The 61285-nt window shown below is 48.1% G+C and overlaps 1 protein-coding gene and 1 pseudogene across 1 annotated transcript; one reads left to right on the top strand and one right to left on the bottom strand.

Annotated features, from left to right (window-relative positions):
- The first annotated feature begins 2392 nt into the window (after window positions 1–2392).
- Window positions 2393–56636, top strand: ITGB3 (integrin subunit beta 3). The gene is made up of 15 exons (XM_042965410.1): window positions 2393–2504; window positions 20031–20116; window positions 27625–27820; window positions 28947–29199; window positions 30767–30929; window positions 31558–31719; window positions 34293–34388; window positions 34814–34903; window positions 35597–35731; window positions 37185–37614; window positions 43516–43738; window positions 44911–45011; window positions 47168–47287; window positions 52948–53114; window positions 54447–56636. Exons 1-15 carry the CDS (start codon window positions 2438–2440, stop codon window positions 54510–54512), a joined length of 2355 nt encoding a protein of 784 aa, XP_042821344.1. The 5' UTR covers window positions 2393–2437; the 3' UTR covers window positions 54513–56636.
- On the bottom strand, window positions 46219–46373 carry LOC122233904 (annotated as a pseudogene).
- Window positions 56637–61285: the final 4649 nt, after the last annotated feature.

Genomic DNA, 61285 nt, shown 5'->3' on the forward strand with positions numbered 1-61285 from the left:
ACAAAAAGGAAAGCAGTAACTTTATGGTGAAGAAGTCTGGCACACACCACCTGAACCATGTGACCGAGGTTAACATTGTGGTTAACATTGACCGAGGTTAACCAATGACCGAGGTTAACATTGTAAGTAACAAGACATACTGTCATCAGGTACCACCTGATATGACGTGTCCACGAGTACATCATTACTGTGGTATTCTGTCTAGAATCCCTCAATACAATCATGAGAAAACATCAGACCAACCCAAACCGGGAAACATACTGTAAAATAACTGGCCTAACAATTGACACAAAAGTGTCAAGGTGAGGAAAGAAATAGGCTGAGAAGATGTCATGTTGGATCCTGGACTGGAAAAAGGACCTTAGTGGGAAGATTGGCAAAATCCAAATACTGTATCTCGATTCGTTAATACTATTGTGTCTATGTTAATTTCCTGCGTCTGATAATTAGGACTTGGTAATAAGATGTGGACATTAGAGGAAACCGGGTGAAGGATTGGAGAGAAGTCTTTAGTATTTTGTAATTTTTCTGTAAATGATTTCAAAACAAATAAACAAAAACCAAAACCAGAGGGAAAAGACAGGGGAACCACAATGTTAGGGGTGGCTGACTGCTCATAAGAAACAGTGGAGGCCAGAAAACAGTGGAACGACATCTTTAAAGTACAAGAAAACCACCTCCCCTACCGCTGTCAACATAGAAATGTAGATCTAAGAAATATTGCAAACGAGCAGGAAACGAATGAATATTGAGCATATTTGTTGCCAGGAGACCTTCACTGCAAGGTTTGTTAAAGGAAGTTTTTCAGGCTGAAGGGGCTGGGGAGTGGGACAGCAGGTTTGTTGAACCTCTGGTGCCAACAGAGCTAGGCTGAGGAGACACCTGGGTGATTGGGAGATTGGTTATAATTGTGGGAATTGAGCAAATAAGTAAATACGTGGGCAGACATGTGACCAGGCAGTGCGATCTGGATTTTGTGCCAGGGCAAGGACAGCACTGTGAACATGGTTTAGAGACTCTTCCCCAGCTGAGAGAGGCATGTGCAGCTGGTGTCTCAAACCCCGGGTCAGGAAGCCCAGCTACCCTTTGTGGGCTGGCTCCTCCTCTGTCCCCTTCAACTTGCTAGTGACATTTCTGCTGATGGGTGCTGCTCTTTTGCTGTATCCTAATGTTTAGGAGGTCTGAGGAGGAAGTGCCCACCTCTGCAGAGGGTGGGGCTGGAGGAACGGGCCCAGACAAGCCTACCTGGAAGAGATTACATCGGGGATATTTTGAAAGAGAAGTGTAATTTTCCAGGTGGAAGATTTAGGAAGGTCAGTCAGATGGAAAGCCATGGAGTGTCTGAGAATGCCAAGTTAATTTCCTGGGCTTAGGGTGGGAGATGAGGCTGGAAAGCTGAGTCAGGGCCAGGTTTCAGGTATCTTGCGTGTCTCGAGAGGGCTTAGGGAAGCCCAGGGGCAGGTTGAAAGCCCTTAGGGGAGCCCAGGAGCTGGAGAGACTTCCATATCCTCTTTGATGCATCAGGTTTGGTTTTTGTCATTAGAGCTACCCATTGCGTCAGGAGCACCAGCCCCAGCCCCTGGCGGTCTGCTGCTCACATCCGCGGCGTTTTGCCCCTCTGAGCCGGCTGATTTCTGGTCTTGGGAAAGACCCAGAGACCCAGGGGAGGGATTGGCGAGGGGGGGGGGGGCAGGCAGAGAGTGGGAAGGAAACCTTGGAGGAAAATACGATAAAGCTGCAAAGCCTGTGAGTTTGCGTTTGCAGGAAGTGTATTGGCCCTACGTTGTTGATCACTTTCCATACGCAAGCCAAGTATTTGTAGAGAGAGGCCCTTTATGGACATCATTGCTTACACAAGCTTGAGATGCGGTCTTGTCAAGAGGCTTTCTGGAAAACCAAAGTAACCCAAAGGGGGAAAAACAGTGAATAACGAAGGACTAGACCGGTGCTTGGCATAGAGTAAACATTCAAAAGGTTGTCAAATAAACAAATTAAAGTGTGCATGAATGAAACTCAAGGTACAGAGGGAAAGTGCCCGGGAGTTCAGGTGAAAGAGAAAGCCCTCAGGAGGTGAGACTGGGTCAGGAGACGGGCCACAGGCTCCTGGCTTTTCTAAGCATACCCGGGATCCGGACGCGGACCCCGGGACCAGGATGTCTGCGGAGAACGTGCCCACGACCCCGCTCCGGTCCCAGCCTCGCCTCTCGAGGCGGGTCCCGGCCAGGCAGGGGGAGAGGAGCCGAGGTTTCCCACCACCCCCTTGCCGGCGCAGGGTCCAGAAAAGAGCGGGAGGGGAGGAAGCGCGAGTCGGCGGCCCGCCCCGTTTGTCCCACCCACCGCGTCCGCTCCCCTCCCCTCCCCTCCCGCTGCGGGAAAAGTGGCCGCGGGCGCCGCTACTCGCTGTGGGGCGGGCGCGGCGGCGGCGGCGGCGGACGAGATGCGAGCGCGGCCGCTCTGGGCCGCCGTGCTGGTGCTGGGGGCGCTGGCGGGCGTCGGTGTCGGAGGTGGGTGAGGCTCCCGCGCTGCGGGGACGCGGCTCCCCGGAGATCCGCGCTGCGCATCCTGCCGCCGCGGTGTCTGCGGACTCGGAGCCGGGAAACCCGCGGGCCGCCCTCACGCGTCTGCGCTCCGAGTGCGCGGGGCCAGGCTGGGCCGCCGGAGCCCGCAGCCGGGGAGCTTCCCGACCCCGCGGTAGCAGGGCTCAGAGGCCACCTAGGGGCGGGTCCTCCAGGACGCCGGAGCCCTTAGGGGAGTCGGGCGCCTGCCCCCGGCAGCCTCGGCGCGCGCGCGCGCGGGGGGTGGCGGGCGCACCTTCGGGGCGGCGCGCATCGCAGGTGGTCTGGGGCGTGCGGAGGCCGGCTGGCTCGGGTGGGCGCGGTGAGCTGCGGCTTCCCGGGGCTGTTCCCGCGCGCTGTCGAGGGATGTGGTTGTAGCTGCTCGGGATGAGAGTGTGTGCGCGCGCGGGTGTGCCCGCTCCTGCACATTCCTCTCTCTCCTTGGGTTACACTTTCTCCCAAGTTTTCTTTTCTTCTTTTTCCTTGGTGGCTCCCGGCAGGAGCGGTTCGGAGGAGGGTGAGGGCTCTGGCTCCCACCCTCCTCCTGGGTCCTGGGTTACAGCAGTGCCTCCGCTTCCGGGATCGCCCTCCAGTATATGCGAGGAACCACACCACGGGTCCCTGTTACTGGCTTCGATCCCTGGCTTTGTCTCTCCTGCTGTTGCACACACCATTCCAAGGCGGTTAGCATTCGATTCGGCCTCATTGGACCTGGGGAGCGGGTGGAGGGGCAGAGATTACAGTCTAGGGATGCTGCCCGTGGTCCTTCCGGAGCCCTAGTGACCTTGCCAGGGAGAACTCTGGCTCCTGGTCCGCTAGGGCGTTCCTCTGCAGAGGACACCCATGTGTACATATATGTACTCTTAATGAAACCAGTAGTACTCCTTGTAAGACCATTTAAATCCTGCAGGAGGTATTTAAAAGAGATAAGTCCATATCAAAGATAGCTCTTCAGAAATACTTTGATGACTGCCTTCAAGATCTTGTGTGTGTGTGTGTGTGTGTGTGTGTGTGTGTATAAAAGATTATACAGGACAAGGCAACAATATAAAAAAAACACTTTAGTGTATGGTTGACATACAAAAAGCTGTATATATTTAATGTATATGACTTGATGAGTTTGTAGATAAATGTACACCCAGGAAACCATCCCCACAATCTGTATGAATGATGTGATGGGGGAGTTACAGATCATTTATAGGGGACTAAGCTGTTTTTGCCGAAGCTTCCCATGCGATAGATGCTCAAACATGTCAACCGATGTCTTCAGCCTACAGTGAGCAGCCTGGTGACCATAGGACAGAAATACGCATCTCCAGCCTTGTGTCCTGGGAGGTGTTAGAGCCGCGGTTCAGATGCTGCCTGGTGTCGACGAGGGCAGTGGGGCTGCCTGCTTCCGTGAACTTAAAACATTTTCTTTTTATGTCTACAGCTTTCTGAATTTCTGAATGATTTCTGAGTCTAATCATTATATTCTTATAGTCTTAGAAGGAAATAAAGTAACCTAAGGTAGAGCCTAGCATCGTGCAGGTGCCAGTATTAGTGAAGATGAGGAGTGTACCTGTCATTTTGGTGTCTCTTCCTCCACCCCTCCCTCCTGGTCTTTTTTGTAGATCTGGTTTACAGAGTTGTAATGATCCATATAGGATACCACCACATTGACATACTTAAGTTTGCATTAAATATCCTTTGGGAGATCTGTTCACAGATTCGTCGTTGATTGGGATCATTCCAGCTGTTGTGATGGGTTGTGCTGAGCCAGACCCAGACTCCTTCTGAGAGCCAGGGTGGAGAAGTATTTAAGAGCTTGCTCTCTAGAGTCAGACCTCCAAAATAATAGACTCCTGGTAAAAGCAATTTCAATTACGTTTAAATCCCCTACTCCAGGGTTGAATCCCCCGCTGCTGGGTTGCAGGTGTTGTCAGATTCCTGGGGAAGCAGGAGGTTAGGATGAGAGCAGAAGAGGGTTGTTGGTCCACACAGTGTTGAAGGGACACACAGAAAGAGCTGGGTGGTGGCACAGAGAGGCTGTCCCAGAATAGGAGAGTCTGGTATGGGGAGAAGCGAGGTCGTTTGAGGGTAGAATTGAAATTTGGAATTTACATGCAAAGATGATCTTTCTGGCTTCACCCAAGAGCTATTGGGTTTTGTGGCTTCCCGAGTTTAAGTCTTTATTCTGACCTGAGACCTGAGGGATAACTAGTTTTGTTTGCTGTCACCATCTAAGTTGATTAGTTCTGAGCTGAAGTGCTAATTTCTTCTTCTGAGTTTATATCCTGGAAACTCTCCAGATGAAGCTTCTGCAGGAACCTTCAGGGCCTGGAGAGACATGGCAGGAAGGCTTGTTGGCTGGGGAAAGGGACAGCTATGGTTTAAAACCAGCCAGATGCGTGTTTAATTCTTGATTTTGCCTCTTATTGGCTGTGTGACCTTGGGCAAGTTACTTCATCTCTTGGGAATCTCAGTTTCCTCATCTGTAAAGTGGAGAAAACAGTACTTCGATGAGTATGCCAATTAAATGAGATAAAGGCACAAAATAAGCATTCAACAAATGGCATTTACTATTTTATTATTATTATCAGTTATTATTTTAGAGAGAGAGAAAGTGAGTAGGGGATCGGGCAGAGGGAGAGAGAGAATCAGCACAGAGCCCTACACGGGTCTGGATGTGGGGCTCGATCCCATGACCCTGGGATTATGACCTGAGCCGAATCAAGGGTCAAACGTGCAACCGACTGAGCCACTCAGGCACCCCAAATGGTGTTTACTATTGCCATTATTCCTATCCATGGTACCTACCATGTGTTGGAGACAAGAACTATTACTGCTTCATGCAGGCATGCAACCCAGGCTCCCAGAGTGAGACCAATGGAGTCCCTTATTCCATACCCTTGTGACATTCCGCCATTGGTGGTGTGGCATATCTCAGCCACTCTCACCCAGCAAGAAGCCACAGAAGAGACCAAGGAGGAAAGAGGCCCATCATTTGCTTTATATACTAGAAAACCTTAAGTTCTGTCTCTGGGAAAAGAGGAAAGTGAAAGACATTCACAAGATTTCAGGTGCTGTGAGGAGAAGGACATGTCTGTTTTGTTCAGTGCTGTAGGCCCAGTGACTGGCACCCTGGCAGCCAAAATAAATACCCAGGGAAGGCTAGCAAAAGGCATCTGGAGGTGATGTGCCTCATTGCAAGAAACCCAGTATTTGAATATCTGCACTGATTCACAGAGGAGCCTCCAGTGTTCCATCTGGGCATTCTGGAGATTTTTGGAATACAGCTGAGACCATGAATTCTTTGGGCATTTGGATCTCTGCACTATGGTGCCTTAGACCTCTGTTCTCAGGGGACCCTCTGTGGATTGTCTGCTTTTTTCCCCTCTCTCCTGGGAGGAGACACTCAGGAGGGAAGCTTTCTCCTTTACCTCCCTCAAAACCGTGTGAGTGGTAGAGATCTCCTGGGGACAGCATAAGATGGGGTAAGGAGGCGACAGTGAGGAGGGGGAAAATGGATATGACTCTGGAATTTCCTAATAGAAATTCTTCCTCTGTAACTCCCCACCACACTCAGGATCTCTGGTTATCATCCCCTCCCAGCCCTGCGAATCCTTCTGCCTCTGTTGGCAGAAATAGCCAAGAAGCATGCCCACAAGAACCACAACTCATGAATCAGCAGACAGATAATTAACTGGGGGAGTGACTGAGCAGCTTCAGGGATAAACCACTTGGCCTGAGCCAGCCCCCTCTGCTGCCCACAGAGCTGGCCTGCTACTTCACCCCATCGCCTCGCCTCCTTGCCCCTGAGCTCTGCCCGTTCCTAGATGGGAAGATCATTGTGTTTGAAGGAACTCGGTTCCTGAGTGCCAATGCAGGTGGGAGTGGGAGAATGATACTGTCTATTCCTGTGTAAGCTGCTGCTGTTTATTGCAACGTGAAACTATCCAGCAAAAGAAATGTGTAAAATCTGCCTTTTTCCCCCATGTACATAGTGTCTCCGGGAACACTCTTTTTATTATTTATTTATTTTTTAGAGAGAGAGTGTGCACATACAAGCAGGAGGGGGGGCAGGAGGTAGGGAAGGGGCAGAGAGAGAGAGAGAGAGAGAAAGTCTTAAGCAAGCTCCACGCTCAGTATAGAGCCCAATGTGGGGCTTGGCTGGGGGCTCCATCCCATAACCTTGGGATGGTAACCTGAGCCAATATTAAGAGTCAGACACTTAACTGACTGAGCCACCCAGATGCCCCTCCAGGAACACTCTTTTTAAAGTGAGGTTTACTGAAGGGTAATTTACATGCAATAAAATCCATCCTTTTTAGGTATATGGTTTTTTGAATTGTGACACACGTTTAACCAAGTATCCATCACCATGATCAAGATACAGAATATTTCCATCATCCCAAAAGTTTCCCTTGAACTCCTTTGTCATCAGTACCCTATCCCCACCTTTAGTTCCTGGCAACCTCTGATCTGTTTCCCGTCCTTACAGTCCTACCTTTAATGGAACGTCATATAAATGAAGTCATAGCCCATTAAGTCTGGCTTCTTTCACATAGCGTGACACATCTGAGATTCATCCATGTTGTGGAGAACCCCAGAAAGCCCAGGGGTTATCTAGGTCTACTTCATCTTCCTCAGGTGCTGAGGCGGTTACCCTGATGGGGCTCCTGGGTGGCTCAGTCTGTTAAGCGTCCGACTTCAGCTCAGGTCATGATCTCACAGTCCATGAGTTCGAGCCCTGCATCAGGCTCTGTGCTGACAGCTCAGAGCCTGGAGACTGCGTCGGACTCCGTCTCTGTCTCAAAAATAAATAAAAACATTAAAAAAATTAAAAAAGAAAAGAAAGCAGGGGACCATGTGAATGAAACCCAGATGCAACTTTCCATTTCTAAATTTTCTAACGGGATCAATGCCTTTGAGCCATGTATAACCCATTTGATTTCCCCAGTGCTAAGTAGTGATCTCTTCAGGATATTGGAGAGGACTTTGCAGCAACTAGCACTTTTATTATTAGTCTGGAAAGGAATGCGTATTTTGTGGCCAAATATGGTACATCACAATCCTTGTTAAGTAAACCTGGAGCTATTCTACCTTTTAAAATTTTTTTGCGGGGGTGGGGGGAACCTGAGTGGCTCAATTGGTTAAGCGTTGGTCTTCACCTCAGGTCATGATCTTGTGGTTCGTGGGTTGGAGCCCTGCGTTGGGCTCTGTGCTGGCAGCTCACAGCCTGGAGCCTGCTTCGGATTCTGTGTCTCCCTCTCTCTCTCTCTGCCCCTCCCCCATTCACACTTTGTCTTTCTTTCTTAAAAATAAATTTAAAAAAACATTAAAAAAATTTTTAAAAATGTTTAATTAAAATTTTTGATAGCATATCTGAAAATAATAAGTCTTCCTTCTGGTTTTTAGTCATATTCCCACAAAAAGACTAGTCTCCTTCCCCGCCCCGCCCCCCACCCAGCATTTCTTAGCTCAATTGGTGAAGACATTCAGACATTCAAGGAGAGAATGAGGTGATATGTGCTCATTTTAAGAAAGTCAAACATTGGAGAGTAAAATGGCTAGTTTCCCTTTAATTCTGTTCTCCCATAACGTTCAATATTAAATAGATGGTGTGTTCTATTTTTTTTAATGTTTATTTATTTTGAGATAGAGCACGCGTGCTCGATCACAACTGGGGGAAGGGACAGAGAGAGGGCGAGAGAGAGAGAGAGGGAGAGAGAGAATCTCAGGCAGGCTCTGCAGGGTCAGCACACAGCCCCAATGCAGGGCTCGGATTCATGAACTGTGTGAGATCATGACCTGAGCAGAAATCAAGAGTCAGACGCTTAACCGACTGATCCGCCCCAGTGCCCCCAGGTGGTGTGCTCGATTCAGATTTTCCTCCATGTATATATAATAATTCTCATGTGTGTTCCTATACCTCTACCTAAACTTGTGCTATTTCTTTTTTTAAGCTTACAAAAAACACCTCCTTTCATGCAGAAAAAAAAAAAAAAAAGTCAGTGTGAAAAGATCTGCGGGTCGGAAACTGAGAAACCTATATTCGATTCCCAGCTGTGCAAGCTTTTTCATCCGTTTGCTGGGTGACTTTGCACAAGCCATCTTCCCCCTGAGTCTGGTCGGGCTCTTGGTGTCTCAGGGGCTGCAAAATGGAAGGAGATGGGAGGGAGAGACTTTGGTTCACACCTGCCCCTCCTCACCTTCAACTGGAGAAGCTTTTCCTTTAACTAATTCATATCATGGAACTCCATGTAAAGATTTCTTTGTGGGGGGCGGGGGGCAGGGAAGAGGGAGATCTACAGTTAAAAACAGGCTTGAAAAATTTCGCACCAGAAGAGAGCTCCAGAGGTTTGGCAAAAGGCACATTCAGTAGCCACTTTAAAAAGTCCCCGTAGTTATGGGGCGCCTGGGTGGCGCAGTCGGTTAAGCGTCCGACTTCAGCCAGGTCACGATCTCGCGGTCTGTGAGTTCGAGCCCCGCGTCAGGCTCTGGGCTGATGGCTCGGAGCCTGGAGCCTGTTTCCGATTCTGTGTCTCCCTCTCTCTCTGCCCCTCCCCCGTTCATGCTCTGTCTCTCTCTGTCCCAAAAATAAATAAAAAACGTTGAAAAAAAAAATTAAAAAAAAGAAAAAAAAAAGAAGTCCCCGTAGTTAACCTAAATCTCTGTGCTAAATGGGATTCCTGGGTCGAGAAACCCCGGGCCTGTGAGATCCACCCGTGGTTTCAAACCCTTGCTTTAGCCACTACACGAGGTAAGCTCCTCCAGGTTAAACCTTTGCTGGAGCTGCGGGAGGGCGGGTGTGACCACCTCTCTGAGATGAGGGGAACGTGGCTACATATTGAGACTGATGAGCGATCTGGGACTGCTACATATTGAGAACAGACCATACCCTGCTCTCTCCCGGGCGGTTCCTGAAGGGAGTGGGCCAAAGTCTATTCCTGAGTTCCCGCTGGATTTCAGATTCAAAGAGGCTAACGGGTGCTGATGCTGCAGATGTCCCGGCTTGTAGGAAGCCTGGCATGCTCTGGGGAGCCTACATGTAGGTGAATGCCAGTGTACAAAATGAGACAGGACTGAGGACATTCAGAATTAGCTCTAATTTTTTTTTTTTAGCTTATAAAAGTAATTCCGCTTGTAAAAAAAAAAAAAGTTGAAGCAGTGCAGAAGTAGGATAATGCAAAGTACCAAGTCCTTTGTAGTCTTGTCCTTAAAGATACCCGCTGTTAATAGTTACTCCAGTTTTTTTCCCCCATGTGTGTCACCATATGCAGTTATTTATTCTTATTGTTACTTCTTTTAAAAAAATTTTAAAACCTGTTTTGAGAGAGAGACAGTACAAGCTGTGCAGGGGCAGAGAGAGAGGGAGGCGTAGAATCCGAAGCAGGCTCCAGGCTCTGAGCTGTCGGCACAGAGACCGACCTGGCGCTCGAACTCGTGAACTGTGAGATCGTGACATGAGCCGAAGTCAAGACGCTTAACCGACTGAGCCACCCAGGCGCCCCTCGAAGCATGTTTTATGTCAGTTTATATCTTTCCATTATTTATCCTAAGAGATATAATTCTTGCCAGAAGGCCTACTGTTATATGGATGTAGCAGAATTTACTTAATGGATTGCCTGCTGGTGGACTTTGGGATCATTCCCATGTATTTGCTACTACAAATAAAGCGGCAGGGAGTCTCCTTGTTCATTGTCTGCACCTTTGTTCAAGTGTTTCTGCAGGTTCAATTTCTTGAACCGAAGCTGCTGGGTCAAAGGACATGAATGTTTTACATCTAAATTGTAATAGGTTTTGCTGAGTTGTTTTCCAAAACGGTGGGAGTAATTTGCCTTCCTACCAAGACAGGGTGGGGAGGGGAGGGGGTGGGGACCGTGAGGACCATTGCCTGCTATCCGTACCCACCAGACGTGAGCTGGAGGAGGAGGAGGAGTAGCAGAACTGGACAGCTGCATGCCAAGGAGGTCACCAACAGGGCACCGCTGGGCTGGGCCTCAAACAGAGCTTGGTACCAGCTCGCTTCTTCTCTGTGCTGAGTGTGTCACTTGGGAGGTGGGGCCTGTGCTGATAACATTTTCCAGAGCTTGAGATGCAGCATTTGAATCAAATGTCTGTCAAGCTGTTAAGAAGAAATGGGCGTTTGTGCATTGTGTGAGTGGTCTTGGGCCCAGGGATGCTAGGCCTCCTAGACTGGGAGTCACTCGTGATGCTTTCTGGCTGGAATATAGACGTCCAGGACTGGCGGAACCTTGAAGATCTTCTAACCCAACACTGTTTGCTTTACAGAGAAGGAGAAAGGGAGACCCTGAGCGTTGAAGGGACCCTCCCAAGGTCATACAGCTCATTTAGTGGCATTGGTAGGCTCTAGCCCTGGGGGCTCTTGTCTCCAGGCCAGCGATTTCTTCAGCATATCCTTTTAGAGGCAGAGGGTCCTGTGAGTCTGACCCTGGGGCAGGGCTGGGGCAGCGGTGGGGATGGCATTCCTAACGCAGGAAGCAGTTAGAGGGAAGGTGAGGAGGAAGGAAGCCAACATTTACTGAGCATCCACCACAGGTGGTTCTTCCACATAAATTATCTCATTTAATCCTAACAACGCCTGAGATAAGTACTATGTCCATATTTGGGAGCATGGGGAAAGGAAGCAGCCATTTGGGGTCTCCCGTGTTTGGCCGATGTGGCTGCATCAGGCCCTTTAAATACCAACGAGCAATTACGAGTCCTTGAGTAGAGACTACAAGAGTCACTGTTGTCGGAGCCCCAGGGAGACGAATGGGCCTGCTGGAGGCTACCTAGCCAGCGGAATGGCAAAGGAGTGGCTTTGGACCTGAGATCCCCTGCCTACAGTTCTGCTTGTTTTCCCCACCACGTTCACTGTTACGCAATAATAATGATCATTGATTTTACCACGGCTGCCCTATGGTGTTGCTCAGGGTCTGGGTGTTAATGTTATATGACAACCATACAGAAGGTAGGACTCGGTCCGAGGAGGGGCCTTCTGCAGTGTTCTGCACACGGCTACCTCATTAACCCAGTTGGAGATGCAAACCAGGCATGATCTGGCTTTACTTACGAGGGCAGGGCCTACTGGCTGAAGAGTCAGTGAAAGGGTATGGCCGGTGGTGAGAACATTCGAACTTTGTCCAAGCGGGTCCACTTGCTAGGGAGCAAACCTGTCTTTCTACCGTGCCCCACATGTCATCCGGCAGTAAGTCCTTGGAACATGTCTAGGGTCTGACCACACTGTTAACACCATTACTATCCCAATCCAAATCCCTGCCGTCTGTTGCCTGAATTATTGTAATAGCTTCCTAACTGGTTTCTTTTCATCTTGTTCCCCTTAGGTCTGCCTTCCTTTCAGTGGCCAGGAGGACCTTTTCTCTACTCACGTTTGCTCAAATTCCTCTCGTGGCTTTCCATCATATGGAGAATGAAAGCCATACTCCTTACCATGGTTGTAGCTTTCTAGCGTTTTGGTCCCTGACTGCTCCTCCAGCCACTTCTCTGCCTCTTTCCTCCTCCCTCTCTCTTCCTGCTACTTCTTTAACAGGCTGAAGTCCATCTCGCACTTGTGGATTCTTTCTGGAATGCTTGTCCCCTAGATCTTCTCATGACCCACTTGTATCATTTTGAAATGTCAACTCAGAGAGGCCTTTCTTTTTCTCTTTTTCCCCCTTTTCTTAATTGTTTTTTTTATTTGAGTACACTTGACATACATGTTGCATTAGTTTCAGGTGTGCAACGTAGTGATTCAACATCTCTATACATTATGCTACATTCCCGAGTGTAGCCGCCCATTGTCCCCATGCGACGCCATTGTAATACCATCGACTGTATTCCCTATTCCCATGACTTACTCATCCCAGTGCTGGAAGCCTCTATCTCCCAGTCCCCTTCACCCATTTTGCCCATCCACTTATCCCCTTTTCCCTCTGGCAAACATTGTTTGTTCTCTGTATTTATAGGTCTGATTCTGCTTTTTGTTCGTTCGTTAATTTGTTTTCAAGATTCCACATATAAGTGAATCATATAGTATTTGTCTTTCTCAGTCCGACTTATTTCACTTAGCATAATACCCTCTGGGTCCATCCATGTTATCACCAATGGCAAGATCTCATCCTTTTTTATGGCTGTGCAATATTCTAGTGTGTGTGTGTGCGTGTGTGTGTGTGTGTGTGTGTGTATTACATCTTCTTTATCCACTTATCTATTGATGGACACTTAAGTTGCTTCCAAAGTTGGGTATTGTAGATAATGCTTCAGTAAACATAGGGGTGCATGTATCTTTTTGAATTAGTGTTTTTGTTTTCTTTGGGTAAATACCCAGTAGTGGAATTATTGGATCATATGATGTTTCTGTTCTTAATTTTTGAGGAACCTCCCTACTGTTTTCCATAGTGGCTGCACCAACTTACATTCCTACCAACAGTGAATGAGGGTTCCTTTTTCTCCACATCCTCATCAACACGTGTTATTTCTTGTCTTTTTGATTTTAGCCATTCTGACAGGTGTGAGGTGATATCTTATTGTAGTTTTGATTTGCATTTCCTTGATAATGAGTGATGTTGAGCACCTTTTCATGTGTCTGTTGGCCATCTGTAGGTCTCTGGAAAAATGCCTATTCAGGTCCAGAGAAGCCTTTCTTGACCATGTTCTCTAGAAGAGACTTCTTCCCCTCATTGATGTTATTCTTTTATTCTCCTTTTGTTTTTTTTAAAAGCATTTGCCACTGGTTGAAATTGTCCATTTTTGTTGTAAGTTTTTGTTTTTGTTTTTGCACTAAAATTTGAGCTCCACAAGACTAGGGGGCTTGTTTCGTTCCACAATATGTCTCCAGTGCCTAGGAGAGCGCCAGGCATAGGTAGGTGCTTCATGAATAGTTGTTGAGTAAATGAATGAATGAACACCAACACCACTGATGTATATTAGTATAAAAGTATAAAGCTGGAGTGGCCATGTTCCTATTATCTATAGATGGATTAACCATAGCAAAATTTTCATTCCAGAATGGCTTTTTTTTTTCTCAATCACATAAAGTATTTAAGGGCAGTGTTTCTCGAAATCGTGTCATATATGCTATAGAAATGCAAAACCTTTTTGTATTATCTTCTTAGGGGTGCTACAACTGTGGGGCTTAACGCAATGAACTTTATTCTAGTCTCCCTGGAGGCTAGAAAACTGGAGGCAAGGTATCAGCAGGGCCCTGCTTTCTCAGAGACTCTGGATAGAATCCTTCCCTGCTGCTTCCTGTCTCCTGGTGGTTGCTGGTACTCTGGCATTCCTTCCCTTCCAGTTGGATCACTCCGATCTCTGCCTCTGTCATCACATGGCATTTTCTCTGTATGTTTGTCTTCACATGGTGTTTTCCCCCTGCAAGGACATCAGTCAGGCTGGGTTAGGCCTCCCCTAAGGACCTTATCTTGATTATATCTGCAAAGATCTTGTTTCCAAATAAGGTCACAGTGGTAGGCACTGGGGGTTAGGACATCAGCATATTTTTCTGGGGGCACAGAATTCAACCCATAACACATTTTAATATTGGTAGAGGCAAATTATACACAAATGCCTTCTGATGTCACATGCCATATTTAACGAACTGTGATGCACTTTTTTAAATCTCTGAAATTATGGTACATCCTACATCCATAGTCTTAGATATGGTGAAACGTGGAAATTTGGATTTCCTGCCATTTTGGGTGATGCTTCCTGGAGCTTTATGCTCAGAGGTGCGTGTTACCTTGAACTTCACTTTTCCCTTCCCCTTCCCCTTCCTTAGATTACTGAGCTGCTGCTACATGTAATGAAGGAACAAAAATAAAATAAACTTTCTTAGCAGATTGCTCTAAGAAAGCTCTAGAGAAACTTGTGGATCCATATGGCAGTTAGCATGAGATGTTTTGTTCTTGGATGACTCACTCAGCCAGGTGACTGCAATGGAAGATCAGGCCCCGCCAAGTCAGCCGGTGTCCCCGTGGACCTAACTGGGAAGTGACTAGTCAAAGGTCAGTGGCAGGGCTGGAGAGCCAGGCCAGACCTCCTTTCTGGCAGATAGCAAGACAGTCCGTGGTGTATGCAGTGTGGATCACCCTCCCTTCCCACTAAACACCTCTCCTTTTGACTTAGCCCTTTCCTGAAGCACCCTGGCTTCACTAGGGTGGCCCATTCCTGCATTCTGGCATCCTGGCTCATTGGACAGTGTGTCCTCAAAATAGCTCTCATTGACGCATTATGACTTCCACTTGTTCCAACTCCCTTCCTAGTTCCTCTTTTTTCCCCCATTTTCCCCATCCTTTGTCTCTCTTCTGGTTTTGTGAATTGGGCTGACGTGCCAAACCACAGCCTTTCCTTCCACTGCTTTTCAGGCAAACTTCTTGGCGGTCTTGTCTATATTTTCTTTTCTTTCTTTTTTAATGTTTATTTACTTTGAGAGAGAGAGAGAGAGAGAGAGAGAGAGAGAGAGAGAGATTGAATCCCAAGCAGGCTCCAAGCCACCAGCACAGAGCATGACGTGGGGCTCGATCTCACGAACGGTGAGATCATGACCTGAGCTGAAATCAAGAGTTGGACGCTTCACCGGCTGAGCCACCCAGGCGCCCCTCTCTCTGTTTTCTACTTGGCCTTCTCCTCTTGGCCATCCCTCCTGGACTGGATTTTCGAACACTAATATTCCTGACCCCATTTAGAAGTTAGATCTGACAACTGATTGTTTTACTGTAGTCTGATGCTTTCTGGCTCTGTGCTCCCACCACCCCCCTGTTCAGGGCATGCTCAGCAGTGTGTCTAGTGTCGTGTAGAAGAGTGGCTTCAGGGAAAAAGTAAGAAGAAAGTAAAACATTCACCTGCCTCAAACAGCTTGGGACTCAGGATGAAAACAGCAAGGACAAAAACGACAGCCACTGTAGCAGCAGCAGCAGCCTTTAGGGAGTGCTTCCTGTGTGCCAGCCCTTTGTGCTCAGAGTTTGACAGGGACTTGTTTCATTTAATCCTTACAGCCACCCTGTGAGGACCAGGGCCCTGTTTGCTTGCTCTGGCTAAACCATCAGAGGAAATGGGTGGTGGGGTTGCTGATTGTTTTCAGCGACAAAGTTCTGATGAAGATTGCCACTTCTCTGGCAGGGCTGAGTCTGGGCCCTTGAGGCTGAGCAAGAACACAGGCCTTATGAATGGCTGGAAACAGAGGCCCAAACTCCTTCCACATGTTCAGGAGGGAGGGGTGGTCTCAGAGCTGAAGCTCATTGAATCAGCGTGGCCCAGGCGCAGAAACTTCTGATGAGTCAGTCACTTTTAGCCACGGCGATCCGGGGAACCTGCCTTTGGTGGTAGGTCTTGGTGGGGGGTATTGTGGGGGGAATCACTGGTTCTCATGAAATCAACCTATGATTCACTAAGAGAGGAAAGGGGAACGGGCTCTCATGACTCCCCGGGCATGACTTCCTAAAGAACAGATCCCAGCGGCTTGTCTCATCCTCTGGGGTCATGGGCTGCCCATTCACCGGGAGGGGGCCTGCTGTTATTTATTTCCCATCTGGCAAGGCTTTCTATTGTGGCTACGAGAGTCAAGGGCTCCTAGGCAAATACATGCTAATTTGAGAGTGAATGGGTGGAAAAATGGATAGCCTGGGGAGAGTTTTCAAAAATAATTGGAGGTGCCCACACCTCCCATGGTCCTCTTCTCTAGTCTCACTCTTCCCGAGGTCTCCCCCTGCCTCTTCCCCCCAACCCCAGTGAAAACCGATGGCATTTATGTCTGGAATTACCCCCCTCGATGCTGATTCCCATGGAAACTTTGAGGAGGGAGACAGAGACCTAAAACATTTTGAGCTATGCTTCCAGTAAGGCAGTAAAGGTGGGGGGAGGGGGGGGGCGGGCGGGGGGTGTGTGCTCACATCTGGCCAGGGAAAGAGCCACCACGAGCTGAGACATGGCCAGGCAGTCCTCGCAAGGGGAGGCCTCCTGGTTGCCTCGTGGATTCTGAACTGTGAGGTCCTCTGAGGCCAGCAGCTCCTGGCTACCTTCCTTCCATTATAGACAATGCGTGGCTGAGGGCTGCCCCAACTCAGAGGTGGCCTTGGTAGCTCAGGGCCAGGCCGGGAGCCACTGCTATGATTCCCATGACACGGTCCTCCCGCTCGCTCAGTGAGAGTGTCAGTCAAGTCAGAGCCTGGGGCCCAGAGGTTCCTCATGGGCTGGTAGCGGCACCCCACTTGGGGAACTGTGGATTTGGGAAAAGCCTTTGAAAGTTAGACTCGAGCTCTGAGGAAGTCTGGGGCTTCCGGGATTCCACATGTGATGCTGGTGTTTTTAGGAGAACAGTGGAAGTTTAAATTGTCACAGGCACTGTTTCAATGCATTTGCATGTTTTATAATGGAACTCAATGCATAATTTGGAGACGTGAGCTCGGTTGCTTAAAAACACAAAATATAACTGATCCAGGCCAGTGCCTTTCAGTTTGCTCCACTGTATATCTATGGAGCATCTCCTGTGAGCAAGGATTGGGGCTGGACGGGGCTGGTTGGGGCTGGACGGGGCTGGTTGGGGCTGGACGGGGCTGGACGGGGCTGGACGGGACTGGATGGGGCTGGACGGGGCAAGCCTCAAGAGGCTTATTAAAATCTATCGGGTGGCAGTGTTGTTAAGATAGATAGATGAACAATTGTAACGTTAGGAGTTACGAGTGAAGAAACAGGCTAAGAGGAGATGCATACTCTCCCAAGGCCACGTTAGCAGTGGTGACTCAACGAGGACCGCAGTCCACTGATTGCACGCTTCCCTCTTCTGTTAGCTCCCTCCGCCCCCTGGTGAGGCCCTGAGATGGATATCGGTAAAACGTAATTTTTTAAAGAGGTAAAAGTACGTTACCATACAAGTGTAACACGCACATGTGCCAAAGATTTTATTCAGCTTAATTAATGAGGGAGTCAGGTTAATTCAAAAGAAAATTCAGGGAAGGGAGGGGCGCCTGGCTGGCTCAGGGCATAGGACATGCGACTCTTGATCTCAGGGTTGTAAGTTCAAACCCCATGTTGGGTGGAGAGATTAATTAAAAATAGTTTAAAACAATCTTTAGAAAATTCAGGGAAGGGAGATTTATAGTTGGTAGTTGAAAGGAACGCTGAAATCAATTACCTAATATTTTCGAAATTGGTTAAAGGCAATAAAACCAGACAGAAATCATTTGCATCGCTGTTGGATAAGAACCATATACACTGTTATTATCAAGAATCATTTCTTTTTGTTTATTTTTATTTATTTTGGGAAAGATACAGAGAGCAAGCAGGGGAGGGGCAGAAAGAGAAGGAGACAGAATCCCAAGCAGGCTCCATGCTGTCAGCGCAGTGCCCCGTGCGGGGCTTGAACTCACAAACCATGAGATCGTGACCTGAGCTGAAATCAAGAGTCAGACGCTTAACCGACTGAGCTACCCGGACACCCCAAGAATCATTTCTATTGTTACTGGTTTTCTACAAGTTAACCTCTACTTTTATAGAGTTCTAAAATGTCCTAATCAATAGAAGTCAAACAAAGGTATGCACTCCTAGAAAATCAGATAATCCCTAAGTATGGTGGGTCTACTTGTCAACACTGGATACAACAGATAACAATGGATAATTTTTCTTGACAATATTCTGTGTGTGTGTGTGTGTGTGTGTGTGTGTGTATGTGTGTGTATACACACATTTTCTGGGTATGTTTTGTCTAGGTGTTGGAAGGGAGTTCACACACGTTATAATAAAATAGACTTGAGACATTCAGCTTGATAGGAAGTTTTGGGGGCACTGGGAAAAAAAAACAATCTTTTTTCGATCAGGCTGATTTCCCTAAAAATAGATTTGCTGGTCTTACCAGCTGGGAGCAAAGGGACTACTTTAGGAACTTGGATGAAGGACCTGGGTCATGGAGAGGAATGTATCTTCCTCAGTATGTTCCTTACATTGGAAAAAGCCTTCCTGGGGACCACTGAGGAAGGGAGGAGGTTTACCTGGCTGAGCCCAGAAAGGCTGAACTAGGGGAAGCAGGGAGGATGAGAGCTTCCGCCCAAGCCAATGCCTGCGGTTTGCTTCCTGGCTAGGCTTCTCTGGGTTATTTCGGTCTCTGTGGTGGCCTCTGCTCTTCCCCCTCCCTCCCCACACCCCAGGCTTTTCTCTGTCCCATGACAATGTGAAAACTGTTCACATTCGAATGGCCTTTTGTCATGTGCTGAGTGCTTCTCCTTCACCTCCCTGAATTCTTTGCACAAATCCTGTGAGGTGGGTGTTACCATTTCATAAAGGTTAACTGAGCAGCTCAGTTAGTCCTGGTACAGCTAGTAAAAGGAGCATTCAGAATTCAAATACAGGGGTGCCTGGGTTGCTCAGTTGGTTAAGTGTCCGACTCTTGATTTCGGCTCAGGTCATGATCTCGTGGTTCATGGGTTCAAGCCCCACATCGGGCTCTGCTCTGACAGCTCTGACATCGGGCTCTCCCTGCTTGGGATTCTCTCTCTCCCTTTCTCTTTGCCCCTCCCCTGCTGTCTGTCTCTCTCTCTCTTTCAAGATAAATACATAAAAACTTTTTTTATATGTTTGTTTGTTTATTTATTTATTTATTTATTTATTTATTTATTTTGAAGGAGAGTGAGAGAGACAGAGCACAAGCGCGGGAGGGGTGGAGAGAGAGGGAGACACAGAATCCAAAGCAGGCTCCAGGCTCTGAGCTGTCAGCACAGAGCCTGATGCAGGGCTCGAACCCACGGAGTGGGAGATCACGACCTGAGCTGAAGTCAGATGCTCAGCCGACTGAGCCACCCAGGTGCCCCTGAATATGAAAACTTAAAAATTAAAAAATAATTCAAATACAGGCCTTCCAACTCCAATTCCTGCTCTTCCAGCTTATCTCACTCAGCCTTTTCTGACATTTCTGGCATTCTCCCTGGACCATTCTACACCCTGACACCTTGATATATGTATTGGGAGTCTTGAGAGGGCTTCAGAAGATTTGCTTTGTCCTGGAAGGCCAGTGGAACACTGCCTGGCAGTGACCCCCACCACTGCCCCCCACCATATTTAGGCTGTGTGTTAATGTTAGTACATCAGGGCCTGGGATCCCCACGTAGTGGCTGTGAATCCGTCGCACGAATAATTGGAGAGAGGGCACACTGCATTGCTCTGGGCCTCAGATTTTCCTGTGCACAATGTGGGTGTCAAACCAGTTGTTAATGAAAGCCTTTCCATCTGTTATGATCTGACACTGTGGGTCCATCTTGCTCCAAAGCTTGTCATCACTGGGGCCTCATCAGTGAGGGTGGCGAGGAGTTTCTCCTGACCTTTCTCGTTCTCTTTCCTCCTTACGAAACAGCCTGTGTTTGGTGAAGGTCTATGGTATGGTCAGACCTGCTGTGTGCATCTGAGAGCTATACATCTGAGCATTTGGGGAAGTTGGGAAGGATGGGGCAGGCCAGTTACCCTGTCAGGCCAAGTCGGTTGCTAACGCCTTTGTCTCCTTTGCAGTGTCCAACATCTGTACCACACGAGGCATCCACTCCTGCCAGGAGTGTCTGGCTGTGAGTCCTGCGTGTGCCTGGTGCTCAGATGAGGTAAGGAGAGGACATCTGACCTTCCTTCTTAACCCAGGCTTCGCTGCTTTTGTGCAGGAATGGACCCATAGGGTTATCTCCTCCCTGCTAAATACACAAGCCCCGTGTCCCTTCTGAGCAGAACTAGAAGGAAGCCTTCAAGTTGGTAGATGTCAACGTGAGCTGTCATGGGGTTGTTGCCGGGAACGCTGTCCAGACTCTGCGGTGTGACCCCCAGCACGAGCCAATGTGGTTAGGCTCCTGGCGTCACTGTAGCCATTGTCTCCCTTTGCCACACTTTGATTGCTTTTTTGTTGGGGTGGAGCACCCCGGGAAAGCAGGGTATCAAAAAGAGAGGCAGCAGAGGGTTATTGGCATAGAGGGGATGCTGGCATACAAACATCCTAGAGTTTTTAAAAGACCGGTAAAAGAAGAATCTTACACTTAACATGGCAGGGGTGGGGGACGTTCAGTCAGAAGATCTTTTCTCTTCCCTTTTCCTCTGTGATGTCTGGACCCCCGCAGCTTTACCTGCTCCTCTCTCTCTTATTTTCCTCCTTCCTTCCCTCGCTTAGGTGTCAATGAGGGAAGGCGCTGGGCCCATTTGGTGAGGATACGAGGGTGACAGGAAAGGGTTAGCTGTGTCTAGGCAGAGGGTTTGTTGTGTCTGGGGCCCTAGGGAATGAGTGTGTCTGAGGGAATGGCTATGTTTGTGGCTGGGACGGGAATTTGGAGCTGGTGAGAGCTGGGGGGTGAGTGTGGCTGGAGGGAGTCCAGTGATTACAGACCGAGACTGAGTCATTGGCCTGGCCCCCGGCAGGTGTTTACCTGAACTCCTGGCCTGGCTGCTTCCCCACTACCTGAGGCGCCCTCTCTGTCACCACAGCACCTCTCTGCCCTCTGCAGTTTTCTGACTGCTCTAACCCAGCCTCCTCGTCCCTTTGCTTCTCTTCCTGATCTGCTGAGTTTCCTAAAAAGGCAACCTCCCTGGCAGGCTGGTGGGGGTGTGGGGAGAGAGAGTGGGAGCTGGGAGGCTGTGTTTATCCTTAGACAGGAGGACTGCCAGAGCTGCGGGGGCCAGCCCAACACACTACTTTGCCTCTGTACAGTTCAGCACAGGAACTGCTTCCAGAGGCAGCTGCCCAACATCTGGGCCACATTGACTTCATTTAGCAAACGAAACATTCCCTGGGGCTGGGAGGGAGAGGTGGGGAGGGGGCGGGTGAATCCACCCTCCCTCCCCCCACCCCCATAGGTTCTCCACCCCTCTGGGCTGAGCTGGCTGCTCCAGTGTGATGGGGCCTCCTCCCTTGTCCTTTGCCATGTCCTCCTTCCCTTGGTTGCCATCATAATATCACTCAGCCGCTCTTGTAAGGAAGTTGGAATTCTGCAACAGAAGAAGGGAGAGCTGGATGGGGCGGATGCCTCCTTCTTGGATTGGATGGCCTGAAGCTGGCTGGAGCAGATGGGTAGCCAGGGGAGAAGCCCTAGTGTCACTCAAAGGATGCTCCCATCCCCTTTCCCTCCTTTTCAACCCAAAGTGAGAGAAAATGCAGGCAACTGTGGCCAAGAGGCATCTGGGGAAAAAGAAAACATATTCTTGGAGTGTCCGTCACCCCTTTTGCTCTGCATAAGGACGTGCCCTGTAGCTGAGGTATGTTGAGGCCGAACCAGACAAAGCCCGTAGGTCATGTGACCAGATTTTGGAAATGCAAGTGCAGAATATTTATGGATGACCGTGGTGAATTTTGTCTCCTGGGGCAGACCGGGGGAGGATGGGGGGAGCGGGAAGGTGAGGGTAGGATCAAAGCGTAAGGTAGGACCTGCCTAGGAATGGTGGTGGTGGTGGTGGGGGATGGGGTGAGTCAGAGAGGAAATGAGTGTATCAAGGACCAAAGAAAACTAATGAGTAGAAGTAGAAGGTCCAATAAGATATTCTCTGGGAGAATGGAATATAAACAGGAAAGTGGGGGAGGCCAAGGAGTTAGAGAATGACTACAACTATCTCTGAGAAAGGGGGAGGAGGGGAGGAGAGATAGCGGAGGAGCCCAGTATGAGGCAAAGTGTGTCAGCCAGGGAGGAGTGGGGGGGTGGGAATCCCAGCCTGTAACCTGAACATGACTGCTGGTGGTGGTTGTTTTGTTTTTTTTTTTTTTTTTTTTTTGCCCGAGGGCTTCCCCTACACAGGCCAAGTTTAACTGCTGAAAGTGTCTTGGCTGTCGGCTTAAAAACCCAGAAGTGAACCATCTGGGCCATTTTGTATGGGACTTGTTGAATAATTGACCCTAGAGGGCCCTCTGCCTCTGCCTCCCTTACCTTAGCCATTGCAGGAAGGGTTGGCAGTGCCTGGAAAAACAACTGGTTGGGCTCAGCTTTCCCTTGGTCCTAGAGGACAGCAGCTCTGGGTGTGTATCACAAGTGTTTGGCCGGGTAATAGGAAAACATAGCCAAAGTGGATGAGTGCAGTTTTGGGTCCATCTGCACAGGGTGTGTTCCTGGAGGATTGGATACTGATACGGGTGGGGGCGGTGTACTGTCTCTGGGATGTGAATGTAACAAAGAGGCCAAGCTCCCCCAGAGATTCAACTCATGGTCTCGGCCTCCGTGGCGCCATGTTGGAATCTAGAACCTTCCAAACTTGCCTCGTTGTAAGAACCACCTGGGGTGCTTTTTAAATATCAAGGTTCCCCGGATGGATCCTGGACCTTTTGCACCAGCATGGGTTCTTATAGTAGCAAGTTTGGCAAATACTCCTGATCAAAGGGGCTGATCACTGGGGTCATGGTCGGTGGAGGTGGAGTTAAGGCAGCCAGCTAAAATTCAAGACACCCAGTAAAATTAGAATTAAATAACAAATAATTTTTAATGTAAGTATGTCCCAGATATTTGCTACATTTGGCAACTCTAAGTAGAGGGGAGGTACTAGAAATTCTTCTGTAGTCCTGAGTTTGCATCAGAAGGTGGACCAGCTGACACTCAGCCTGACAACCGAGGATGAAAGAAGAGGAGTGGGTTTGGGTCTAGCTAAGTAGAAGACTCCAGTAGAGGTGACTTGTTTTCTTCTCTGCATCTATCGGGGAAAGGTTTGAGGCTACTATTGAATTCTTTTTCAGTCGCATTATAATTTTGTTCTCACTTCTCTGCTGCTTTTTCTTTCTAGTTTTCTTTTAATCTGGAGGGTAAATGTTCATCTTGAGAGTTTTGCTAAATGTGTTATTGTAAAAATAAAGGTATAATATTGAAAGTGTTCCCCTTCCCATAAACAATGGGGTATGGATACCAATAACCATAAACTAAAGTGCTTTTCTTTTCCTCTCCTTCTTTCTGTCCCTTCCACACTTTTGTCGCTGTATGGTCAAGCGATTTCTTGTCCTCACTGGATGTCAATCAAGAAAACAATGTTAATTTATTTGGGTTGGAGGCATTTGGTAGAAAAGAGTCACCCTCTTTTTTTTTTTTAACTTTATTTGAGAGAGAGAAAGAGAGCGAGAGAGACATTGTGCGTAGGGGAGGGGTAGGGAGCGAGAAAATCCCAAGCAAGCTCTGCTCTGCCAACGCAGAGCCTGACGTGGGGCTTGAACTCGTGAAACTATGAGATCATGATCTGAGCCAGAGCCAAGAGTTGGATGCTTAACCAACTGAGCCGCCCAGGTGCCCCCCAAACAGTCACCTTCTATTTGCATTTATTGGTTTATATCATATCAAAAGAATTTGAGTATATTTGACTTCTGTTGAGATTTTTCATATTTTGAAAGCATTTCGTGCTCACAGTCTTATTTTATCCCCTGACCAAGCCTGTGAGAGAGGTAGGATAATGAGAGTTATTCATGCTGTACTTTTGCAGTTTCCAAATCAGGATGAATGGAGAATAGGACTAATAGCATGCATCAGTCTCCCAGGAGAGGGAGGGGATTCAGCTCACACAGCATGTGGGCTGGAACCTCCCACCCCTGTGCTCAGGATCTTCCCCTGGGTCTTGGTTATTCTGTCCTTTTTGTGTCACATCCGATTTCACCAGGAACTGGAACTTTAACCTTCGTCCTCCCTCCTTTCAGTTTTTTTCTCTGAGTAACCTAGAGACGTTCCTTCTACCTTCCTAATCTGGGTTATTAAGAAAGGGAATGTTGCCCAAGTGTGTTGAGGTCACCACCTTGGTATCCTCCTGGGACAGGAGGCTCTCTGGGAGAGCGTGGCTGAAGGGCCTGCCTGTTATGTTCCTGACCTCTGATGTCAGTGACCGCAGAAGGAGGGAGGGAGACAGTTTTTGTTTGTCAGTGTTTCTATTTCTAAGGAAATTCATAACAAACCATAAGGACTATCAGCAGGGCTTAGTACTTCAAACCTTCTCGTAATAAGCACTGTCATATTGGGAAATGGGCACTCAAGAAACCCCGCCTTCAAGGGTGTAGCTTAAAGACCCACGAAGGCCTTGCTGCTCTCCTTCAGTTCCCTGGTCTCCCCTTTGCTCTCTCCTTTGGCAAATGTCTTAGTACTGGAAAGGGTCAGCTCCTCCGTGCATCTTGGTCTCTCCAGTCATTGCCTTTTTTGGAAGGTTTTCTCCCTGGGGCTTTGTGGGTAGCTGGGCTCAGAGATAAGGTAGGGAGCACTGTGAGCAGGAGGATGTTTCCTGGGGGAGAGGGGTTGGGAGAGATGTGCAGGGGCAGCCAGAGAAGATTGGGCACAAAAACTCCAAGTGCCCCTAAGTTCACTCCGCCATCTGTCCTTGGCCAGGGCTGGGAGCGGAGAGGACATTTTCATCTATCCCAGAGATTTGGAGGATCTGTGATGTCCCCGTTGGAATCTTTTGGGCCAAGAAGGTTAAGTCCTTTGCACTGTTTCCCACTGCTGATGTCATTTAATCACCTCATACTCATGAAGCTGAGAGGGAAAGAAGGAAGCTGCCAACTTCCAGAAGCTTTTTCCACTTTTTGCCTGGGCCAGGATGGTCCTCATTCCGTTTCTCTTAGTCTATTCAGGCAGCTATAACAAAAATACCATAGGGGGCCTGGGTGGCTCAGTCAGTTAAGCGTCCCTTGGTTTTGGCTCAGGTCATGATCTCACGGTTTGTGAGATCGAGCCCTGCATCAGGGCTCTCTCTCTCTTTCTCTGCTCCTCTGCCCCCTCCCCCCCCCCATGCTAACTCTTTCTTTCTCTCTTGAAATAAATAAATAAACTTAAAATACCACAGGCTGGATGGCTTGAGAACAAACATTTATTTCCCATAATTCTGGAGGCTGAGAAGTCCAAGATCAAGGTACCAGCAAATTTTGTGTCATAGTGGCTCTCTTTTTGCTATGACATGGCAGAAGGGGCCAGGGAACTCTCTGGGACCTTTTTTCTTAAAAAAATTTTTTTTTAAATGTTTTATTTATTTTTGAGAGAGAGAGAGAGTGTGTGTGGGGCACAGAGAGAGGGAGACACAGAATCCGAAGCAGGCTCTAGGCTCTGAGCTGTCAGCACAGAGCCTGACATGGGGCTCGAACTCATGAACCGTGAGACCATGACCTGAGCCGAAGTCAGATGCTTAACTGACAGAGCCACCCAGGTGCCCCATGGGGTCTTTTTTCTAAGGGTACTACTCCCATCATGAGGGCTCCACCTCAAGACCTAATCACCTCTCAAGGCCCAACCTCCTAATACCTTGGGGGTTAGGGTTTAACATGTGAGTTCTGGGGGGGGGGGTACAGGCATTCAGTCTATAGCATTATTGGTTTCATGTTTCCCTCCACATGGGGAAGACTTTCAGTCTATCAGGCAAGGGCTGGGCATGAGAGGGAGAGAGATTTCAAGCATCAGGAGGAGTTTTAGGCTACAGAGTCCTGATTTTTTGAGTATGGATGGTTCCTTGTGGCCACATCCCTCCCTTGGCAATATGGCTACTAGTCACCTGCAGGGGCTAAGGAGGCAGAACATTATCTATCCTTCCCACACCAGCCACATCCCCATCCTGCATTCTGTTCCCTACCTGGGCCTTCTCATGTGTGACTCTTCCCAGGACCGTCGCTTCCACACTCCTGTTTCTCTGCCTTGTTCCTCACTCTATACAGAATTTAATACAAACTATCACTTTAAGAGGATAATTACAGTCAGATAATCTAGTTAGACCTCTCTTCTGCCATTCTTAGCTCTGTAACTTTGGGCAAGTTACTTAACTTCTCCAAGCCTTAGATGTCTTTCCTGCAAGATCGGGTTCCTCATTTGTGAAGCCTCCAGGCCTCAGGTTTTTCACTTAGAAAATAACAACAGTTCCAGCATGAGGGAACTGTAACCAGAGCTGTGTCCACATAAAGTGCGTGTCGCTGTGCGGGATATGCGGTGAGTTCTCAGTAAATGTTAACACCAGTTTTTCTGGGATATTGGTGCGGGCTGTTCAGCTGATTTCTGGAAATGGTTGTGAGAGGGAGTGGGTAGGGATGGGGGTGAGGATTGAGGGCCTGAAGGCCTAAATATTGTGAAATAGGTCCAGGGAAGGGCTTTCTGGCTTTCCGGCCAGTTCTCCCAACCTGGCAAGGAGCCCTCCTGGATCTGTGCCCACACAGTGCTGGCTAAATGTGCTGGACGTCAGGGCAGGAAGGAACTGAAAACACTATGTCACCTGACCCCCTCGTCCCACAGGTGAGGAAACTGAGGCTCAAAGGCGTGAAATGACTTATCTGGGGTCACGTGCTCATTAGTGGTAGACCTAGGATTGAGCCTGTTTCCTGATTTCTTTCCAGTGCAGCATGCCCCCCACTCAGTACTCCAGTGTAGACACACACAGAGCTTCCGAGGGCCGTGGGATATACACCAGGGTTTTTGGAAGGGCGCTCAATGCCCTGTGTCCAGGGTAAGGGAGGAAGCTTAAAGTGATAGGGGAGGCTCTGGTCAGTGCCTGGCATCATGGGATTTGCCCCAGCTTGTGGAGTTTATTTATAACCGACTTATCCAGGAACTATTTATAGAGCATCTCGTAACAATAGCTACCTTTTATTGAGCACTTATCCTCAGGCAGGCACTATACTCTGTGTTTCATGTGCATTGTCTTATTTAGTCCTGCATAACATCCCTGTGTGGGGGGCTATTATTATCTTCACATGACAGCTGAGGAATCGAGGCATGGAGAGCTTCCGTGACTCGCCCTCGGAGCCAGCTAGTAAGAGGCAGTGCTGAAGAGTCTCTGCCAGTCTACTCCTGTGCTCTGTACTTTATTTAATACATTGATGGTTGAGATCCTCTACATTGATTTCTGGGACTCACGTGCGGGTTGCATTTCTGTTTGAAAACTGCTGGTCTAGCAGGCATCCTACTCTACTGGCCCTCTTCCTAGCTATCAATCCACCAACAGGCGCTCACCCAGCATTTCCGGTACCTCAATTTCCCCCTTCTGTACAATGGGCTCTCTTAGGAGGGACCACCCGAGTTCATTTATGCTGGTTTAGCTCCGGAGTGCTGGGTAAACTCTAGGCTGTTGGGAGTTGGCAAAGCCTGGAGGACGCAGAGAGCCACATGGCTCTGACCACAGGGCCTCACCTTGGGCTCTTGTCTTACAGGCCCTCCCTCTGGGCTCGCCCCGCTGTAACCTGAAAGAGAATCTGCTGAAGGATAACTGTGCGTTGGAGTCCATCGAGTTCCCCGTCAGTGAGGCCCGCATCTTAGAGGCCAGGCCCCTCAGCGACAAGGGCTCTGGAGACAGCTCCCAGATTACTCAAGTCAGCCCCCAGAGGATTGCGCTCCGGCTCCGGCCAGGTAGGGATGGGGCTCTTTCTGGGGAGAGATCCCGGACAGATGGGCACAGGGTACAAGGTGGAGGCCTGAACCTTGGGGATGTAGCTCACAATGGAAATGGGGTGGGAAGAGAAGGATGTTGGGGGTGGTATGGGCAGGAGAACAGAAGAAAATGAAAGGTATTGGGACTTCAAATCAGAAAGATCTGAGTTTGAATCTTGACTGCCCCATATATTAGCTATCTGACCTTGCGCAAGTTACTTAACTCTTCTAAGATAGTAGGAACTGGAAAAAATGTTTATTTCTTCTTTTCCCAATGCTTGTTTTACCTAACTTATAGCTTTGTGTTGAGGCTCCGATGAGATACAAAATGAGAAAGTAATCTGTAATTGTAAGCCCCCTTTCCAGGTAAGATTAGGGCAAAGGCATGGCAGCAGATAAAATAGGGGCAGGAGACTTTCGGGGGACAAGGATTAGGCTGAGACAGGCTTTTTGAAGCATTGATTTAGACTCTCCAATTACATCAAGAAGAATTTTACCAAGTACCCTCTTCATGCAAGGCATGTGTTAGGTGCTAGGGGGTTCAGAGGAGGGTGGGACATAGTTCGTGCCTTTTACAGAGTTGAAAGTGTTGTGACTGCCAAAACCTCTGTGACCCTTGGGACCTAGAGGGTTAGACAGATGGGCATTTAGAAAGGGTGGAGAATTTTAGGTGGAAAAAAAAAAAGAGGTTAAAATAAGAGGATTGGGGTGCCTGGGTGGCTCAGTTGGTTAAGGATCCCACTCTTGATTTTGGCACAGCTCGCGATCTCACGGTTGTGGGATCAAGCCCCGTGTTTGGCTCAGCGTGAAACATGGAGCCTGCTTGGGTCTCTCTCTCTCTCGCTCACTCTCTCTCTCTTTCTCTCTCCCTCTGCCCCTCCCCTGCTCATTCTCTAAATAAATAAATAAATAAATAAATAAATAAATAAATAAAATAAGAGGATCAAGAATTGTAAGAGGAATAGAATTAGGGGGAGAAGAGAAAGGACCAGGGCTTTCCAGTCTGGTTTGATCAAGAAGTTACTCAATCCCAACTGTGTCCAAATCCACTTATTAAGTCTTAGAGCGGGAAAAGGAGAAAAACAAACATCCTCTTGCCTTCCAGATGATTCGAAGATTTTCTCCGTCCAAGTCCGGCAGGTGGAGGATTACCCTGTGGACATCTACTACTTGATGGACCTGTCTTACTCCATGAAGGATGATCTGTGGAGCATCCAGAACCTGGGCACCAAGCTGGCCTCCCAGATGCGCAAGCTCACCAGTAACTTGCGGATTGGCTTTGGGGCTTTTGTGGACAAGCCTGTGTCACCATACATGTATATCTCCCCACCAGAGGCCCTCAAAAACCCCTGCTATGAGTAAGTCCCTCTCCGAGAAGCCAGGGCAGCATCACTTGCCTTTGTCTCAGGCAGGTGCAAGTCCTGTTGCCTGTTTCTAGCTCTGGGGTAGATTCGTTGGCTGCCGTCTGGCCAAATCCTGTCTGTTTTCTACCTTGGTCTTCCTGTCTGGCAAGTGAGCTGGCCTGTTGATCCGGAGCATTGTGGCAGTAGAATCCAAGGCTGTTTGGAGTGTAGTAACTGCCAAAATCTTTGTGACTCTTGGGAAGAGGATTAGACAGATGGGCATTTAGAAAGGGTGGAGAATTGGGGCGCCTGGGTGGCTCAGTCGGTTGAGTGTCCAACTTTGGCTCAGGTCATGATCTCACAGTTTGTGGGTCTGAGTCCTGTGTCGGGCTCTGTGCTGATAGCTCAGGGCCTGGAGCCTGCTACGGATTCTGTGTCTCCCTCTCTCTCTGCCCCTCCCCGGCTCGCACTCTGTCTCTCTCTCTCTCTCAAAAATAAAACATTAAAAAAAATTCAAAAAAAAAAAAAAAAAAAAAAAAAAAAAGAAAGGGTGGAGAATTTCCAGAAAGAAAACTCATCAGCTTCTTGGTCTTGTTACAAAGAAGTAGGAGACAAGAGAAAACGAGAGGGAAAGGAGATAAAAAAGTAGAGAGACATTTATGGATGAATAAATAGAGGAATTATAATTTCGGAAGGATTGATTCCATTGTCTCCTCATCATCAAGGTTATGAGTACTACAGAGTTAATATGCAAGGGGGATTAAGTCCTGGAGGAATATAAAAAGAGTGGAAATGATATTTACTGACCTCTCTAATAGTCTGAAAATTGATATGTGTGTTTCTGTTGACACTTTGGCTTATAACTGAATGGCTTATTTAATTGGTAAAGACTCTGAACATCCATGGAGTGTAATCATTTCAAAGGATGGTTACTGAGCCAGACAATGGATGAATTTACCTTTTCGTTTTCAGAGTTATACGAGGTACCCTTTTGACTTTCTGTCTGGGTTGTTAAGTTCCCCAGTAAAGATGTCAGCCATCAGTTAAACTGTTGGTTGGTTTAGTCTGCTGCAGATCTATCAATTTGTTGGTGGTTCACGGATATGAAGTTGTTGATGAGCTTTTGCTTTATTGTTGTGTCAGTGTTACCTTGGAGAGGTGTTAAGTCCAACGTGATGGTAACAACTGGAGCCTCACTCTGATATAAGCGCTTTCCATGAGTCAACTCATGGAAGCCTCACAATAACTCTTAGGAGATATGACCTATCATTTTGACCCTCTCATTTTGACCTATCATATGACAGTCTCATGGCTAGTAAGTGGAGGAGCTGGGACTTGAACCCAGGCAGACTGGTTCCATAGCTCACTATCTTATCTTGGAGGCCAGCTGGAGGCAAAGCCACCATGATGACTTGGGTCATTAGAGGGGTTTGGAGTCTGAACAGTCTGGGTAGTGGCGGTTGTATGGAATCGGCCTGGGCCTTGTGCTACCCATGCTTGTCTCCCCCTTTCTCCCTCTTACTCCTCATGCAGCCTTTTCCAGTTAGGGTTTCTGCTTCAATTATCTCCCTCCCTCCACCAGTATGAAGAACACCTGCTTGCCTATGTTTGGCTACAAACATGTGCTGACACTAACTGACCAGGTGACCCGCTTCAATGAGGAAGTGAAGAAGCAGAGTGTGTCGCGGAACCGAGATGCCCCAGAGGGTGGCTTTGATGCCATCATGCAGGCTACAGTCTGTGATGTGAGTTTGGACGGCAGGGAGTGGCGGGTGTGGTTGGCGTAGATTAAAATGGGGAAGAAGGTGGTCCAACTGTGGGGGTTTCTGTGCGAAATAAGAGAGAGGAACAAAGAGTTTTGTATAGTATGAGCAGCACATTTCTCCTGTTATGCAGCCTTTGTTTGTATCGTTCCCTGGCCAGAGCAGACGTTTTTCTGAACCTCAGTGATCCCAGATGTTTTCTGGGAAGAGCATCTTCCCACCTTTTCTAGAAGGGTGTCAGAGTCAAGGCTGGATGAACCTTAGCAAAGCGGGCAGGTGTTCAGTTGGGATTTCTCTAGCCCAGCCCGGGCTCGTACTTGCCGGTGGCTTTCTAGATGGGCCATGTGATTATCACTGGAAAAGTTATATTTGGAGTTGAAGTAGGTGTCTTTCAGCTGCCTGAACTAATCAGCTGAGACTCTTTTCCTAAGAGACAGAAACCTTCAACTTGGAAAAGCTCTGGCTTGTGTTCTGAGGACTGGGACTGAGGCCCCTCTTCGAGACGACTTGTTCAGCCCTTCACGCGTGGAAGTCCTTGGATCTTTGTTTTCTACCAATGATGTGGCTTAAGTTGTTTTCTCTCTTTTGCTTTTTTTTTTTTTTTTAACAGGAGAAGATTGGCTGGAGGAATGATGCCTCCCACTTGCTGGTGTTTACCACTGATGCCAAGACCCATATTGCGCTGGATGGAAGGCTGGCAGGCATTGTCCAGCCCAATGATGGGCAGTGCCACGTTGGCAGTGACAACCATTACTCTGCCTCCACTACCATGGTGAGATTCTTGGTACCACCTATGGTCCCAATTCACTCTGGCCAAGGCTGCCCTAACCCAGGCAGAGTCTTTGTGTGAATGTGGAAATGGCGGCACTTCCCCTGGGCAGGGTGCAAGGCTTGTTTCAGCCTGTCCTCCCGCTGCCCCCCATACCAACTGGACACCCTCACCCCCGGTACGGCCTGCACAGCCATTATAAGTGGTCCTGGCTGTGGCATTGTTGCCACCACCTCCCCTGCCTCCAGCAGCAGAAGCAACAGCAGCGGCAGCAGCATGGCATCCAGAATGGACCCAAAGGACTTTTGCAGGTCCAGCTGGGAAGCGGGCCTTCCTGTCTACTGTGCACAGATTAGCCTCTTCTTGGAATACCACGCTCACTTGTGATTATTGGAAGAAGACAGAGGAAAAAGAGACAAAGATCATCTGAAGAATGGCGATCTGTTCCTGTGAGGAAAGGTTAAAGGGACAAAAAGGAAGAAGGTGAAAGGATGATGTAGCTGATACAGAAGACGACTTCTTCTAAGTTGTTTTCTATGGCCTTAGTAGGTCAAGTAACAGGAGAGGAGTTAAGTGGCTGTAAGCCAGGAAGAAATGTAAGACCCTCAGAATACTGATACCTGGGCATCTGGGGGGAGGTGTGAACTCTACGTCTCTTAAAGACAGTATAGCCCCTCCTTGTCTAGGTGGCTTAACGGTACACCTGTGTAAAGGTGGGAGTTCCCCGCCCCCGCCCCCCACCCCCCCCGCCCCCGCCCCCAAGCTGGATGATCTCATGAGTTCTCTGCAAAGGTCTAGGATCCCAGGGACATGTTCGCAGTTCATCAGCATCCCCATTGTGGCTTGGGTTCTTTGGTGTCAGCCATGTCCAAGTGGGCAGGACCGGGCACTGGGTGAGTCAGTAATCATTGACACCTAATGTATGCAAGGCACCTTACCAGGGGCTGAGGGGGATAAAGGGACTACGTAAGGTCCTACCCTTTTTGGTTTAGTTGAGGAGACGTGCTACCAAGAATACAAGATGCATGATTGATTAGTGTGCAGTGGGGTAGCACGCTCAATAAGGGCTTTAGGTATTCAAAGGGGGAAAGCTCATCATGAACTGGGATAGTCAAGGAAGGACTCCCAGAGAAGGTGGGACCTGAGCTGGGTCCTAAGGAAGGAGGAGAGTTACCAGAAAGAAGGCCAGCCCATGGCGGGGAGGGGGGGGGGCAGCCAGCTCAGTGGTCAGCAGAAGAGGGAGAGAGGTGTATGCCGTGTGGACCAGAAGGCTGAGACCACGTTGGGGAGGATTACGCACGCCAGGCTGAGGCGTTTGTCAGTAGTTGCAAAACAAGAAGAAGCTTCAAAATGGGGCTTGACACATGCTGGATGGAGAGCAGTGGGTAGGGAGACTCGGAGTTCTGCCTTGCAGCTCCCTCCTTCCTTCCCGCTCGTCACCCGCCCCTCTCTCCTCGGAGCCCCAACATTCCCTTGCGATGCCCCTCTCTGCACTTCGCTTTGTGTCGTATGTACCTGGCTTCGGCACTAGACTCTGAGCTCCTTGGCAGCAGAGACTGTAATATGTGTATCATTCAATAAATGTTTGTTAAGCGAATTAGTGGGGGGAAAAAACGAGGCCTGACAACTAACTGGTGTGAATGCATCAAAGTCCAGTAGGAAGAAAGATGCTTGGTTTCCTTTCTTCCTTTCTTTCTTTCTATGCTTATTTATTTTATTTAAAAAAATTTTTTTTAATGTTTATTTATTTTTGAAGGAGAGAGAGACAGTGTGAGCGGGGGAGGAGCAGAGAGAGAGAGAGACAGAATCGGAAGCAGGCTCCAGGCTCTGAGCTGTCAGCACAGAGCCCGATGCGGGGCTCGAACTCACGGACCGTGAGATCATGACCTGAGCCGAAGTCGGACGCTCAACCGACTGAGCCACCCAAGCACCCCTATGCTTATTTATTTTAAATGTTTTATTTATTTTTGAGAGAGAGAGGGAGAGAGAGCGCGCACGTGCTCATGCATGGGTGGGGTAGGGGCAGAAAGACGGAGACAGAGGATCAGAAGTGGGCTCTGTGCAGACAGCAGCAAGCCTGATGAGGGCCTTGAACTCACAAACCGTGAGATCATGACCCCGTCAACCAACTGAGCCACCTGGGTTCTCTTTAATGTTTATTTATTTATTTTGAGAGAAAGAGAGAGCACACGCAGTGTGCAGGGAGGGGCAGAGAGGGAGGGAGGGAGTGAGAATCCCAAGTAGGCTCCATGCTGTCAGTGCAGAGCCTGATGCGGGGATCAGTCTCATGAACTGTGAGATCATGACCTAAGCCAAAATCAAGAGTCAGACACTCAACCAACTGAGCCAGCCAGGTGCCCTGAGATGCTTGGCTTTGACCAGCCTTTGCCTCTTCATCTGTCCCTGGAGTTCACAACTGGGTTTGTGTTGCCACTTAGTCCATTGCCTCACACTGATCACGGCGTGAAAAGGTTTCAGCACCACCACCGTCTGGGCCACAGCCCAAATCAGCCAAGTTCTAAGGTGTAGAATTCAGGTGAATTCTTAACTGACTTCCACATCCTCCCATTTTACAGGATTATCCCTCTCTGGGGCTGATGACCGAGAAGCTATCCCAGAAAAACATCAATTTGATCTTTGCTGTAACGGAAAATGTAGTCAGTCTCTACCAGGTGACTGTGCCTTCAGGGATTTCGGGAGTGGGGTCTGTATTGGGTGGAGCCGTCTCTGGGAACCCAGGCACACTAGCACGGGCCATGCTTCCCAACCAGGAAAGCCCCTCCTCCAGCCTATTCCCAGGGGCAAATGGTTCCTTTTTATGGTCTCTCTCCTCCAACCTTGAACCTCACGGGATGGGTGTGTTGGTGTTTGTGGTGCTGGAGGGGAGTAATTTATTGGGGGAGAGGGGTGTGAGAAGTTCTTTATAATTTTTCTCAGGGCTGCAAAACTGCTAGGTTTGTTCCTGGAAGTGACAAGTAAAATATCCCATCCTTCCCTCAATCTTCGTTTCAAGACCCTCATTCTGATTTGGGGAGGGCTTTTGAGATCACCCTCTTCATTTAGTCAGCCTTGCACATCTCTCTGTCTTACCTTCTAGAACTATAGCGAGCTCATCCCAGGGACGACAGTGGGGGTTCTGTCTGCCAATTCCAGCAACGTCCTTCAGCTCATTGTTGATGCTTATGGGGTAAGTGTCTCGCACTGGGGTTGGGTCTGCTGAGAATCCACCTCACTCGGCATTCCCCAGGAGGGAACGCAGATTTTGGAGTCCTGGATGTGAGTCCACGATGCAGCCTTCACTGCCTTCCTCTTATTCTTCTAGAGGCTGGCTGATGGCCAGCACTGGGAGGAATGCAGCCTTCTGAGAGGGAAATGGCTCAGAAAGAAATGCCAGGGAGTGTCAGGAGCAGTGGGTGGAAGAGCTTAGAGAAGGTGGAAAGGAAAGAGAGGTTGGGGATGGTGATGAGGAAGGACAGGGTGAGGGACAGGGCTCCAACAATAGAAGAGGGAGCTGAGCCAAGGGGAAGATGAGGTCGGTTAAAAATTAGGTAAAAAAAGCTACTATCCAAGGTGACCAGTGCTAGCCCTCCCTTTTTGCATGTCTCTGAGGCTTGCAGGAGGGTGTGGCTGGTTTAGATTTTACCCAGATTCAACTAGACACCAGGGGGGACAGAGAGAGAGAGGAGCAGGCCTTGGGCAGGAAATATTATAATAGGCTCCTAAGGATGCTCTCCTCTGGCAGCTTCTAAGCAAACCCCAGCACCCAGCACTGCCGCGGTGAGTCCGTGGCCACCCGATATTTTACTTGGGGTGGAATTGGTTCCTATCTACTTCCTCTCAGCTCATCTCCTTAACCTTCTTTTGCCCCCTTTCTGCTCAGAAAATCCGCTCTAAAGTAGAGCTGGAAGTGCGGGACCTCCCCGAGGAGCTGTCTCTATCCTTCAACGCCACCTGTCTCAACAACGAGGTCATCCCTGGCCTCAAGTCTTGTGTCGGACTCAAGATTGGAGACACGGTGAGGTGGGCTGGGCTGGGCAGGGGCTGAAGCTTCAGCTCTGACCCTGGCCTTTGCCCCTGAGCGTCTGTGGGCACCCTTCCATTCCTCCCCTGCACCTTCTTCCCGAAGGTCATTACAAGTTGGATATAATGGAGCTGCCAACCTTTTCCTCTGAGACTCCTGTTGTCTAAACTTCTCCACTATGCGGAGATTTTTAAAAAACTTGCGTTTAGCTTACCTCTGTTTGTTTACGCACAGCTGATTGCAAATGAAAATATTTCTTACCTTTGGCCCAGTCTCCAGCCTCCCCTACGGTAATACCTGTCTTTCCTCTACAATGTGAAATGGCAGTCACATCTACCGATAGTTGCTGAGCGCCAACTTTGTGCCAGGCATCATTCGCTGCTGGAGATTCAACAGCAAATGGAACAGGCAAAAATACCAAATACCCACTGTCATAGACTTCCAGAACGCAAATGTTCATTTTGCCCCTCAGGTCCCTCTGTGGCCTCTATGGCTTTCTTTCCTTACTGGTTCTCTTCTGCTTCTGCCGATGGGGGGAGGGGTTGGTGAAGAGGGAGGGAAGCAGAAAGGGGGATAGCTATATCTCTATCACCGGTATCATCTGTATCTCTATCATTTCTGTATCTAGGTCCATCCATCTGTCCGTACACCTATCTATATTCTAGAACATGTGCACATATCCTGTCTAAGAAATATTGGCCGGAAAGGTGTTTGACTGCACAAGTGATGATGTACTATATGGAAATTAAACAGTAGATCCTGAGCCTTTGGTCACTGTGTGGCATCGTGTGGTGCCATATAGTGCTTTGTGTGTCTGGCTGACTGACCTTGTGTATAATCAGTCCAGCTGGCTTCGTTGGCCGGAGAAGAATTTTTATAAGATCACAGGTTCTGTTCTGCTTGAGCTGGCTTATTTCACAGGTGGAATTAAAACACACACACACACACACACACACACACACACACACACACACACACATCCAGGGGCACCTGGGTGGCTCAGTTGGTTGAGCATCCAACTTCAGCTCAGATCATAATCTTGTAGTTCGTGAGTTCGAGCCCCACCTCAGGCTCACTGCTGTCAGTCTGTCAGCGCAGAGCCTGCTTCAGATCCTCTGTCCTTCTCTCTGCCCTTCCCCCACTTGCAGTCTCCCCAAAAATAAATATATATTAAAAAAAAAACAAAACCAACCTCTCTCCTGACTGTAAATTATGTCTGTGCACCCAACCAGATATAACTGGACAACTGTCCCCAGGCTTTTCTTTTTGCTTTGCAGACCTTGGTCATTTGGAGGCTGAGGAACTCCAGGTTGCTGGGGGATGAGACACCCAGTTTGGATATTCCCCGGGCAGGGCAGGGCGGGGCAGGGCGGGGCTTCTTTCCCTCCAGGGCTGGAGTGATAACAGGGTGCGCCTGTGTTTGAATGCGGTCTTCCTTTCCACCCAGGTGAGCTTCAGCATTGAGGCCAAGGTGCGAGGCTGCCCGCAGGAGAGGGAGAAGTCCTTCACCATCAAGCCTGTAGGCTTCAAAGACAGCCTCACCGTTCAGGTCACCTTCGACTGTGACTGTGCGTGCCAGGCCCATGCTGAGCCTTACAGCCGCCGCTGCAACAATGGCAACGGGACCTTTGAGTGTGGGGTGTGCCGCTGCGGGCCCGGGTGGCTGGGGTCCCAGTGCGAGTGCTCCGAAGAGGACTACCGCCCCTCGCAGCAGGAAGAGTGCAGCCCCCGGGAGGGCCAGCCCGCCTGCAGCCAGCGGGGCGAGTGCCTGTGTGGCCAGTGCGTCTGCCACAGCAGTGACTTTGGCAAGATCACGGGCAAGTACTGCGAGTGTGATGACTTCTCCTGCGTCCGCTATAAGGGGGAGATGTGCTCAGGTGAGTGAAACTGCACACCCTCCCGCCCCTGTACCCGTGCACGCTCGCTCGCACATCCACAGCCTCTGGAAACTTAGGCCGGGGCTTAGGTGGGCACAGGAAGGCCCAGCAGGCAGAGCCGAGTGGATGGTCCTTCCACTCCAACGGCAGAAGACAGGAAGGAGGTTCTCTGTAATTCCGCTCTGCTCCCCGCGTCCTTGCTCCTGGGGTACACAGCAGAAGGGAGCCTCTGCTCTCCTGGAGCATGGGAACGAGTGGGGGAGCCTGAAGGTGAAGACCGTTATTTTCTTTTCTTCCACCTGCCATCCTGCTAATACTTTAAATCACTGGCTCTTGATCATTTCAAGGATGCGGAACAACTCCCTTTTTAGGTTAAAAAAAAAAATCTCTGGCTGCTGGTAATTAGATTTTTAGTAGTTACAGATTCGGAAACTGCATGGTATCAGAATACGTAGTAAAGTTGGTAGTAATTATTTTACATGAATTTGTCTTTTCATGACAAGACTTGGAAAATAGTAAAAAAGCAAGGCAATGGAGCACGTTTAACAGCCAATACACTCGGAACAATGAGTGGAAAATCATAAGCTCTTTTTACATGCTGGCACTATTTTGTTATCGCTATTGGCACTATAACGTTTTGGATTCTAGATCTGTGCTGTCAGATATAGTAGCCCCGTGTGGCTGTTTATTTGTAAATTAGTCACATTGAATTATAACTTAAATAAAATTTAAATAAATTTAAGTTAAATGAAAAATGAGGGGCGCTTGGGTGGCTCAGTAGGTTAAAGCTCTGACTGCACTGCCAGGGTGTTGACTGCATAGAGCCCGCTTGGGATTCTCTCTCTCTCTGCCCCTCCCCCATTGGAGGTTTTTTTTTTTCCTCTCTCTCAAATGAACTTAAAAAAATTAAAAAAATAAATGAAAAATGAAAAATTCATTTCCTCTGTTGCTCAGGAGCTCCACGTGGCTCGTGGCATGCTGGACAGCATAGACGTGGGAAAGGATTGCCATTGAGAGGCCCAGCCTGCAAACTGGGGCTTACGATTTTGGCTCCTTCTACCTGCAGGATACTTTTTGTCCTTCTCATTACAAAATTCAGTAAAGTCTTGAGGCCCACGGAAATCTCAACCTGGTCTTTCCTTGCCCTAAAGACTGCTCCTAGGCTACTTCCCCAGCTAGACCAAGTGGAACTAATGTGAATGTCGTCTGTATGTGCTGACAATACTTGCAGAGGCAACTAGGCAGCCTGAGTAGTTCCTGGGGCACTGGGGATAGGTTTTCGCTGGATTATGGTCTCTGAGGCTTGATTCCTCTTGTGACAGAGAGATCAAAGACATTTGCAAGTTGTTTAGGATTGGTTTATGGGTGTATTGTGTGGTTAATTAACACAGATTATAATTGGCTTCTTTGGTGATCAAATCTATGGTGCAGATTGGCTTCCTTTGCAATGGGGCTTAAAGGAGCCGAACTAATCCAACCAGATGTTCACTTTAACATCTGTCTTTAAGAAAGCTTGATTAGAAAGGGCTGCCAGTGTGGTTCAGATGGTTAACTGACTCTTGATTTCGGCTCAGGTCACAATCTCAGGGTTTGTGAGTTTAAGCCCCACGATGGGCTCCTCGCTGACACTGTGGAGCTTGCTTAGGATTCTCTCTCCCTCTCTCTCTGCCCCTCTCCTGCTTGAGCTCGCTCTCTCTCTCAAATAAATAAACTTTAAAATTTATATATATATATATGTGTATATATATATATATATATATATATATGTATATGAAAACTTGATTAGAAAGGTAAATCTATGTCATTCTTTTAAAAAAAAATTAAAAAGGGGGCACCTGGTGGCTCAGTTGGTTAAGCATCCTACTTCAGCTCGGGTCATGATCTTGCAGTTTGTGAGTTTCAGCCCTGCGTCGGGCTCTGTGCTGACTGCTCAGAGCCTGGAGCCTGCTTCAGATTCTGTGTCTCCCTCTCTCTTTGCTCCTCCTGTGCCCATGCTCTGTCTCTGTTTCTCAATAAGAAATGTTAAAAAAACAATTTGATTCTAAAAAAACTTAAAAAAATTTTTTTAATGTTTATTTATTCTTGAGAGAGAGACAGACAGAGCATGAGTGAGGGAGGGGCAGAGAGAGAGAGAGAGAGGAAGACACAGAATCTGAAGTGGGCTCCAGGTTCTAAGCTGTCAGCACAGAGCCCGACATGGGGCTCGAACTCACAAACCATAAGATCATGACCTGAGCTGAGGTCGGAGGCTTAACTGACTGAGCCACCCAGGTGCCCCATAAATCTATGTCATTCTAAAGCATGCCCAAGTCACATAAAAAAGACTTCTTTTTATTATCTACAACATTGTTTCCTTTATTCATGTCAGCAAAATTTGACAGAGATTGGAAAAAAATGGTAGCAGGGAGATTAGGGGAGAAAGAGATCAGGCACGGACCCCCCAACAGCAGTTTGAATTAGAGGGTGAGGGAGGCATTTCAGCTCATTTTACTAGTGAATAGTACTTACATCATATTCAGAGTACCAAAAGGAATGGTAAGTTTGATGTGGGAGACCACGGGGAGTAGGGTGGGGCTGAGGGGAAGAGGGTTGTCCTACGTGAGGCCTACAGATAGCCCCTTGGGGGCACCAGGGACAGAGGGAGGGCCACTTCTCCAAGCCTCCTGGTTCCTGGTCTGGTATGAGGCAGGGTGGGAGGGACCTCGGGCAGAGTGTGTTTCCTTCAGCTGCTGGTCCCACCGATGCTGCGAAACAAAGCCATCGGGTTCAGCAGCCTGCTTCCTGCCTCTCACTGGTGCAAGCACAGCTCTTCAGCAATGCGCTCCACCCAATTCACGAGGGAACCCCAGGCAGCCGCTCAGAGGCCTCCCTCCCCCACTGCCAGCCCAGGTGTTGTGTGCCTACTGGCTGCAGGTCTGGATCCTGTGGTGCTGCCGTCACACTCCCCAGTGACGGATGCTCAGGGACACACACTTATTGAGCACCTGTTCTGTGCCAGGCGCTCAGTCCACACGGGTGAACAGGGGGCATGCGTGATTCCTGACCACTCAGTTTGTAGACCAGTTCACCATTGTCTCTTCCCTGGGCTGCTGGCCTGGTCTGTTCTTTGCTGCAAGCAGTGGCTCACGAGGGGGGCATGCTATGACTTAGCCATTTCCCCAGCCTCTGGCCTTCCCCCTCCCCGCTGGAGGCATGGTCTTTTGTGGTCATCTGTTATCAGCACTTCCGTTGGAAACATCAGGGAGTGCATCCTTCTCCCCGAGGGACTCATCCTTCTCCCCGAGGGACATCCATGAGCATAGATTGATCACACACCCCTGAGCCAGGTTCTGTGCTGTAGTGTTGTGGGATAGGGAGGCATGAATAAGACAGTTTTGCCCTTAATTAACTTACCTGAGGATAATTCACAACATGAGGCAGAACGTGCCAGATCTTAGAAGTGAGGCGTCCTTGGGGCGCCTCGGTGGCTCAGTTGGTTAAGCGTCTAACTTCGGCTCAGGTCATGATCTCGTGGTTTGTGAGTTTGAGCCCCGCGTTGGGCTCTGTGTTGACAGCTCAGAGCCTGGAGCCTGCTTCCGATTCTGTGTCTTCCCCTCTCTCTGCCCCTCCACCCACTCTCACTCTGTCTCTCAAAAATAAATAAAACATTTTTAAAAAATTAAAGAAAAGAAGTGAGTTGTCCCTGGGGAATGTTATAGGAGTCTCCTGGAGAGAGACCCAGTGTGAACAGAGGAGGCCTGGGTGGCTTCATGGAGGAAGTAGGATGTCAGACAAAGGGTCGGCTCATAAGGCAGAGAGGAGTGGGGCTGAGCATCGGCCTGGGAGTCACGCTCTATAGGGAGAGGTCATTCCCTCTGACCTAAAATACTTGCTCCTCCCTTACCCCTCCCCCTCCCTCATCTCCACCCCTCCCCTGCTGCCTTCTTTTCTATTTCCCTCCTCTTTCTTACACTCTCTCTTCATTTCTCACCCTCCTCCTCTGACTTTGCTGTGAACCCAGGCTCAGCCACCCTTTTGCTGGAGGGATGCCAGTCCCGTGACATTACCGCACTGTAGCTTCCTTCTGAGGGCTGACCCTGCCCGGGCTCGGGCTCGGCCTGCCGGCTCCGGCCCGCCACTCTACTTCCAGCCTCGCTCCGTGGCTGGCCTGGCAGACCATCTTCTCAAAGGTTACTTTGTTTGGCCTCACAAAGGAAACACTATGGGACAAGGGTTTCTGAGGAGGCGGAGGCCTCCGGGTGCTGCCAGACCTCTGTGGCGTCTGCCTTTCCCTGTTCGGGAGCCATCACTGAAAGCTGCTTGTAGTAGACACTGTGGGGCCCCTCCAGCTGCTGTTAGGGCTGCTGATAACGGCTCACAGCTGCCCCTTCCTTGGAATTATCTTCAGCTGACAGGAGCTGTCTTGCCCTCAGACCTGGGCCAATGACTGGTGGACAAAGGTTACACAAGACCATTCCCTTTGCCTCCGGGTGGAGCGGGCTCTACTCTCCAGATATTTGGAGCTGGGGCAGCTGACCTTATGTTTGCCACCCAGAAAGAAGCAGACATCTCTTTCCAAGGCAGCGAAGGTGTGTCTGAGTCTTGAATAGAGGATGGTGCTAGGATCACTGGCAGAGAGACTCATTGACCAAGGGCCTCTAGTCAGACCCACTGGGGTCCCTGGGGAGCAGAAGATGCCAGCTAGTGTCTGTTTGAGCCTATGCACCTCGCTCTCCTCCACCATCTTGGGGCCCATCCGCTCACACAGTGACATGATTTTGAGACCCGTTGAGGTTACTTCCCCTTGGCTCCCTGCCTTTCCTCTGATTAACAGTCAGATTTTTATTATTCATCCACTTCTTCCTGATTCGGAATCCTTGAGAATGAGTCACCCTTTCTTCTGAGTTTGGGAGAGCCAAGTTTTCAAGCCTTGTTAAGTGATTAGGGGGATGTAGCACTGAGAGTTAACACCTGCATTTAACCAATCTACCCCCTACCCCAATCTCTCTTTCCCATTCCTACATTCATGCAGTAAAGTGAGTAGGTCTTTCCTACTAGGGCTGATGGCTCTCTGCAGTACTGTGATGATACAACACAGGGCACATGCTGGTGAATGTGTGTGTGGTTCCCAGGATTTTTTTTTCTTTTTTAATGTTTATTTACTTATTTTGTGTGTGAGAGAGAGAGAGAGGGAGAGAGAGAATCCCAAGCAGGCTCCAGGCTGTCAGCCCAGAGCCTGACGCAGGGCTTGACCTCACTAACCAAACCGTGAGATCATGACCTGAGCTGAAATCAAGAGTCAGATGCTTAACCAACTGAGCCACCAGGCACCCTACCCAGGAACTTAACTAGGACATAAGCTCCACGGTAATAGGGACCTTTCCTGTCTCATTCACTGCCGAATCTCCAGTGCCCAGTGTGAGCTCAATAAATATTTGTTGCATAAATGGATAAAGAAACATTAATTGCATGCCTACTGTATTTCAGACGTTACGCTAATCCCTACCGACGGACAAATTGATATGTCCTCTCTCACTGTGGAGCTCAAAATCTAGAAAGAGAAACAGATAGGCAAGCAAATGGGCTGGTCATGAGGGTTAAAATAGAGGTATATGTAAGTGCTGGGAGAACACGTCGTAGACAATTTGCTCCGGGGAGGTCAGAAAAAGTTATGGAGGGGAAGGAACTTTTGAGTTGAGCTTCGAAAGGTAAGTGGGAGTTTGGTAGCGATCACGGGACGAAAGGGCGTCAAGGCAGAGCTAGCAGCATGAGGCTAGAAGGATAGAAGGTGGTGACGCTTCCGTGGGGTGTTAATGAGTGGCCGTGGGAGGAGGGTGGATGAGGGTAAAGCCGGAGAGCAGGCTGAGCCACGGGTTGGGGCCCCTCACCTGCTGCCCGCCCCCTCGGGCTGTGTGCTTTCAGGTCACGGCCAGTGCAGCTGTGGGGACTGTCTGTGTGACTCCGACTGGACCGGCTTCTACTGCAACTGTACCACGCGCACCGACACCTGCATGTCCAGCAACGGGCTGCTGTGCAGCGGCCGGGGCGAGTGTAAGTGCGGCAGCTGCAAGTGCATCCAGCCCGGCTCCTACGGGGACACCTGTGAGAAGTGCCCCACCTGCCCTGACGCCTGCACCTTTAAGAAGTGAGTGGGCAGAGAAGTGAGTTGGAGCCAGTCGGGTGCTAGAAGGAGGGAGGGGGTCCCCCAGGCTAGAATCCCCAACCCTCCAGGTTCTTACTCACCAAAGCTTCAGGAGGAGGCGTCCGCTGCAGCTAAGAGGCCAGCTTTCCTCTTCCCACGGAAAAGTTTGGGCAAAGAGGGAGGGAGAGCCAACCATGCAGGGGCCAAAGTAGCACCCGCTGGGCTCCAGTTGGAGAAACCCCTCTCCTGGGATGGCATCCTGAATCCCTGAGTTGGGAGGAAGGCTAAACCAGGGAACTTCTGGGGAACGTTCTCATGTTCCGATCCTGTGGGAGAGTTGGGCTGGAGTTATGAAGGATTCTGTGAAACAGGAGATGTTCGCTAGTACAAACTCCACTCATCTGGGGTCAGGGGAAGCTCCTGCCATTTCTCTTGCCACTTTCAGCAGGGCTGGGCTCATAGGCATGCAACCTGTGCATTTGTACAGAGCCCTGTGCTTAGAAGGGCCCCATGCTTGGTTTACCGCTCTGCTGGCACTGTCTTGTAATGCTTAGGGATTTTTGAACAAGGGGCCTGACATCTTCTTTTGTGCTGGGTCCCCAGATTACATGACCGGTTCTGCCTTTAAGGCTCCTCGAAGTGGCACACGCCTCACCTCCTGTCACACTCTCGGATGGGACATGAAGAAGTTTAATGAGGGGACTGGGGCCTTCTGCCTGCCAGGCCCTGCCTCTGGGTGAGGAGGAACTCCCACCCCTGAACTCCAGACCCGACCCTCTGGGTCCCCCAGAATTGTCTTACAGGGGTTTTTGTTTCGGTGTTTGTTTTCCGAGGTGGGGCAGCTTTCTGGTGTGTGGACGTCAGAGCTGGACTGACACACACGTAGGTTTGCTCCTCTCTCGTCTTTTTTGTTTGTTTATTTTTGAGAGCGAGAGAGAGAGAGAGACAGACAGAGTGCAATTGGGGAGGGGCAGAGAGAGGGGCACATAGAATCTCAAACAGACTCCAGACTCTGAGCTGTCAGCGCAGAGCCTGACGCGGGGCTCGAACTCACGGGGCTCGAACTCGAAGACGGCGAGATCATGACCTGAGCCGAAGTCGGATGCTTAACTGACTGAGCCACCCAGGCGTCCCTCTCCTCCCTTGTCTTAATCTCTGTGTCGTCTCTCTTTTAGGAAGTGTGTGGAGTGTAAGAAATTTGACCGAGGAGACCTACATAAAGAAAATACCTGCAGCCGGTACTGTCGTGATGAGATTGAGCCTGTGAAGGAGCTCAGTAAGTTCAGCATGTCTTAGAATTGCGCACATATGCGGCTGCTGAAGTTTTCAGTTGATCCCAAAACGTGTCTATGTCTCATCAGTAAAATGGAAGAGTAATCCCTGCCTCAAAGGCATGTTGTACAGACCTGATGCACACTAGGCACTTAATAAAGGCCAGCTTCCCTGAGTCCTCTTGTGCCCTCTGCTAATTTGTTCCACAGTCCCTCCCCATTCTGCTGCTTCCCGGCACCCACAGACTCAGCAAGACCCTACAGATAACTTTTAAAGTATGTAGAAATCAACCCTAACTTGACCTCCCCAGGGAGAGGAAGACAATGCATCCCATTTTACGGATGAAGAAACCTAGGCTAGGTGACGTCAGTTTAGGAGGCTAGTAACCATTTACTGAGTTTACTTAACTGAGAGTGTTCAGCAATGCCCAGGCATACTGCTCTGCTGGTTTGGAGGGAAACCTTCACCCTTATGGATTTTAGCTAAAATCATAATGCTGTAGCCTTTTTTGGCTCTCTGGAGCCCTTCCTAGAATAAGACAGATAAAAATACAGTGGTGAGCAAAACTCTTGCCTGCAGTCATTGTAGTTTGAATTTCACCTTGACCGAAAAGGGGATAATCTTTGTTGCTGTCAGCACATCTGATGTTATCTGGGTCAGCTAGGCATTGGTTGGTCTAGGGAGATGGCAATCTCTCCTGAGATAGCTGTCTCTCATGAAGGCAGGAAACATGTTTTCAGTGAGAGCCACAGTGAGACACAGCCAGTCAGTCGGCTTCTGGCTGGGGGTGTTACAGAAAAGGGTCAGCTCTCCGGATCCTTTGGCTAATATCAGAAGTGGGGCTGGTGGGGGGGGGGGTGAGGGGCGTGATTTGGGGATTGAGTTTGAAGAGACGGCTTTTCCTCCTGAGGAGAATCGGTATGCTGTGATTAGCTCAGGCGGGCGAGACTGCTGAGAGAGATGTGAGATGTTTTTATTACCTAGACCAGAGGGGAATCTCAGGTTAGTTGAAAGTATTTCTCTTACCCCCTACCCCCGTGCCATGATAATCATAAAGATAAATGCTTGTTTGTATGGAATTGTGTAACTTATAAAAGTTAGGCAAGTATCTTTTCATACACATGATCTTGTCTTTTTCTCAGCCACCTAGTAGAGTAGAACTGTGGTACTGTTGTTATCTTCATTTTGCAGATGAGGAAACTGAATCTCAGGAAAGCTACATAACTTGCCCGAACAAGTTAAGCTTAGAATGAATCTGGAAATCCTTACTCTTTCCACTGTACTCTTATACCACTAGTTTTCGGGCGGCTCATTGAGTTCAAGTCTGATACTACACTTGATCTTAGCCAAAAGGCCGAGAAGCAATCATTGAGTTCAAGTCTGGTGTGCTCTGAGACTCCTGTTTTAGTTCTGTTCCATCACGTACTTGTGTTGACCTTGGTGCATTTGCTTAATGTCATCGTGTGTCAGTTTTACCTGTCTGGTTGCATCACTATAGGACGTGGTGCAAATGAGAGAGGGGCACCTATAGTTTCCCTGTCAGAATAAGAGGCTTCAGAATTAGAAGGGGTGAAGCCTACAAAAAAGTGATGGGAGTCAGAGAAGAGAGGCTGGCTCTGGAGAGGAACACTGGATCAGACGCAGAAACGGAAGAAATGTAAGGGCTTTGCCAACAAACTATTGAGAATAGTTTAGCCAGGAGGGAAAGGAAAGAGAGGGAAGGGAACACCCTTCTGTATTAGGTACTGTTCACTTGACGTCATTTAGTTCTCTACCAGTGTTGTGAGGTGGGTTATCCTTTTCCTTTCATAGATGAAGAAAGAGCCAGTGAGGTCAAGTAACTTCCCCAATATTACGCAGCTGACAGGTGGTAGAGCCAGGCTTTGAATCACACTGTGTCATGTGTTCTGTCATGTCCCTTCCAAGGGAAGGAATACGAACCAAAAAGGGTCTGGGAGGGACAAAATTTAGCAGCGAGGGTCATCTAGAGGCAATTGCCAGGCACAACAGCCATCTCAAGTCTAGGCATCTTGCCTAATGTCAGGCATAGGGTTTCCTGTTGCATACTTTCTCAGAAGTCCCATGACTGGGGTTTGGGGATGGCCCCGTCTTCCAGGAATTGCCTTGTTTTTCACTCTCCCATATTTTCCCCTTCCTCAGAGGATACTGGCAAGGATGCAGTGAACTGCACGTACAAGAATGAAGATGACTGTGTTGTCAGATTCCAGTACTATGAAGACTCCAGTGGAAAGTCCATTCTCTATGTGGTAGAGGAGCCAGGTGCGTGAACCGCCAGGGCCCCTGACGCTGCACCTACAGGGAGAGGGAGAGCCACGTTAGGCAGCAATTTCCACCCATTACGCCTCTTACACAGAACAGCCAAGTTAAGACTACCTTACAAGTGGTAAGTTAGGGCCTGTCATCTGGGGGTGGGAGATATTTAAATACCAATCTTTGTGAGAAAGTGACTTGCTAATTGAGGAGGCAGAAAAAGAAGGTGGGTAAGGAAAGGAAGAAGGTAGATATGGATCCCACGAAGGGACAAAATACATCCTGGCCTTTTTTTTGAGGTGACACTATTAAGAAGTGAGGAATTTAAAGTCTGGGACTCTTCAGCATCCGCTCCACTTAAGGTCAGGTGGTTGCCAAGGGCAACCTGTTCGCTGCTTCAGAGGAAGGCCTGATGCTTTGAGGTGTTGACCTTACCAGGGTCACCATGAGACACAGTAATGGCTTTGAGGCACCAAGCCAAGGTGTTCTGAGCACTGAAAAGATAGTGCTTGCTCTCACAGCCTTCTGGAAGCAGGAGGAGCTCATCCGTCATACACAGACCAACCACAGGTTTGTCGCCATCCAGTGTAGTAGATTAGCTCGCTTCCCCTTACCACTCCCGTCTCCTTCCTTTCTCTTACACAACAGACAAAGCGATGAATCACTAGAAAATATTTTCGAGTACTTATTGTATATCAGCCAGTAGACTAGGTGCTGGGAATATAACAATAAATCAAGCAGATGTGGCACTCACAGGCCAGGGGGAGAGGGACATGTAAATTGATAGTGATACTGCTGAGGGACAAGGGCTGTGCCAAGGCGGGGGGTAGACAGGAGCTTCTATGAGTGAAGGAACAATGTCTGAAGGCAGAGACTAAGTCAGTTGGTTGCTTGTCAGTTGATTCCTACAGCTGTAGAAATTTCTTCAAATCCTCCTTCAGACCAGGGTCCAGCAAACACTTTCTGTTCAGGGCCAGGGGTTAAATATTTCAGGCTTTGGCGGCACCTGGGCGGCTCAGTTGGTTAGGTGTCTGACTCCTGATTTCAGCTCAGGTCATGATCTCACGGTTCATCGGTTTGAGCCCCACATTGTGCTCTGCACTGACAGTGTGGAGCCTGCTTGGGTTTCTCTCTCTCTCTCTCTCTCTCTCTCTCTCTCTCTCTCTCTCTGCCCCTCACCCACTCGTGCTTTCTCTCTCTCAAAATAAATATTGTAGGCTTTGTGGGCCTTGTGGTCTCTGCCATGACTACTCTGCCATTGTAACAGGAAGGCAGCCATAGTCTATATTTAATGCACAAGCCTAAGTATATTTAGAAAGACAGGTGGCAAGCCACATTTGGCTCCCAGACAATAGCTTGCTGGCCCCTGCTTTAGGAAAGTGGGTCTCAAACTTTTCTATGTTCCCCTTGCTAAAAAATCGAGAGTCCTGAGCCCCATGCTGCTTCCATGAGCCTCTATGTTCTTTTTATTTGATTTTTTATTACATTTTTAAATGTTTATTCATTTTTTGAGAGAAAGATGGAGCACGAGTCGAGAGAAAGATGGGAGGGGCAGAGGGAGAGGGAGACACAGAATCCGAAGCAGGCTCCAGGCTCTGAGCCCAATGCAGGGCTCGAACCCATGAACTGTGAGATCATGACCTGAGCCAAAGTCAGACACTTAACCGACTGAGCCACCCAGGTGTCCCCAGCCTCTGTGTTCTTGAATAGTGCTCCTGGCAGTTGTGAGACGCCCCAATATTTGAGTGCCTCTGCTTTGGACACATCACTTCCCCTAGTGAGCCTTCTCAGACCGCCTCCATCATCCTTTCTTCTGATTCGGTTGGGTGCTCCTGTTTGAGTCCCAGAGCAGCTGTGTTTCCCTTAGATGGGCCTTCATTCCACCATTAACTTGCTTCTTTAATCACCCATCTCCCTCAGTAGATCACGTGCCCCACGAACACACGAACCATCTGTCTTATCTATCGTTATATCTCCATACTTGGCTCAGTCATCTACAGAGAAGATACTTAGTAAACGGGTTTTGAATGAGTTACTAGGACTGATTATTCGAGTTGACAGGCAGGCTTGCATACATGTTGATAACCTGCTCGGAGAACTTTGGCTGCTTGGAGAAGGAAGCGGGTGACAGTGGAAAGAAGCTCTACTACATCCGGGTCAGCCAGGGTGTTGCTGGCTGCATGGGTACCGGAGAGCATGGCGCCCCCTACCGTGATATTGTTCACCTGCCTTTCCCAGGGCTCTCACCCTTCAGAAGGGAGAAGGAAGGTAAAGGAAAGGGTATGACCTTAATTTTATTTAGCGACTGAAGGGAAAGCTGACATGGGAAGGGGAGAGGGCAGAGTCTGGGTATGTATCTGTGGGGGAGCACATGTGGATTATATGGCCATGACCCCTCACACTTTCCCGCCCACCTGTGTTAACACGTTTCATGGATTTTTCCACACCCGCCCTATTTGCACCTTTGTGCTTTCTCATTTCTGAAGGGCAGTACGTTCTTGCTTTGGGGTTTAACGTTACTTCATCTCTGCTATAACAATCCTTGCAGGTGATTCTGCTGTAACACCAAAATCTTTTGGCTTGATATTCTTAGATGGAATCCACTACCTGGAATTATGGGGCAGAAAGATGGTGATAACCTGAGCTGGTACAAATAACCCCCCAGGGTGGGGGGTGGAGTAGCTTTTCTGATGTAGATTCCATCCTCCACATGAGGAGATGGGACCCCAGACCCATATTCCCTATCTTGTTGCCCTGGAATTCTGAATTTGACCTCTCTTCTCACCTACCGCCCCCAACTATTTTCAGGGGTTCTGGCTTTGTGCAGAATGTGTCATCTGAGGTCCCAGAGCATAGGAGGGGATTATTCTCATTCTCTTCCCCAACTCATGCCTTTGCGGATGGTCTCCCTGAAGGGCTGGGCCACTGCAAGGCAGTAGAGACAGCACTGCCAAAGGGCTTGGCCTTGACTGGGTGGTGTTCAGCCTACTATGTGGAGTGGGCTCCGCTGAGCTGGGTCCTTATCACTCCCAGATAGAGTTGCCTCGTCGAATACAATATGTCCCATTCAACATTTAGTACCTACTTAGGCTGAAAAATTATTGTTTATCTGAAATTCAAGTTTAACTGGATTTCCTGTGCTTTTGTCAAACCTCCCAGCCCTGCCCAGTCTTTCCTGACCTTGGGTCTCCACGATGGGTCCTCATCACCATGGCTGAGAGAGCTCTCTAGAGACCAGCTGATCTCATCATCTTCTTCCAGGAATCCTGCCATCTACTCCTTTCAGGACAAATGCTTAATAGATGTTTTTGCCTGAAGACCTCTTGACATTCTACTTGTCCTGCCCATACTGACATGCAGAATTGAAGAGATTTCACTCTCAGGTTTGAGGGTCAGCCCTCTCTTCCCAAGAATTCATAATTGTTGTTCCCGGAAGAGCTGGTGCCCTTCACTCCTGGGAACTCAGACACTGGAACCTCACAGCCTCTCTCCAGATGCTCCTTTAATTATAGACAGGTTATAATTTGGTAGCTTGGGAAATAGCCAGCTTGGGTCTGCATCGGTGGTTGTTTTTGGGTCATGTGTGGTGAGCATAGGGTGTATGTTTAGAGAAGAAGGTGGGAGACAGTGTGGAAAGTGGGCATGACCACCTCTCCAGACCCATCAATACCCGTATATCCAAACACCTAATTACATAACACCTGAGAAGTTACTGGAGTGAGGTCACCCATCAGACACCTGTGGTTTATGGGAAGCAGAGCTCTGCAGAGCACAGTCAGCTTGGTCTTCAGAGGGGTGATGCACCTCTGTCTGTGTTGGTTGTTGACTAGGGTTGAACAGGAAGTCGGCTTTCAATAGGGTTAGGATTAAAGATGACGAAATATTTTGGGAAGGAACCCAAAATATTGTCTGGGTTGGCAGGCTTCCTGGTCTCTGTGCTAACAAGGACATTAGGTTCCCAGCCCTCAGAGATGTACATATCCAAACCAGAGAAACAAATACAAATGCCTAAGGAGCTAGGTAAATAAATTAGTGAAAACAGGTGTAACAAGAACACGAGTAATAATGGTAGCTGATAGTTATTGAGCACTGAGTCTGTGCTAGGCAGTGTTCTGAGTTCTTTAAATATATTTAACTTATTTATTTATTTTTACAGGTTTCTTTTTTTTTTTTTAATATTTATTTTGTGGGAGAGAGAGAGAGAGAGAGCATGCACGAGTTGGGGAGAGGGGCAGAGAGAGAGGGAGAGAGAATCCCAAGCAGGCTTCATGATCAGCATGGAGCCCGATGCCTGGGTGGCTCAGTTGGTTAGGCGTCCTACTTCAGCTCAGCTCACGACCTTGCAGTTCGTGGGTTCAAGCCCCTGTTGGGCTCTGTGCTGACAGCTCAGAGCCTGGATCCTGCTTCAGATTCTGTGTCTCCCTCTCTCTCTGCTCCTCCCCCACTCATGCGCACTCTCTCTCTCTCTCTAAAAAATAAATAATCATTAAAAAAATAAATAAGTTGGGGTGCCTGGGTGGCGCAGTGGGTGTTCGACTTCAGCTCAGGTCATGATCTCACAGTTCGTGAGATCGAGCCCCGCGTTGGGCTCTGTGCTGACAGCTCGGAGTCCGGAGCCTGCTTCGGATTCTGTGTCTCCCTGTCTCTCTGCCCCTCCCCCATACATGCTCTGTCTCTCTCAAAAATAAATAAACGTTAAAAACAATTTTTAAAAGTATATATTTAACTTAACTATTCTTCATAAGTTTGGGAATTCAGTGCTATTACTTTCTCCATTTTAAACATGGAGAGATAGGAAACAGACACCCAGAAAGGTTAAATAGTTTATCAAAGGTCACATAGCAAAGTAAGTTGTCAGCCAGGATTCGAACCCTGGCGGTCTAGCTCCAGAACCCACAGTAGCACAGCCTCCATGACAAGTTAACATGTTGCCTCTGTTTAGTGGAGAAAAGAGGGTGGTGACAAGTCTGGCAAACTAGAAAATGTGTCCCATCTAAAGGGGACAGCAGCTACTCACATCTAACCAGAGCTGCCCTGTGGGTGCAGTGTTTCCAGACCTTTTTATTTATGTTTAAAAATTTTTTTTTTACTTTTATTTATTTTTGAGAAACAGAGTGAGACAAAGCGTGAGCAGGGGAGGGGCAGAGAGAGAAGGAGACACAGAATCTGAAGCAGGCTCCAGGCTCTGAGGAAGCAGTCAGCACAGAGCCTGATGCGGGGCTCGAACCCACAAAGTGTGAGATCATGACCTGAGCCGAAGTCAGACGCTCAACCGACTGAGCCACCCAGGCGCCTCTATTTATTCATGTTTTTCAAGGGAAGAAGAAGAATCTGAAGTTTTAGGGGGATAATCTCCTGATTATTCCATGCTGCCAACAAAATAAAAATTTAATCAAGCTTTTGTTTTAAATCCAGTAGAGTTAACATAAAATCAACTTTTTAATAAACACTTGAGTAGGTTAGATTCTACCGGGGGTGACCTGCTTATGACCTCTAATTTAAACTACTCAGGACAGATTATTGCTGTCTTAAATATTGGTGCTCCCCCCCCCCCTTTAAAAATTTTGATTTATTTTGTAAGCCCTGTTTCCCTCAGAGAGATTTCTAGTAATTTCTTACTTGGTCAGGTTGCCTTTACAACGTCCCTGCTCTGTGCTCTCTCCTGACAGAGTGTCCCAAGGGTCCTGACATCCTGGTGGTCCTACTCTCAGTGATGGGGGCCATTTTGCTCATCGGCCTTGCTACTCTGCTCATCTGGAAGCTCCTCATCACCATCCATGACCGGAAGGAGTTTGCTAAATTTGAGGAAGAGCGAGCCAGAGCAAAATGGGACACAGTAAGAGTTGGGGCTGGGCATTTTCTTAAGTCATTGGTTTGAGAGCCTCAACTGGAAATAGTAGGTACTTAGGGGAGCCAGGTTCAGCCAGCACCATAATTTCCCAGTTAGTCTCTGTTGTGGAAATTGGGAGATGGTCCTGTTGTCTTTATTATTCCTGAAAACCACCTGAGTCTCTCCCTGCCACACAGTGACCATAGGTCCCATCGGTGAGAACTGACTGAGTACAGGTAGGGCCCAGCTCTGCTCCGGACACTGACATAATCAAAAGGAAACATATTCTCTAATTGAGGAAGACAGGACAAATGATGGGGGGGGGGGAACGTTATTATTGCCAGTTTGTAGATAAGAAAACTGAGCACAGAGACGTTCAACAGCTTGCCCAATTGTGGGAGGGAATCAAGTTATGATAGAAATGACTCTTTGGGCCAGCCTCTTAAAACATATCCTCTCTGCAATTTATTCTGATTGCATTCAATCAAGCATCTATTGAGAACTTTCTATATACTTAATTTTGCTCTGTTCTCCTTTGGCTCATCTTCCACATTCTGACTTTTTTTTCTGGACCTTCCAAAATGGCTGTTTGACTCCATGAATGTCTAGCGGGAGGCTGAAAGTTTGTTCTCATTTGATGGTCACCTCAGGCCTTGGTACTCAAGGGTCCCAAGAAACTTGAGATGTTTCTGTTCGTACAGTGTAGAAATCTGGAATCTCAGCGGCACATGAGAATGTGTTGTATTTCTTGAAATGGGACTCCTAAAGACGGCCAGATCTTATGGGATTTATCACTTTTTGTTAGAAAATAATTTGGGCAACCCAGTGAGGGTCTTATTTTTTCCTGCTAACATGACAGTGGGTAGCGCTTGGAAGGATGAGATGAGAACAAATTAAAATTATTTTGAGTGAAAGCTATCCTCTCTGTTTCAGCTACCACCTGCTACATTTCTCCTCTCTGCCCGCATCCCCCAGCATAGTCACAACAAAAGAAAAAAAAATTGGAGAAGGGCAAAAGAGAGAGTTCAGGAGAGAAGCAGGAAATAGATACTGGCTACAAGTGGTACTGAGGTGTTTGGGGATCACCAAAAAGTAATGGGTTGAATTCAACCCCTTCGAAACAGCAGCACAATGGCATTCCACTTTCTCTCTCCTCTTATTTCCTACCCACGCCCATCTCAGGAGCGAATATGGGGTTACAATGAGCATTAAGCAATTCATGAATGGTGTAGCCCGGAGAAAGGTGTCTTGGGTAAACTCTTCAGGCGAAATGTAATCATTGAGGGCAGGGGAGAATTGAGGAATTCACTGTAAGACACATTTCTGTTCTCTCCGCAGGCCAACAACCCACTGTATAAAGAGGCCACATCCACCTTCACCAACATCACCTACCGGGGCACTTAATGACAAGCAGTCATCCTCAGTTCACTGTCAGGCTGTCCCAGAACTGTGGACACATCTGCTGTCATGTTTACAGGGAACGAAATCCGTGGGGCAGGATCGGGGGCTGGGAGTGGGGTGGGTTACAAGAATGTCAGTATGTGGAGGTGTGGGTCTCTGTGCGTGTGTACGCGTGAGTGTGCTGCATGTGGGGGAGTGTGTAATTTAAAACTTGAGGTGTGTCCAGACACGTGGAGCTCCTCAGCCTTTGTCCGCAGAATGCCTCCTTCAGGGATCCTTCCTGCTTAACCTTAGGGTGACCCACGTAGCTGAGCAGGTACTGTTCATTACCTCACTGAGAAGCCAGCTTTCCTTTTCCGGCCATTTCTCCCGAAGAGAAGGGCAGGGCTGAGCCTCTCGTTCCAGAGGAAGGGGCCTTGACTCTGCCTTGAGTTGACGGTTCTTGGGTCCGACGCTCAGCAGCTCTGATAGCAAATGCTGGGCTCTGCAGCCTTGTCGTGTCATCTGGACTTTGACCTCCTTTGCCTTCCCTCGGGCTGAAGGAGAAATCAGAAGCAAGAGGAGCCATCGGAGTTGCCTATGTCTTTTGCTATCCCCTCAATCCAGTATGGTTCTCTCACAAGGGGAGCCCTTGCCAGCAATTCTGTTGGGAGTGAGGATGGGAAGGCCACTCAGGGGTCATGCATGGCCTGGATGAATGTGCCAGAGTCCCCCAGTTCATAAGCATCACCCTTCACATTTGTCTCCTTGGCACCCCACCCTAGAAGTTCGATTGGAGGACGCGTGTTACCCTTAGACCAGCATCACCTCTTTACCTTCTACGTCCACACTCTCACTGCTGTAGACATTTGCTACATACTGGGAATTTCTTTCATGACCGGACGCTTTTCCTCCCAGGGAGAGTGCTGTGATGAGAGCCAGAGATCTGGCCCCACCCTTCAGGCCCTCTGCCCCTTGTCCAAGGCACCCCCCCGCCCGTACACCCAATCTGGTGCTTCTGTGTGCTACATCCATCCATGGGGCTGATTGCACTTATCTACCTCTTGGCTGTCTTGTGAAGGAATCATTCCCATGGGTCTCTGAGTCTGCTGGGCATACGTGCCACATTTAGAATGATGGGCCAGTTGTATCAGCGTGTGTGGCCTATTCTCCTACGGGCTGGGCAACCTCATTTTAACTCAGTCTTTAATCTGAGAGGCCACAAGTGCAATTTTATTTTATTTTTCTCATTGGGTCACCTGAAACCATGATGAGGCTTGCTTAATCTAAAGGAACATGTACAGAAACACATTTGCATTATATTTTGTAGTTTTATTTGAGGAGGAAGGAGCATATTTAAAAACAAACAAACAAACAACCCCACATAGACTTGGGATGGATACAGACCCTCCCACTTGGCATCATTTATAGGGAGTTGCTGCCCATTTGCTGGATCTGTAGGGGCTCTCTCATCCTGGGAGCCTGTGGGGATGGCCCCACGGGCATGCTGGGCCATTTCTGAGCAGGAGGGGTACAAGTGGTTCTTTTCTCCTAGCAGTTGCTTCCTTGGTGTTCACATTGGTCTAAACATTAACAACCACCCTCACCCCCCATTCATCAAGAAAAAGGAAAGAGCTATAGACAGTGGTCTGACGATCAGAAAATGTAAGTCCTGGCCTCATTGTTGCAGCTGAGGAAGTTTTACCCTTAATTAAGGCAAGCCTCTCTTCCTTCCCTTCGGGGCTCAGTTTTCTAGTTTGAAAAATGATAGTTTGGACCAGCCAGTCTGGAAGGTGTCTTTCAATATTGATAATCTGAGATGCTGGGATTTACTGTGGCATCAGACATACAGTCAAGATTCCATGAGATGTTGATACTACTTTTTTTGTTAAGTTGGGAGATCTGAGAGACCAGCTTTTGCAAGAGCAGATGTCATTCCACATCACCTTTCTCAATGAAAAAGCCTCATTCTGTCCTCTCTTAGAGCCCCTTCTCCAATGTTTGTTAGCAGTCACATTTCCTAATGTAGCACTTAAGCTCCACTTAGTTTATTATTCCTTAGCTCACTTTGCACACGTTTGCTTCCACATATAAGGGAGAGGAATCCATTAAGAAGTAGCTGAAATGTGTATTCTGTATTCGTGTGTTAACACTGAGAATAAGCCTTGGAATTAGGAGTAGGGCAAATGACTGAGCCTTGTCTCACCCATGGATTACTCTTTACTGAAAGGGATGGTAGTACAGTAGAGGGGTAAATGGGGGAGGGGAGGGTCGATAATGAATCCAAGAAGTTTAGAACCTAACTATACCCTTTGGCTACTGAGACAAGAGTCCATTAAAGCAGTAGTTGGACCTTTTCTTTAGATAAGATGGTTTATATGAAGACACTATATCAAAGGAGGAAGAACATATATTTAAAGGATGAAAAAATCAGTAGGACTCTTTGAGCTTCTGGAAAGAGACTCCTAGGCTTTAAAAAGGCGCCGGGTAGTTCAGTTAGGTGTTTGACTTTGGCTGAGGTCATGAACTCACATTTCGTGAGTTCCAGCCCCACATCAGTCTCTGTGCTGACAGCTCAGAGCCTGGAGCCTGCTTCGGATTCTGTGTCTCCCTCTCTCTCTGTTCCTTCTCTGTTCACGCTCTCTCAAAAATAAATAAAGATTAAAAAAAAAAAGACCAATACTCTTTGTATGCGGGGAGAACCTGTAGCTGCATTCGCAAGACAGCAAATGGCAGTCAGTTTGGGCATCACGTAGGGTGAACATCTAAATAGTATTTTGGTATCAGCACAGCCCAAAGAAGTTATTTATTTGTGCTCAGCTCATCTGGAGAGAATTTATGTTCAGTCTCAGGGTGTGTGGATAGTAATGGGAAGCTTGGGAGGCTCCTGACAAGTTGTCACATAACGAATCCCTTCTTTCTCTCTCAGATATTCCTAGACCATCCATGATTTCAAGATCCCTCTCTTTGTTAGGTATTCCTGGTTGAAATGACTTAAGTGCCTTCCTGACTTCCTAACCACCCCCTCTGTTTGAATTGTGCAACAGTAAATTAAATGTGCTTTCCAAAAAGAATTGACCTAAGGCTGCCCAGTTCTTCCTGTGTTGTTATTTCTGTTTTCTTTGGGTGAAAAGAGTAAATGTCATCGCCTCAAAAATGATTATTTTAGAACAAGCCTGTTTCCAAATGTAACCAAATGATGACCACCACGGGGACTGAAGTTTACTCCAGAACCCAGAGCGTTTCTTTAGACTTTCATAATGTTTTCAAACTGAGTAGGTTATTGCTGTTCTAAGAGTTGGAGTTTTTTGTCTTTTAATTGGGATTTTTTAGGAACTTGTGCAATCTCAATAGAACAGACTGTCAGTTTGGCCTAGGTTTTGTTTGCAGGAGGCATAAATCAGTACAATAAAGGCTTGATGGCAGCTTATTGACAGGATCATTTAAATGCCCAGCTTTAGGGGGAAAAATGCCCAACTTTTAAGGAATTGGGTCTCAAAATGTGGTTTGAGGACCAGCAGCCTCCATATCACCTGGGAAGTTGTTAGGAATAAAAATGCACAGGCCACGCCCCAGGGCTACTAACTCAGAAAATCTGAGATGGGGCCGGGCCCAGTGTTCTGTTTCAGCAAAGCCCTCCCTGTGATTCTGCTGCTTACTCAAGTTTGAGAACCACTGACTTAAGAAGTCACTTACCTGTCCTTCTGGCTTACTAAGTTTGCAGTTAAATCATCTCAGTTACTAAAAGATTATGAATATAGCTTGGCGGGTATATTAAGAGAACCAAATATCTACCCACACAAAATGAAAATCCACTTTTGATCCATTTTCCAAATTAAGTGATCAGAGGCTTCTGGTTCCCTCACAGCCACAAATTCCCATGAAAAACTAAAAGAAGTACTAGATCAAAATCACAGGGAAAGAAACCCAACTAACAGGATACTTGGCAGGCATCTAAGAAAACCTTTAATTCACAGGAGATGGGATGAATATCGAAATTATTAGCATTATCACTTTATAGGGTAAGAGTCTAGAATTTGCAACTTCACTTTTTGCTATTTAAAATGTATTGAGCATTGACAGTGTGGGGTTGAAGTACTTTATGGCACACTCATCATCTTTGCCTTTGGGTCTTACATTCCTTAAATAACGTGCATTTTTAAAAAACATGACAGTGCATGACGTCATAAAAGGATTATGTGAACACACACTGAGACCTTTTATGGTGAAATTTTGTAGGTACACTGTGTTTTATTTACTTCATGGTAACTGATGACTACATATCTGGGTAAAATGGAGGACTTTATGTGAAAATGAAATGAAAAGCTATATATCAAATCATATTTGTAATCCCCTAACTCTTGGCCTGTGTGGTCTGAACTCTATAGTGACAGCCATGTAATGACCACTGGGATCAATTACAAGCAAGTTGCCTTGGAATTATAGTGCAACTCTAATTTTCATTTTTCACACTGATGTAAGGAAACAGTAACATGCTGTGCAAGAAAACCATTTAATGCTTGTTGAAAAATAATTTCTATTTGGTTTTGTAACATATTTCTTGAAATATCTATTTCTGATAGTTTGTAGTTTGACTAAAGCACACAGGCAGTTTTAAATGCTTGTGATTGGGGTTATCTATATTGTTAAATTTTAAGGGGCGCCTGGATGGCCCAGTCGGTTAAGTGTCCGACTCTTGGTTTTGGCTTAGGTCATGATCTCACGGTTTGTGAGTTTGAGCCCCACATTGGGCTCTGTGCTGATGGTGCAGAGCCTGCTTGGGATTCTCTCTCTCTCCCTCTCTCTCTCTGCCCCTCCCCCACTTGCTCTCTTTCACAAAAATAAACTTAAAAAATTTTTTTAAAAATCCACTTAATGAGACTATCCAAGAATAGTTAGCATGTGAAAAGAAAATTATAGGTCAGTTAACATGATTGTGTTCCTTGCGATTGCTGCCATAGTGCTGTCTCTCTAAACTTTTGCACAGAGAAGACATTTTCCATCAGCTGTGTATTTTCTGACAATACACGGGAGAATGCTCACAGAATAGAAGCATTTAGAAAGCAACATTTAGGAGATTTAACAGCCTTCAGGCAAAATCTCCACAGTAAATTGTTCTTTATCAGTGTCCCTGAAAAGAGCTTTGTAAGAAAAAAAAAATTTCGCAATTCATTGTGGGTTTGTTTTTTTTTTTCTATTAGTTGGGTTTTCCTGTGACTCATACAATTGGCATGATTTCTTTGGAGAGATCACAGTGCTGGGTGTGTAAATATCATTCGGTGGCCAATGAAGAGATTGGTTAGGAAAAATGTTAATGGATCTATGCTCAACTTTGCTTCTCCTGACCCTTATAATCCCCCATTGTGACAGAGGTTGCTAATTGTGCCCCCCTATGTGTTTTCCTCTTCTCACATAAAGTCAGAACTCCTAATTTCCAGTTGGACACATGGCTGCCTGGAATAGATACTATGTCTCCAAGCTTCTCCCGCAGCTAGGCTGCCCTGTCCATCTTGTAGACAGATGTGAATGGAAGAGGTCCATACCACTTCCATCGCGTGCCATTTAAGAAGGGAGCATGCCTCCCCTCTCCCCTTCCTTCTTCAGGTAGGCTGACTGTAGAGATAATAGCTAGAACTTAAGCAGACCTCACGGATCAGGATGGGACCTGAGGGATTGTGGTAGTTATCTATTGCTGCATAATAAATTACCCCACGATTTAGCAGCTTAAAACCACAAACGCGATCTTGCAGTTTTTGCGGCATGTTAGCTGGCTTCTCCCAAAGTGCGGAAGCCAAGAGAGAGCCAGGAGGAAGCTGCAATATCTCTTGTGACGTAGTTTTGTACGTGTCATGTCAGCATTTCCACCATACTCTATTCGTTGTTAAGTAGCCCGCTACAACTAGTCCACATTCAAGAAGCGTGGACCAGATGCCACTTTTTTAAAAAATTGTTTTAAATGTTTACGCTTTGAGAGAGAGAGAGACAGAGACAGAGTATGAGTGGGGAAGGGGCAGAAAGAGAGAGAGGGAGACACAGAATCTGAAGCAGGCTCCAGGCTCTGAGCTGTCAGCACAGAGCCCGACGCGGGGCTAGAACTCATGAACCTAGATGCCACTTCTTGAAGGTATGAGCGCCGTGGTAGATAAAATTGTTGCCCCTGCCCATCCCCCTCTCCCAAAGGCACCCATGTTCTAATCCCCAGAACCAGCGAATATGTTACCTGGCATGGAATAAAGAATTTTGCTGATGTAATTAAGGGCAGAAACAGGGAAATTTCATGGATTATGTGAATAGCCTTAATACAATCATAAGGGGGTCAGAGTGAGAATAGGAAATGTAATGATGGAAACAGGTCAGTGTGAGGTTGCCACGAGTCAAGGGATGCAGAAGCCTCTAGAAGCAGGAAAAAGTAAGGAATAGATTTTCCCTTAGAGCCTCCAGAAATGCAGCCTTTGTAAGGCCAATTTTGGACTTCTGACCTCCAGAAATGTAATACATTGTTGTTGAAGTTTGTGGTAAGTTGTTACAGTAACAAGAAACTAATACACCAAAGAACTTGTGGACATAGTTCAAAACTGCCACAGTCCACCCTCTGGTCACTACTTATTCCTAGTTCCCTCACTTGCAACAAGTGCTCCCCCTTCCCAAGGACCCCCCCCCCCCCCCCCCCCCCCCCCCCCCGGTCTTATCTCATTATAGCATTCATTGGAAGTCCAGAGTCTTGTCCTCTAAATAGGTCCTGGGGCAGAGGAGTCTTCTTGGATATAGTTCCTTACATTTGGCTACTTGAGTATAGT

Source organism: Panthera tigris, chromosome E1, assembly GCF_018350195.1.
Source record: "Panthera tigris isolate Pti1 chromosome E1, P.tigris_Pti1_mat1.1, whole genome shotgun sequence".
NCBI classification, from domain to species: domain Eukaryota; kingdom Metazoa; phylum Chordata; class Mammalia; order Carnivora; family Felidae; genus Panthera; species Panthera tigris.

Coding starts and splice junctions, on each gene's coding strand:
- ITGB3 (XM_042965410.1), top strand. CDS start 2,438: ATGCGAGCGCGGCCGCTCTGGGCCGCCGTGCTGGTGCTGGGGGCGCTG. Junction 31,720..34,292: donor ACTCTGCCTCCACTACCATG/GTGAGATTCTTG, acceptor CCCATTTTACAG/GATTATCCCTCTCTGGGGCT. Junction 43,739..44,910: donor GACGCCTGCACCTTTAAGAA/GTGAGTGGGCAG, acceptor TCTCTCTTTTAG/GAAGTGTGTGGAGTGTAAGA.